The sequence below is a fragment of the Neovison vison genome, chromosome 2 (genome assembly GCF_020171115.1).
Source record: "Neovison vison isolate M4711 chromosome 2, ASM_NN_V1, whole genome shotgun sequence".
In the NCBI taxonomy this organism is placed as follows: Eukaryota; Metazoa; Chordata; class Mammalia; order Carnivora; family Mustelidae; genus Neogale; species Neogale vison.
In genome coordinates, this window is record NC_058092.1 from 75,882,118 (window position 1) to 75,953,570 (window position 71,453).

Here is a 71,453-nt window from a genome sequence, read left to right on the forward strand (position 1 = left end):
CCTGAACTGAGATCAGGAGTTGGATGCTCAACTTACTGTCACCCAGGTGCCCCTAGCCCAACCTCAGTAATAATCTTGCCAAGTTAGTTTATTGAGATTTTACCACACTTGCTATCTGTTAAGATTCCTCATAACCAACTCTTAAAAGCATGGATTAAATGCTTACATCCTCCCAAGAAAGAATTGCTTATCAAGAAAGGAGGTACTACTTTAAAAAATACCTAAAAACATGGTAGCAGCTTTGGAATTGGGTAATGGATAGAGGCTGGAAGAGTTTTGAAGTATGTTTTGAAGAAAATGCCAGTATTGCTGTGAAGAGAATTGGAAAGGTGATTCTAGTGACAGAGATGGGGAACATGCTATTGGAAACTGGAGGAAGGATGATCTTTTTCATAAAGTGACAATCTTACTGAATCCTGTTCACATTCTAGAACTTTGTAGAATGTGGATCATATTGGATATTTAACTGAAGAGATTCTAAGAAAAGTATTAAAGGATCAGCTTGGTTCCTTCTGACTGCTTATAGTAAAATGTGAGAAGGAAAAAGAAGTTGAACACTACTTGTTAAGCAGAAAGGAACCAGAACTTAAAGATCTGGAAAATTCTCAGACTTTTCACGTTACAAAAACATAAGAAAATGTTCTCAGAAGAGAACAGAAAAGGTGTGGTGGCAGATGGGCCATTTGATAAGGAAGTCAGTGTGGGTATGAACCACAAATGTAACCAGCCATCTCAATAAAAGGCAAGATCAGAGATGGGATTATACCAGCAGAAACTCTGTTAACTGGAACCAAATGAAACAGGATGAAATGAAGACAGACTTTCAGACTTCTTAGACCCAACAGATGACCATAGCACTCTTCTCCTGCTAATGGGTGCTATTATTCCAGACAAGAGGAGTAGGACCCTGAATTTGATTCAGAGACTATCAGGGTTGACACTCCCATCCCAGGCCCAGAGTGCATGGGCCTGAGGGCAGCAGGTAAAATTTGCCTCTACCTTGATTTCAAAGGGTAGAAGCAATACTCCGTGAAGGGTCTGCAGAGACATGACCTCACTCTGTTGAACCACAGCCACACACTCCCACCCATGTGAAGTTGTAGAAGCAAGGCCACTGCCCCAGGGGATCCAGAAGGCAGAACATTAAGAAGAAGAGGATTGTTCTGGAGACTTACGATGCCATAGAGTTTCCCTTGCTAGGTTTTAGATTCGCACCTTTTTTTTTTTTTTTCCCTGTTTTTCCCTTTTGAAACATAATGTCTATCTTTACTCTCTCCCACCATTGTATTTTGGAAGCATATAACTTGTTTGGTTCCATAGGTTCACAGGTAATGAGGAATTTTGCCACAGGATGGATCTTAACCTCAAACTTCCCTCATATCTGATTTAGATGATATTTAGGCAAGACTTTGGACTTCAGAATTTACGCTAGAATGCCGTAAGACCTTTGAGACTATTGGAATGGAATGAATGTATTTTGCACATGGGAAGGACATGACTTTGGGGGAGCCAGGGGTAAAATGTGATGGACTGAGTGTGTCTCCCCAAAATTCATATGTCGAAGCCTAAATCTCCAATGTGTAGCATTTGGGGGTGGGGATTTTGGGAGGTAATAAGGTCATGAGAGTGGGACCTTAATGAATGGAATTAATGTCCTTATAAACATTAGATGAAACAGAATCTCTCTCTGCTCTCTGCCATGTGATGATACAATGAAAAAACAACTATCTGTAAACTAGGAATCAAGCTCTTACCATACATGGGAGCTGCTGACACCTTGGTCTTGGACTTCCCAGGCTTCATAGCTATGAGAAATAAATTTCTGTTGTTTATGCATTGTCTATGGTATTTATGTTATACCAGCTCAAAGTGGCTGAGACTCTTAATATCTAAGTCCTTGCTGTCTTTAACAAGAATCCTGTTAAGCCAGTTTGGCAAGACTCTCCCAGCCCTCATTACTTAGTCCTTTTCCATTTGTAGAACCTGTCCCTCTATTTGTCAGCTATATATTCCTAGCTGGCTTTGCTATATTTGGAATCGAGCTCAGTATTTCTCTTCTGTTGCAACAGCCTGGACACCTATTGCAATAGTCTTTAGTAAAGCCCTCCTTACCATTTTAATAAGTGTCAGAGTAATATTTCTTTTATATTCTGGTGCTGCAACTCAGATAAAATCAACTTCATCATTGTCCCTCCAGCACTCTCAACTGAGACTCCAAAAACACACCTGTTAGACCTTTTACCCCACTCCTGACTGACTGACCAGGGATCCATTGGTGAGTCTGACTTGTGATCCAGTGCTCCAGATGATAGTCCATTAAAGTATGGTTAGGATTATTTTGATTCTTAAGGGTCCGAGTGTACTCTTGAAACTGGGTTAGAACCTCATAATTCTTTTTTACCACTGATTTAGAACATGGTAGCTTTGCAGTAGACTGAAGACCCCCCCCCCCCGCTTGAATCCCTGCTAACTACTTGCACCATAGAGGAGCCCTGGAGCAAAAAGTTTCAAGGTCAATGATTCAGACCTTAAGACCCTTCTTCATCCTCTCCAAACACAGTCCCTTAGATCCCATCCTTTGGTGCCTCCATATTCTCACTTCCTTTTTTCCTTCCCCTCTTAAAATGTTCTCCTGGTCTTCAGTTTCCCTTGACTACTTAATTTGTTGGATCTCCGTCTTCTTCAAGCCACTCGCACAACATAATCCTAACAAAGACCAAACTGAGGAAGTAACATATAAACCTTGGTCTTGGTTAAAGATCCTCCCAGTTCCCACCAAAGTAAGGGAAATCTAGGAGTGCCTAGGTGGCTCAGCCAGTTAAGTGTCTACCTTTGGCACAAGTCTTGATCCTAGAGTCCCAGGATCAAGCCCTGCTGGGGCTACCTACTCAGTGGGAAGACTGCTCCTTCCTCTGTCCCTTACTCTGCTACTGTTCTCTCTCTTTCACTCTCTCTGTCTCTCTCTCAAATAAATAAAATCTTTACAATTTAAAAAAGAAAGGGAAATCTACTGAACAGTTTAGGAGGTCTTAGGTGCTTACTCTCTGAGACTCCCCAACTTATATAAACCTATCCATTTATTTGTGGGACCCAAAGATGCCCTTCTTTGGTTTAGGAAAGCTAAATGAAAGATCTTGGAAGATTTTAAGGAATCTCAAGCTACTGATGAGCTAGTCAGATAATGAAAACCTAAGGAAAAACTACTTGAAGCCATTCCGAGTTTTATCCTATTAATTGGTCATGTATTCGAAATTGTAAACAACTGAAGGATGAAATTGTGACAAATTATCATCACCAATTAGAAACTACTTTGAAAAAGAACTCAGGGCTTGAACTTAATTAGCAAGCAACATTTGCTCTACCACAGGCTTTTGGAATGAACTGACTTGTGCTTCATAGCACTATAAAAGAAAAAAAGGAAGGAAGGGAGGGAGGGAGGGAGGAAGGAAGGAAGGAAAGAAAGAAAGGAAGGAAGGAAGGAAGGAAAGAAGGAAGGAATAAATTCTCCTGATAGAATGCTGAGATATTTGAATTTTAGACATTAGCCTAGCACGGTGAGAATAGCATTTTTTTAAGAGTCTCATGCTCTACCGACTAAGCTAGCTGGGCGCCCAAGAATAGTATTTTTCAAAAGTAGAAAATACACAACCCAAGTTCATAGATTTACAGTTAAAACAATTAGAAAAACTTAGGCCCCTAAAATATAGGCTTCCATTGACCAGGATATTTGCTGATATTGTAAAGAAAAAGGCCATTGTGTTTGGAGATGGCCAGCCCTCAAAAGGAGGGAAAAGACCTACATTCCTTCTTCACAGGAGGAATACTAACTCAGCTCTGAGGAAGTAGACCTTCCATGCCCTTAATTGTCTCTAAATTCACAAGGTTTTATTATCCTCACGAGTCAAAGGGCACCTACCACACTTCTCTTAATGATAGAGAACAAAATGAAGGTTGATGGAGGAAGAAAGATCGGATAGATAGGTGAAGGGTATTAAGCAGGGCACTTTTTGGAACAAACACTGGGTGTTGTTTGTAAGTGATGACTCACTGAATTCTCCAGAAACCAATATTGCACTGTTTTTAAGTAAGTACAGTTTAAATTAAAAATTTTTTTCCTCATAATTTTCCTCCCAGTCTCTCTATATCTTTATAGGATCTCCTAAGGATCAACACAATTTCCTTCTTAGCCTAACTATCCCAATAGTTTCATGAGATGGGATACTGAATTCATTATGACCTTGAAGGACTCCCTTCACAAGTCCCCATATTCATCTCCCTCCCACCTGTGTCCCTTAATGTCTTTGTCTGACCCCCTTAGTATTAGTACTCATCTTACTGAAAATTGAAACGAACCAGTGGGCAGGATTTCTCCTTTTTGTGGGCAAGGAATTCTGATATCAGGCATTCATGGGATGTGGAAACCCATGATAGAACACCATAATAGGTATAGATAGATCCATTCATGTCACTCCCCAAGATTCCACAATATTATTTATAACAGGGTCTTGAGATACCTGGCCAGTAATTCAGGAATTACTAAATAAGGGACTTCTGTTTCCTACTTATTGACCATTCAATACTTTCATTTTGGCTGTTAAAAGACCTGAAATCTATTAATATGTCACCCTTCAAAACTCCTATATACTCCAGCCTTCAATCCACTCATGTTAGACTTTTCCCTTCCCACACCAGCTCCTCCACTCTTGATAGTCACTCAACCTTTTAAGTACCTTCCCTCCACTGGGGGCTCTTTAGGGACCCCAGAAGCAACTATCTGAGGCTGAAAAGACTAATTGTGAACAGTGGATATTTTACACAATTAGATGTATTTTAAAAACATCCAGATACTTAGTGTCTCCTTGGTCCCTCTCCCAAAATTTAGTTCACACACTGTCAGATTACATAGGAAGGAAAATATTACAAGTCTCCTTCAACTTGCATTTCATTTCACAAATTTTGATAAGTTGTATTTTTATTTTCACTTTTTGTTTTTATTTTACTTTATGTTATTTTATTTGTTTATTTTTTTTATTAAAATATAAAGTATTATTTGCCACAGGGGTACAGGTCTGTGAATCATCAGGCTTACACATTTCACAGCACTCACTATAGCACATAGCCTTCCCATGTCCATAACCCGGCCACCCTATCCCTACACCCCCCCCAACCACCCAGCAACACTCAGTTTGTTTCCTGAGATTAAGATTTTATTTATTTATTTGTCTGGGAGAGAGAGGGAAATCACAGGCAGGGGAAGCAGCAGGCAGAGAGAGAAGCAGTCTCCCCACTGAGCAAGGAGCCCGATGGGGAGCTCAAGCCCAGGACCCTGGGATCATGACCTGAGCTGAAGGCAGACGCTTAACTGACTGAGCCACCCAGGCATCCCTAAAATTTGTATTTTAATAACCTGGTGCTCATCACCACAGGTGCACTCCTTAATCCCCATAGCCTGTTTCACCTAACCCGCCACCAACCTCTTCTCTGGTAACCATCAATTTGTTCTCTAGAGTTAAGAGTCTGTTTCTTGGTTTGTCTCTCTCTCTCTCTCTTTTTCCCTTTGCTCATGTTTTGCTTCTTGAATTCCACATAGAGTGGAATCAGATGGTATTTGTCTTTCTCTGACTGACTTATTTCACTTAACATTATACTCTCTAGTTCCATCCATGTCATTGCAAATTGCAAGATTTCATTCTTGTTTATGGCTGAATATTTCATTTTATAAAATATAGTATATAAAATATTAATATGGTTATAATAATTAATATAACAATATTATAATATCATGATTGTATTGATTCTGTTTTTGATGCCAATGTTAATATGTGATTTATTCATACACATTTATATATTATAAATATTATGTTATATTTACTTCTAACATCTTAAAATGTGTAACTCAAATGAAGCAGAGGCTAGTTTAGCTGAGACTTCAGAGGGCAACATGAAAGTTTATACCTTAGTTTTGAAGTAAATACAAGGGATTTAAAACCAATACCAAAATGAATATAAGATTAAGATGTGAATTTTATGTGTCGTGGTACTTTGATCTTAGTCTTAGACCCCCTCATTGAGTAGGCTAATGTCCTTTCTAGAAATAGTGAACAATTTCATTATCTCATAGCCAATTTTATATTCTTTTTATGATTATCATTATTGGCATTCTACTCCCTATTTTCTGTTATTATAAAATGGTAATTCAAGATTTCTTTTTTTTTTTTCTTAAAGATTTTATTTATTTATTTGACAGAGAGAGATCACAAGTAGGCAGAGAGGCAGGCAGAGAGAGAGGAGGAAGCAGGCTCCCTGCCAAGCAGAGAGCCCGATGCGGGACTCGATCCCAGGACCCTGAGATCATGACCTGAGCCGAAGGCAGCGGCTTAACCCACTGAGCCACCCAGGCGCCCGGTAATTCAAGATTTCTTTACAAAAATCAAAAGGTAAGATTATATAATGAAGAGGCTTTGTCCCTCCTACCCCTGATGCCATTCTTTTCTTCTCAGAAGAAACCAATGATACTAGTTTCAACAAATTTTCCAGAGATATTTTATGTGTACATAGATAGGTATGATTGCATATAATATTTTTTTACAGTGAACACATTATACACACTGTTTTATTCCTTATCTCTTTGCTTTGTAATATAGTTTCAAGATTTCCTATATTTGTACAAATAGAGGTCTGCTGTCAATTTATTTATTGGCTCATAGTATTCCAGTGTTCATACTGGCTCATGTTCAATTTATACTACCAATTTATATAGATAGTTACTTAAACAATCAAATTAAGCAATCTTTCATTATTTAAAGTGATGCCTCAGTGGATTTTATAAATATTTACAATTTTGCACATATAAATTTACAAAAAGTTTTTTTTTAAAGATTTTGTTTTATTTATTTGACAGATAGAGATCACAAGTAGGTAGAGAGGCAGGCAGAGAAAGAGAGAGGATGAAGGGGGCTCCCTGCCGAGCAGAGAGCCCAATGCGGGGCTCGATCCCAGGACCCAAAGGCAGAGAGGATTTAACCCACTGAGCCACCCAGGTGCCCTAAATTTCCTAAAAGTTAACATGTTATATCAACTGTACATGAGTTTATTCTATCTAATGTGGGCCAGGCATTAATATCCTCTTCTATACACTTTTTAATATATTTTTTAAAAGATTTTTATTTATTTATTTCAGTGTGTGGTGTAAGGAAATGGTCCAATTTCATTTTTCTGCACGTGGCTGTCCAATTTTCCCAACACCATTTATTAAAGAGGCTGTCTTTTTCCCATTGGACATTCTTTCCTGCTTTGTCAAAGATTAGTTGACCATAGAGTTGAGGGTCTATTTCTGGGCTCTCTATTCTGTTTCATTGATCTATGTGTCTGTTTTTGTGCCAGAGAGAGAGAGATCACAAGTAGGCCAGCAGAGAGGGGGCGGGAAGCATGCTCCCTGCTGAGCAGAGAGCCTGTTGTGGGGCTTGATCCCGGGACCTTGAGATCATGACCTGAGCTGAAGGCAGAGGCTTAACCCACTGAGCCACCCAGGCAGCCCCCTAAGCAATTTTTATATTTAAAACTTTGATTAATAGAAGTGAAAAACATATGCATCAAAATTAGGTCACAATATATAGCCACATTCTTTAATTTCTTTAAAAGGAGAGCTAATTCTTTTTAAGTAGTGAGTTCACACCACACACAATATTATCTAACATTCTAAAAGGAGAAGTAAATATTGAAAGAATCTCATTGCCAAATTTCTCCAAGACTTGTGAAAACCAGGGAGTGTCATTATTTTTAGTAGCTTCAACCCTAGATTTCAACTGCTTTATCTCTTCATTCATCTCTTCAGATTTCTTTCTAAATCCTTCATTGAGCAGATCACGTTGGACCTAAACAGAAAGTGAGAAGTAAAATTTTAAAATTACCATATTTTTTTCAAGAATTGTACTTCATATATAAAAATGTGGTAAACTATCTTTGTTTTAGTCCTAAAATTGTTTCTGCTGAATCTAGAAAGGAAAATTTTGTATTGAGGAATATTTCCTGACTTGGACCTAAACATTGAGAAGAAACATAATTTAAAAACTTACTGAAATTCACACACCATTAAGGTTTTCCAGGATGCTAAGCCTGATATGAGGACAAAGGTAACATGTTTCCGTTAAAAACAAAACAAAACAAAACAGTTGGAAGGTAGCTTTGGTTTGATCACACTCAGTCCCGTCCCACTTGTGTTGATATGGTCACCCGAATAGTAGAAATGATAGGAACTTATAAGCTCTTATAGAAATCTATCATAAACATGTCTTGAAAGATAATGAGAGAATTCCTCCCTATGCCATCTGATAACTTGAGTAAACCACCCACACCTGGAGAAATATAGCAAATTTAGAAGCCACTTCCCTGTGTTTTTAAGTCTGTACATTTCTGATAGTTAAACGTCAGCATAGATCTATCTTACAGTCTTTGGGCAGCCATAGTGTTTCTTATAATTGTCAGTGATCTTGATAAAGCATACCACTTGCTGCTTGTATTAAATACATGGATCTTCAGAATTTAAGAAACAAGGCAGAGGACCATAGGGGAAGAGAGGAAAAAATAAAACTAGGAAACCAGAAAGGGAGACAAACCATAAGAGACTCTTAAACTTGGGAAAAAATTGTTAATTAAAAAAAATACATATGGTTGGAATATCTATTTACTCAAGCCTCATGAAACCATTTTAAAATCCCCCAAATAGCAATTCAAATGCTATCTATATTCTCCAAGAGCTTGGAGGTGCCCTACGCATCCTCAACTCTCTAGAGTCTACATATTTAGAGTGGAATTCAAAGGCTTTTTTAGAAAAGAAGGAGGAGGAGGAGGGGAAAGAGCAGGAAGAGGATGAGGAGGAGGAAGAGGAGAGGAGGGAGAGGCAGAAGGAAAGGGAGAGGGAGAAGAATTCAAAGAACTCAAGGTTTTAATAAGTCACAAGCAGTTAATGGCAAGGGTGCTTCCTTCTATGAGCTCCATACCTGTAACCTTCACCCATCCTTTCCTGAGGTACCAGAAGAAGGACCGCCAAGCATTACCAAGGCCATGGGCAGACTTACCTTCAGCTTATGCTCTAAAATCATATTCTGTTCTTTAATTAGGTTTTCTCTCTCCTTCTTCATCTTCTCTTCCAGATGGACTAGGTTTTCCTGGAGACTCCTCTGTTGCGCCTCCATCTGCTGTTGCTGCTCCAGTAGTTTCTGTTTTAGCATCTCCTGTTCTCTCTCAGCTGCCTCCTTGCTGAGCCGCTCCTCTGCCCCAAGGAAAGTTTAGAGAGGGAAGATAATTAAGCAAGGATTTATATCTATCTAAGCTCAGAGACAAAACCAAATTGGAAGGGAAAGTGGAAAATCTCTGAAATCATTCATGTCCTCACCATCGGAACCACATTTCAGAATATTTTGGGAAAGTCCCTGTCTGGCTGCCAAACAATCATAACGTTCCTCGTTTTTAGACTTAGCAGAGTTGTTCCAAGAAGAGGAAGCTCCTTGTTTTGCCCTCACACCTGCCTGAGGGCTATACCCAACCCATTGTGAGCCAATCCCTGCCCCATACCTGCTATGGCCTTCTCCCCATCAGTGAGGGCTTTATCTGCCTGCCAGATGGATTTCTCTATTGAAGCCTGTGACTGCAGAAAGCTCTGGAGGACCTCATTTGCCTGAGGAACCAAGAAGAAGCAAAGAACTTAGAGTTCCACTATGGAGATTAGTGCTGCAAAAACAAGTATGTCCATATGATTTTTGCTTCATGCTTAAAATTCTACAGTGGCTCTCTACAAGGTGTCCAAGCTCCTTAGTGTGACCAGAGACTCTCCATAGCTCCTGCTTCCTGTTTCCCTCCAGGCTCTCCCCCCGTGCTACTTCCTTCTACCTACTCTAGGTTCCAGCCAGTCAGAAATATGTTCAGTTCTATAAATCCACAGACTCTGATTCTTTGATATATTTGGCTTCTCACTGGGAAATGTTGCCTCTAATTTGTGCTATTGCTCTCCTCTGTCATTTGCTGGCTTACTTTGGGCAAGTTATTTTAACCTGCTTGTGCCTCTCATTTCAGATCTATAAAATGTTGACAATAAATATAGACATTTCTAATGTTGTTTGAAGGATTAAACTTAAAAGTCTAGGGAAACAGCTTTACATTATGCCTATAAGAAATAAGAGTCCAATATATATTAGTTGCATTATTATTTAATTATTATTATGTTTGTACCTCAACCTATGTAGCCCATTTTTTCTTATTTATTCTTTATTATTATACTATTTTTAATTTGAGTATAGTTGACGCACAATGTTATGCTAGGTTGGGGTGTACAACATTGTGGTTCTTAAGTTCTCACATTATGCTATGTTCACCACAGGTGTAGCCACCATCCAGCTCACTATATCACTATCACAATTTGTTGATTGTATTCCTTATGCTGTGCATTTCATTCTCATGACTTATTCATTCCATAACTGGAAACCTGTATCTCTCACCACCCTTCACCCATTTTGTCCATTCTACCAACCCCCTCCCCTTGGCAACCACCTGTTTGTTCTCTGTGTTTATTGGTCTGATTCTTTTTGTTTGCTTATTCATTTGTGTGTGTGTGTTTTAATATTCCACTTATGAGTGAAATCATATGGTATTTCTCTGACTTATTTCACTTAGCATAATATCCTTTAGGTCCATCTATGTTGTCTCAGATGTCATGATCACATTCTTTCTATGGCTGCATAACAGTGCACCATATGGAGACCATCGTCACAGGTTGATATGTATTATAACTTTGTATGCAATTGTCCGTGTATTTGACTTCCTCACTTACATTTGATCATACTTAAGTACAATGACTCTAACTTGTAAATTGTCAGCACTTGGCATAGTCAATGCTGTGTTGTTGGATGAAGAAATGGGTAATTTCTGTTCCGTCTCTTGTGGATTTCAGAAATCCATACTCTTTTGGGGGGGGAATAAGCATTTCCACTCTTCTCAGGAGTAAATAGTAAATAGTGGACCTCAGAAGCTAAACTGTCATGATATCTCCATGCTGTTGTCACCCACAACAGGGGCTGTGCTCTCAGATTATTTGGCGACCCCTTAGACTCCATTATGTAGGCTCCCCATGCTCCCCTATTCCTCACCTTCACTCCTTTCCTGGGCACTTGTGAATATTTCCATTCAATACTTTCTTTTGCTTCCCTGTAGAGCTTGTATCCCCCAGGAACAGAGAAAGTTCCTGCTGAAATACTTTCCCTTAGGACCTGTGACATCTCATCAAGCCTGGACTGGCAGTATTTAAGGGATGCCTCTTCATTCTGCCGCAAGAAATGCTCTTTCTTATCCATTATGAGTTCCTACAAGGGGAAAGTAGAGAGATGTCACCTGAAGAAAGGAACAGAAACAATACCATTCCAAAGAATCTGGTAGAAGGACTGGTCTAACTGTGGTCCTCATGAGAAAAGTGTTCTGTTGCAGAAGGACATGGAATAAAACAGGAATCACAAGACTTGATTTACTCACAACCTTGAATGCTCTCTGCAAGACTCTGGGCAAGTTTCTTAAACTTCCTGGTTCTTCTGAAATGTTTGAGTTGTATTCCCTAATCTCTGGGGCTCCTTGCCACTGGAGCATTCAGTGATTTCATCGTCAATGATACAGTGATACAACAGGGAGAAATATAAGTTGAAAATGACTTGGAATGAGCATCTGATAAGAGAAAATTTGCTTTGTGACAATGGGAGTATGTTCCAGAAAGCAACCATGCTTAGGAATGACTTTTGGGTGTTGTGGGCAGGCTTGGAATTCATTGATTTATTTAAAGATCAGGAAGATATCTATACTTCAGAGATCAGAGAGATTACTAGATAATGTGCTTTAGTATAGGGAGTAAAAAACACAAAGAAATGTAGTCCTTTGAAACTCTCTTTCACATAAGAATCCAGATTTCTTTATTCTTGAGTAAGATATGAGCCATGGGTCAATAAAAGCACTTCTAGGCTTCATTCTTCAAAAGGAAGAGTCCTGAAGAATAAATATTAAGACACATTACCACAAGAGTTTTCTGGAACTCCTGCTTGTCATCCTTGAAGGAATGCTTCATGAACACTCCAAGGGCTTCCCTCTCACAGTCTGCATGAACATCCAGCAGCTCCTGGAGCGTGTCTGTGGGGAGTGCCAGTCGCTGGGACATCTGCTCACTGTAGTGGTTGGCTGCCTTCTGCACAGCCTCAGAGTTCTCAAGCTGGGATAAAGTTGTCACTGCATTCTCCAAACAAGGCACTGCTCCAGTATTGATGGTATTCACATAGGTCACCACCAGAGTCTTCAGCCCTGAATGAACCACAATAGTGAAAGGATAAAGATCAAATTATTACCCCATAGGATTCCAGATTCTGAGACTACATTTCTGAAGTCACGTGTACTCGTACCTACCACCCTCTTCACCCCACCCTCTGCCATACAGCCCTGCCTCCTCCTATCTTCATCTTTGTTTTCCTATTGACTCTAAATTTTTATGGTCTGCAGGTCACATGGTTAAAAAAATTAAAAATTTACCTTTATCTAACATACTAAAAGGTATCTGGAAAACATAATTTCTGATTAAAAAATTAAAAGCAAAATAAATTATATACATATACAGATGGGGAAGGGTAAATCAGATTATATTTGTTCCAAATTCTGAAGCTTCCAATGGATTTTCACCAATCTATTGGATACTATTTATTTTTGTACTGCTCTAAACACCCAAAATGTTTATTTATTTATTTATTTTTTTTTACAAATAAAGCTTATCAGACGGGACTTCTTTTGGGAAAAAAAGGAAATATATTCTGTTTTTATATTGTTAGTGATTTTTTTCTGATCAGTGGAAGTTTTTTTTTTTTTTCAGATAAGTCAATGACACAGATATCAGTGACAAAGTGTGCAGTTTTGGAGAGGAATTTGTAAACTCCTAAAAGTGAGATAATTATAAAACAAACACATCTCTTCATGGAGTGAGAATGTTTGTATATCTAGAATTCCATATAGAATCAAACAAAAATGCTGATATTAGGCCCCACAGAAATGGGAAAAGGAGACTCACGATTTCCAGTGATTGTGACTCCCTCTCTGAGAGTCTTGGTCCTTGCCTGGGTGAGGATGTAAGAACAAAAATTGTTTGCTTGTGTCAGGAATTTAGGATCCAGTTGATGTTCAGGTATATTCTCAATATTAGCTAGGAGTTTTGTTTCATTTACTGGCCGGTCAAAGACAAAACACTTCCGTTTTGGAAAGAAATGCCTGATGCACTCTCTGGGTAGATTGGATGCTTGGATTCTAGAGTTGTTGCCTGAGGGATAGGAACAACAGATTACCTTGGGAACAGTCTTGAGGCAAGGGAGCTAATAATTTGTATGATGGGTATTTTAATTCTTTGCTGTCTCCTGTGCTTGAAACACCTTTAACACAGCCATTCAATACTTTCTTGAACAGCAAACTCATACCAGTGGTAGCATTTTTGGAAAGAAATTAGGGGAGACATCAGTCCAGGTAATTAAAACCTATGGCTTAGAAGTCCAGACTTAAAAATGGTGGTAGAGTTGTTCATTAGATGTTTACTGACCGAATGGCAAAAAAAAAAAAAAAAAAAATCAAGAGTCAAATGGAACTTCTTGGTCTAAGGTAGAAACTGAGCTTGGGACCAAGTGCCACAATCAAGGGATAATGGAGCAGTTTTAGGAACAACAGTATTAAGCATATTGAAACACTGGTTATTGAAGGAAAACTTCTTTGATGCTAGAAATAATTGGCACAATGTTAGCTGTTTTATTTCACAAAAACCTCAGAAGAGTAAATGTAACTAAAATGTAATTCTAGGATGTCACCACTACTCTGCAAACTCCTTGAGGTAAAGGGCTAGATTTGATTTAATAGCATTGCTCTTCGGCCTAGCCAGTTTCTCATTAAATCTTTTCAGAAACTCTAAGTAGAAAACTGAAAGCAAGAATGAACAAATCAGAATTGATCTTTCCCTCAAGGTTTAATGAGATCTATACCATTATAAATGTAACCCATTAAGATAATTTATTATTTCAAAATTATAACATGGACAAATATATGGGAATTAAGAGAAAACTATGATATATACAGTAAAATGAATGTTCTGATAATTATCAGAAATATTGAAAAGGTATAGATTGAAAAGGCATACTTCTTCAGGTTTACTTGGAACACATAGTCATTTTTATGCGATATATCTATGCAGGTATTAGAAAATTATATCCTTCTTTGAGAAGATTAATATCTAACTATGAAATATATTTTTATTGAAATATATTCTATATATAGTAATATGTTGATTTTCCATATAATTTCAAACCTAATGTCTTACAGTCAGTTGTTTTCTTCAACACAGAAGCCAAAGTAAGGAACATGTATCTGGTCTTTGGAAAGTTAAAGCACCCAGTGAAATCTGGTAGCTACATTAGCCATTGTTTAAAGAACAGATCAGTTTTGAATAATTTCATTCTGGCCTAGGCTCTGCCCTTCAACCTAAGCTCAAGTCACCATTTCAACAGATTTTAATATAGTTTTGAATACAAATGCCATCCCAAAGATAACAGACTGTGTTCAGCAGCTCCCACCCTCTATTGAACCACTCACTGCCCAGGCCATGTTCTAATACCTGGTATCAGCTTCAAGGCATTCTCCAGGTACTCATCTTCTGTGATAGGATGATCATTTAACTTCAGCTCCAGGGTAAAATCCCGTACAGCCCAGATAAAGTCTGGAAAGAAACTCACAAACTCGGTGGAATCTTGTGTTCCATCCTTTTCTGGGGAGGACTTTGCCCTGATTAGTTCTGTGAGCTCTGTCACATAACTAGGACTCAAGTTAAGGAAAAGGAAGTTCCCACTCATCATTCCCACTTTCCTCTAACAAAAAATTATAAACACTCTCCTTGGCCCTGGGTCCCCTCTGCTCCACCAAAAGCAGCTAAGTGACAGGGAAGGAGAAACTAACTAGAACTCTATTCCCATCAACATACTGAGATGAGTGGTTTGGTCCCTGGAAGGATACTGCAGCTGCTCCAGGGCCTGGTGGTTGATGGTGCCCATGCTGTTGTAGACAAAGGTGCTGCACAGAAGCACAGCCAGTGCAAAGATCCATGAGTCATTCTTAGGGTCACCCTAGAAAGGACATTAGAGCAAGAATTTTAGGAGTTTAGTCTTTAGAAATTCATTCAGACACTTCTTCTATCAGTCTTCTATTACTTTAGCTAACATTCTTGCCATGCAAAGAAATAAGTTTGAAGACAGACATATATACAGATATCAACTTTGACAATTTTAAAGACATTTTTTGTGATTGTGAGTCTTCCATATATAAAGAGATTCCTATATTGCATAGGTTTCTTTTTCCTCAATTGGATGAAATAAAGTAACATATATAGAAAAACTAGTACAGTACCTGGTGTGCAATGGTGAGTGATAGCATTTATTCATTCTATGTAGAGCTATATAAAATATACCAAAGTTGCTATAACTGGGGATTCAAATTATATTCAATTGAATTCCACAAATGTTTATAGGAAGCTACTGAATGTATCCCACTGCTTTTTTATATAAGAAGCAAACTTGAAAATAGCAATAGTTACTTTCAGGGTGACTGTTTTAAAGTGGTGACAAACATCCATAGCAATGAATGTAATAAAGATAACAATACCTATAAAGATATTAGTAATCTTATATTTTAGTAATGTCCATAAGCAGTGGAACCTATAGCTGTAATAGAAATGATGGAAGACCATTCCATGCTCTTGGATTGGAAGAATAAACATTGTTAAAATGTCTATACTGCCTAGAGCATTCTATACTTTTAATGCTGTTCCGATCAAAATTCCACTGGTATTCTTCAAAGAGCTGGAGCAAATAATCCTAAAATTTGTATGGAATCAGAAGAGACCCTGAATCGCTAAGGAAATGTTGAAAAACAAAAATAAAACTGGGGCATCACGTTACCTGATTTCAAGCTTTACTACAAAGCTGTGATCACCAAGACAGCATGGTACTGGCATAAAACAGACATATAGACCAGTGGAACAGAGTAGAGAGCCCACATATGGACCCTCAACTCTATGGTCAATTAATCTTTGACAAACAGGAAAAATATACAGTGGAAAAAAGACAGTCTCTTCAATAAATGGTGCTGGGAAAACTGGGCAGCTATGTGTAGAAGAATCAAACTCGACCATTCTCTTACACCGTACACAAAGATCAACTCAAAATGGATAAAAATCCTCAATGTGAGACAGGAATCCATCAGAATCCTAGAGGAGAACATAGGCAGTAATCTTTTCAATATCAGCCACAGCAACTTCTTTCAAGATATGTCTCCAAAGGCAAAGAAAACAAAAGCGAAAATGAACTTTTGGGACTTCATCAAAATCAAAAGCTTCTGCACAGCAAAGGAAACAGTCAACAAAACAAAGAGGCAACCCACGGAATGGGAGAAGATATTTGCAAATGACAGTACAGACAATAGGTTGATATCCAGGATCTATAATGAACTCCTCAAACTCAACACACACAAAACAGACAATCATATCAAAAAATGGGCAGAAGATATGAACAGACACTTCTCCAATGAAGACATACAAATGGCTATCAGACACATGAAAAAGTGTTCATCATCACTAGCCATCAGGGAGATTCAAATTAAAACTACGTTGAGATATCACCTTACACCAATTAGAATGGCCAAAATTAGCAAGACAGGAGACAACATGTGTTGGAGGGGATGTGGAGAAAGGGGAACCCTCTTCCACTGTTGGTGGGAATGCACATTGGTGCAGCCACTTTGGAGAACAGTGTGGAGATTCCTCAAGAAATTAAAAATAGAACTTCCCTATGACCCTCAATTGCACTACTGGGTATTTACCCCAAAGATACAGATGTAGTGAAAAGAAGAGCCATCTGTACCCCAATGTTTATAGTAGCAATGGCCACGGTCACCAAACTGTGTAAAGAACCAAGATGCTCTTCAACGGACGAATGGATAAGGAAGATGTGGTCCATATACACTATGGAGTATTATGCCTCCATCAGAAAGGACGAATACCCAACTTTTGTAGCAACATGGACAGGACTGGAAGAGATTATGCTGAGTGAAATAAGTCAAGCAGAGAGCATCAATTATCATATGGTTCACTTATTTGTGGAGCATAACAAATAGCATGGAGGACAAGGGGAGATGGAGAGGAGAAGGGAGTTGGGGGAAATTAGAAGGGGAGGTGTACCATGAGAGACTATGGACTCTGAAAAACAATCTGAGGGTTCTGAAGGGGCGGGGGTGGGAGGTTGGGCAGGTCATGAGATCAAGCTCTACACCAGGTGGTGGGTATTATAGAGGACACGGATTGCATGGAACACTGGGTGTGGTGCAAAAATAATGAATACTGGTATGCTGAAAATAAAAAATAAATTTAAAAAAATAAAAAGAAATGAAGATTTAGAATTTTGTCAAGGAAGGCCAGAACTGTGAAACTTGGAGAAAGAGTCTATGTTATGAGGGCTTACTGGAAGTCTTGAGCTGAATGTTTAAGAACTCATCAAATACAGACATGAAGAAACACGGACTTCATTCTCAGCATGTCTCATGTGCATGTTGTTTCTTAATACATGTGTATTAATGTATGTGTGTGTTTGTGGGTCTTTGATTCCACATATGAGTGAAATCATGAGGTATTTGTCTTTCTCAGTCTGACTTATTTCACTTAGGATAATACTCTCTAGGTCTCTCCATGCTGTTGGAAATGGCAAAATCTCATCCTTTTTTATGTCTTTGTAATATTCCATTGTGTATTTATACGACATCTTCCTTATCCATTTGTCTACTAATGGACTCTTAGGTTGTTTCCATATCTTGGCTATTGTAAATAATGCTGCAGTAAACAGAGGGGTGCATATACCTCTTTGGATTAGTGTTTTCCTCTTCTTTTGGTAAATATTAATGAAATTATTGAAACATATGGTATTTCTACTTTTAACTTCTTGAGAAACCTCCATACTGATTTCCACAAATTAAAAATTAATAGAAAAAGAAATAGAGAATTTATAACTCCTCTTTTGGAATAAATGGAGAGCTCAGAAATTTAAATACCATTTCCAAGTAAGTCTCAATGTAAGGCACAAAGGGAGTAATCATTCATTTCACCCATTAGTAGCAAGTTAAAAAAAAAAATCATCCGAAAATGTTTGTTATAGGGAAAACACACGCTGTTGTTGCTGTTGTTGTTGTTCAAAGACTTATTTACCTATTTGGGAGAAAGAGAGCCAGGGTGGGGAGGAGAAGGAGAGAGTCTTGAACATGAGTGTGGAGCTGGGTGGGGCTGAATCTCACCACCCCAAGGTCACACCTAAGCCAAAACTGAGAGTCATTTAGTGTACCAACTGTGCCAGATCTGGTGCCCCCAAACACTTGCTTTTATAGAACCAGCACATTCAGAGGTATCTCAAAGCCTTCCGTAATGCTCTTTGGGTAGATGATGAATTTCACCATAAGAAATGTAAACATAATCTCTTAACTCCACAACTCTAATAAACACTTCATTTGGAAGATAAATCAGAAATATTTCTTCTCCTAGGATGGAGCTGATGTTTCTCCTCTTTCCCACCAAGGCACCCTTATGCTTAACATATGTGGTACAGACTACGGTGTGCTGCTCATATCACTTTGTAAAGTTGAAGGACTGATTTCCCCAGCTAGTGGGAGTGATGATGGAAGAAAAATTATTCTGTTAATTAGAAAGGCTTCCAAAGTAGGCTTTCCATGATTTATCCGCACCCTTGTCCCAACTCAGGATAAAGAGCATCCCAGCAAGAGAACTCCCATGGAAGTGACAGAAGTCAACAACTGCATTGTGATACAACTTTTTCCTCTCTCCAACTTGCTTCTTTCCCAGTCAAATTTTATTAAATCTGACTGCATTTGTGTGGTCTTCTCAACTGGACTGAAGATACACCGAGGGTAAGACATTTATTGTAGTGACTGTCATCTAAAGTAGCAAGCCAGGAGACTTCAACTTAGCTATTCAATAATTATTTCTTAAATTTAATCAAATACTTCAGAGCCCCTTGGTGGTTCAGTCAGTTGAGCATCTGACTCTTGGTTTCAGCTCAACTCATGATCTGCAGGTCATGAGATCAAGCTCTACATCAGGGTCTGTGCTCAGCAGGGAGTCTACTTGAGATTCTCTCTCTCTCACTCAGCCCCTCCAATGACTCACAGTCTTAATATATCTCACTATCTCTCAAATAAATAAATAAATAAGTGTTTTAAAAATATTTATCAAATAATTCAAATGATTCAACCAGTATCAAGAAATAAAAGATTTTATCTAATATACCATATTTTACCTAGAAGTGAACTTTAAAGAAACCAGAATGCCTTATTTATTATTATTGGATTTCTAGATTTTGCAAATAGATCACAACAGTTAAATTACAAAAATATCATGAAGAAGTAAGGAGCAAATATGGAATAAAAGGGGTTTACCTGTGACTGTCTCCTTACCTTTTCCACATCACCCAGGCCCTCGGTATCCAGAAGGACCAGGGTGTGGTTTGGCTTGCAGGGGTGAGGCACACACCATATCCAGATGCCCTTGGTTTTAGACTGCACTGTAGAGCCCAGAGGGAAACCTGCAAGGGGAGGGGAGAAGGCAACATACAGTGACAGGAGATTCATCTAAGCAGCCAGAGGGTACAAAGTCAGACTTTTTGGAATGTAAATAAGTACCCTAGCATACAAGATGGCGCTTTCTCAAATTCCTTAAGGATGTCCCATTTTGTGTCTTCTGATTCAAGGAGGGCAGTGATGCCAGGCAAGTGGTCAAGATGGAGGCAAAGAGCCATTATTGAAGGAAAAATAAACTTGAAAAATGGAAATCATTGATAACCATCAATGAGAATTTTGAGAGAATGTTGAGGCACAAAGTCAGAGAACCGTGTATTAAAGAGAAGCATGGGAAAAGAAAAAGTAGACAAAGGAAACTGAGATCATATTTTTTTCCAAAGTGATTAAAAAAGGGGGAAGGAAGGTTGTCAACTACAATAGGATGTGAAATCCAGGAAGGAATTTTAAGATGATAGATGTCCTGGGGTCCTTGAGCACAACAGTCAAGAAAGAATTCTTGAGATATTTCATAGTGCAACTTAGTAAGTTTATTCAAGTAGCATGGGGATAAGACCCATTGGCAAAAGAGCTATACTTTTTCTGTATGAAGCTGGTGGTTATATGCTGACAACTCAAGAGGAAGGGGATGTGCAGAGGTATTAGATCATAAATGTATCTTCGAATTTCTATTCATAAACTACTTTTGCAAGATTTCTCTGGTGCTTCTTATTCAGTTCAATAGCAGCTATTGGTGAGGTATACAGGCAGTCCTGAGACTCTTCAAGAATGTAGCAGCCAGCACATATTTGATCCTTATCAGAATTATGCAGGCTATAGGTCAGCCTTCTGGGCTTAAGGTAAACATTTTTCTATTTCTATCCCTCAATGTGTATTCAGACATCTTTATATGTTGATGATAATATCCCATAAAAAAGTAAATGTGTTCTAAGGGAGAGGAGATGCAATTATAAGAGCCCAGTACTTGATCAGGTTAAAGAAGGTAGGATCCTGAGCATTAGCAGGGGAGATTTTCCTTATCAGTAGTAAAACAGCATGGTAACAGATTACATTAAGACTAATTTAGTGGTGAGAATTAGAATCAGAAGGTTGGTTGATCGTGAGGAGTTTGGTTCTCCTTTCTTGTGACCAGGGAAAAAAACTAAAGGCATAAGAGATATGGCTAGAGGTAACCAGTTGGCCCCAGGCTGAGTACAACACTCACCTTGGTTCTGTCCTGCAAGACGGTTCATCAAGTAGGATTTGCCGGTACGATACAGTCCTACAATGGCCACCACCACTACTGGTTGAGAAATCCTTTCAAGAATCTGTATAGCTGTCTGGCTCACTGACAGCTGCATATTGTTGTTTTCCACCAGACAAATGGGGGCCGTCATATGGGGTCCAGATGCCATGGCAACCAGCTAATCTGAAAAAGCCTCCTAGTAGAAATAAGATTACAAAGTCATTCTCTGACTTGGAGTTCTCCAAAGCACCCATCGGTTTAGGACTAGGTGAAACTTCTGTACTTTCTATGAGACAAAATGTAATCTAGAGTTACCAGACTGCAGATGGTTCCTCTATTACTCCCCCAAATTTATGATGATATTAGTGATGAAACATAGAGTATTATTCTTCAAAGTTTTGCTTCAATAGTAATAATAAAATTCAAGCAATTGTTACTGTCACCGAGGGCCTACAATATACCAGGCCCTGTGAAACATACCTTACATACTCAGCCTCATTGATACTTATAAGACCCTACAAGTTAGAAATTATTGTACCCCTTGTACCCACTTTACAAAAAAAATAAATGAGTCTAACAAAAGCTGAGTAAGACATAAAGCCAGGGTTAAGCCTAGACAACTGAGCAAAATGGCAAGCTAGGAAGTTCTAAGCTCTTATTTCCCTGAGGACATATAAAAAATAACCAAAATATTGGCTAGAATAATCTTACAGTAGTTCTGCAAAAAGAGTCAAATATCTAAAGCCACCAAGCAAACATCCAGTGAAGAAAAAGCCATATTAAAAATGGTAGGAAATTCTGTGGTATTTTTCCTTTTCTTGGCCCACGTACTCCCTGGTGTGGTATTAGTCTTGGTCTGGAGAAGGTGGTAAACCAGTTCCCACTTCTCTCCTTTGACCCAGAGGGAACAGAGCAGACCTTGTTCACAGTGTTCTGACCTATATGGAATTTACCTATTCACGTCTCCATTTTATCTCACACATGGAGCCCAGACAGGGGGAGGGACCAGGAATATAGTGACATAACTTAGATATCAGATGGAAAGAAGCACTGGCTTGTTTTTCATGGGTATTGCTCATGAACTGCAGACCATGGATCTGCAGATGCCTGGGGCAAGAAATTACCAGTGAAGACATCAAACAGACCATCTTTGAAGCACCTGGGTGGCTCAGTCAGTTAAGTGTCTGCCTTCATCTTGGATAATGATTACAATGTCCTGTCATCAATCCCTGTGAACAGTCTGCTTCTCTCTCTCCCTCTGCACCTACCCCCACGCCCCAGTCATTCTCTGTCTCTCAAATAAATAAAAGCAAAAAACAAAAACAGACCATCTTAGGCAGTAGTTCAGTTCCCACATCCCTCCTTTAGACTGGATGGAGCAGAGCAGACTATGTTTATGAAGTTCTAATCTGTTCTGAGCTGCCTGAAGGATGGGTCTTTCAGATCTCAGATTCAGATCTCAGACAGGGAGAAGCAAGGGGCATTGCTTGGGAAAGCTGCAGGGAGACTGACTTGCAGACCCCTCTGGCAAAATATTATGAGTGTGTAATTTTGTGATTTAATATAAGAAGTACGTATTTGGTCTTTTTCTGGGCTCCTGACACACAGCTTCCAAAATACATTTAATTTCCCAAGTGATGAAGGTAATGGAAGTATCTTTTGTTATAATATTTGTTTTTTGTCCTTGTTTCCTAAAATAGGTCCTAAAGTAGTTCCAGAATAAAGAAGGTGAAAAAATGTCTTCTGTGAAACATAATACCTTTCAAACACACTCGAGTTTATGTTAATGAGGTGATTTTGGAACATACCCTGGATGACCACAGAGGGAAGACTGGTTGCCAAGGGAACCAACCATGTGATTAGAGAGTTCAGCCTCAATTCCACCCCTGGGGCAGAGAGAAAAGCTGCAGGTTGAGTTAGTGACCAAAGGCCAATGATTTACTCAATCATGCCTATTTAATGAGGACTACATTAGAAACCTTAACTGAAGGAGTTTAAAGAGCTTCTGGGTTGGTGAACATGTGCATGTGCTGAGAGGGTGGTGTGCCCAGAGAGAGGATGAGAGGATGGAAGCTCCACACCCTTTCTTTGATACCTTGCCCTACACATCTCTCTTCTCTTGCTGTTTTGGGGTTATATCCTCTTTCTTTCTTTCTTTCTCTCTTATAAACCAGTAGTCTAGTGAGTAAACTGTTTTTCATGAGTTCTGGAAGCTGTTCTAGCAAAGTACTGAATGTGGAGTACAGATGGAGAACATAGCCACTCAGAAGCACAGGCGCCTTACTTTGTAGGGCAGGCACTAACTTCAGACTGTTTGTGTCAGAATTACTTACTGCGGAAGATTGCCCATATATGTGGTGACCAGAAGTGAGGTATTGAGAACAGTGTTGCGAGAAATAGAATTTTTTCCCTTTTCAGGATAGAGACAAACAATAGACCATCAAAGGCCCCAAGGAGATTTTCAGAGGGTAATTAAGACATTTAAAAGCAGCACGTATAGGGGGAGATTGAAAAAGCCACACATAAGCTCAGGTAGGATGCGTGCTCAGAAAAGCCCTAAAAAGACTTTGAAGGCTTCTCCCTAGGTTAAGCCTAAGGCTCAAGACCAAGACCTAGCTAATGAGCAAAGACTTCCTTAGTACAAAAGCTGTATACAAAGAATGGAAAAGGTGGCTGTTTCTATAAATGACCAGTTTTCAACTGAAACAGCAAAAATCACAAGGCATGCAGAGAGATAGGAAAATGCAGCCCATTCAAAGGAAGTAAACAAATGTGGTAGGAAACATCCCTGAAGAAACACAAGTATTGCGTGTTCTAGGCAAAGACAAAAGTAATTTTCTTAACTATGCTCAAAAAGCTAAAGGGAAACACAACAAAGTAAATCAGGAAAATGATATATAAATAAAATCAGTCCAGTTGCAGTGTGTACTGGTGTAAAGATACGCATATTGACCAACAGAATAGAACAGAGAGACCATTTTGAGTTTATCTTTGTGTACGGTGTAAGAGAATGGTCGAGTTTCATTCTTCTACATATAGCTGTCCAGTTTTCCCAGCACCATTTATTGAAGAGATTGTCTGTTTTCCACTGTATATTTTTTCCTGTTTTGTCGAAGATTAATTGGCCATAGAGTTGAGGGTCCATATGTGGGCTCTCTATTCTGTTCCACTGGTCTATATGTCTGTTTTTATGCCAGTACCATGCTGTCTTGGTGATCACAGCTTTGTAGTAAAGCTTGAAATCAGGTAACGTGATGCCCCCAGTTTTATTTTTGTTTTTCAACATTTCCTTAGCGATTCGGGGTCTCTTCTGATTCCATACAAATTTTAGGATTATTTGCTCCAGCTCTTTGAAGAATACCGGTGGAATTCTGGTCAGAATGGCATTAAAAGTATAGATTGCTCTAGGCAGTATAGACATTTTAACAGTGTTTATTCTTCTGATCCAAGAGCATGGAATGGTCTTCCATCTTTTTGTGTCTTCTTCAATTTCTCTCATGAGTGTTCTGTAGTTCCTCAAGTACAGATCCTTTACCTCTTTGGTTAGGTTTATTCCCAGGTATCTTATGGTTCTTGGTGCTATAGTAAATGGAATCAATTCTCTAATTTCCCTTTCTGTATTTTCATTATTAGTGTATAAGAAAGCCACTGATTTCTGCACATTGACTTTGTATCCTGCCACGTTGCTGAATGGATAAAAGACCTCAATGTGAGACAGGAATCCATCAGAATCCTAGCGGAGAACATAGGCAGTAATCTCTGATATCAGCCACAGCAACTTCTTTCAAGATATGTCTCCAAAGGCAAAGGAAACAAAAGCGAAAATAAACTTTTGGGACTTCATCAAAATCAAAAGCTTCTGCACAGCAAAGGAAACAGTCAACAAAACAAAGAGGCAACCCACGGAATGGGAGAAGATATTTGCAAATGACAGTACAGACAAAAGGTTGATATCCAGGATCTATAATGAACTCCTCAAACTCAACACACACAAAACAGACAATCATATCAAAAAATGGGCAGAAGATATGAACAGACACTTCTCCAATGAAGACATACAAATGGCTATCAGACACATGAAAAAATGTTCATCATCATTAGCCCTCAGGGAGATTCAAATTAAAACCACATTGAGATATCACCTTACACCAGTTAGAATGGCCAAAATTAACAAAACAGGAGACAACATGTGTTGGAGAGGATGTGGAGAAAGGGGAACCCTCTTACACTGTTGGTGGGAATGCAAGTTGGTGCAGCCTCTTTGGAGAACAGTGTGGAGATTCCTCAAGAAATTAAAAATAGAGCTTCCCTATGACCCTTCAATTGCACTCCTGGGTATTTACCACAGGGATACAGATGTCGTGAAAAGAAGGGCCATCTGTACCCCAATGTTTATAGCAGCAATGGCCACGGTCGCCAAACTGTGGAAAGAACCAAGATGCCCTTCAACGGACGAATGGATAAGGAAGATGTGGTCCATATACACGATGGAGTATTATGCCTCCATCAGAAAGGACAAATACCCAACTTTTGTAGCAACATGGACAGGACTGGAAGAGATTATGCTGAGTGAAATAAGTCAAGCAGAGAGAGTCAATTATCATATGGTTTCACTTATTTGTGGAGCATAACAAATATCATGGAGGACAAGGGGTGTTAGAGAGGAGAAGGGAGTTGGGGTAAATTGGAAGGCGAGGTGAATCATGAGAAACTATGGACTCTGACAAACAATCTGAGGGATTTGAAGTGGCGGGGGGGTGGGAGGTTGGGGTACCAGGTGGTGGGCATTATAGAGGGCACTGATTGCATGGAGCACTGGGTGTGGTGAAAATATAATGAATACTGTTTTTCTGAAAATAAATAAATTGAAAAAAAAAAAAAAGAACAGAGAGACCAGAAATAAACCCTCCCATACATGGCCAAATGATTTTTGACAAGCCTGCTGAGATTTTCCCAATGGGGAAAGGACAGTGTTTTCAAGAAGCGGTGCTGGGGAAATGTGATATTCACATGCAACAGGATGAAGTTGGACCATTATTTTAACACCATTTATAAAATTTATCTCAAAACATATCAAAGATTTAAACAGAAGAGATGAAACTACAAAAATTCATAGAAACAAACACAGGAGAAAACCTTTGTGGTACTGGATTTGACATAGATATTTTTGGATAGGACACCAAAGGCATGATCAAAATATGAAAAAATGGTGAATAAGACTTCATCAAAATTAATAATTTTTGTGCATCAAAGAGCACCTTCAACAGAGTAACAAGGAAACTCACAGAATAAGAGAAGATAACTGATTTATCACATATCTCTTAAGGGATTAATATCCAGAATCTTTAAGAACTCTTCCAACTCAGTAATCACAACAAAAACAATGCAACTCAAAAAATGGGCAAAGGACTCAGACATTTCTCCCAAGAAGATATACCTTTATGCAATAGATTCGTGAAAAGATGTTCAACATCACTAATCATTATGAGAATGCAAATCAAAACCACAGTTAGGTACAACTTCACACCCATTAGCATAGCCATTATTAAAAAAATGAAAACAAAAACAAACAGCCAACAACTAGCACTGACCAAGATGTAGGAAAAATTGGAACCCTTGTGCATTGCTGGTAGGCATGGAAATGTTACAACCACTGTGGAAAACACTATGCTGGTTCCCCTCAGAGTCTACCATTTGATCCAGCAATTCCATATCAGGGCATATGTAGAAAAATATCAAAAACAAACTCCAAACTCAACACCCAAAAAACAGAAAATCATGTCAAAAAGAGGCAGATGACATGAACAGATACTTCTCCAAAGAAGACACACAAATGGCTAGCAGACACATGAAAAAATGGTCATCATCATTAGCCACCAGGGAGATTCAAATCAAAACCACATTGAGATACCACCTTATACCAGTTAGAATGGCAAAGATTAACAAGACAGGAAATAACAAATGTTGGAGAGGATGTGGAGAAAGGCGAGCCCTCTAACATTGTTGGTGGGAATGCAAGTTGGTGCAGCCACTTTGGAAAACAGTGTGGAGATTCCTCAAAAAATTAAAAATAGAGCTACACTTTGACCCTGCAATTGCACTACTGGGTACTTGCCCCAAAGATACAGATGTAGTGAAAAGAAGGTCCATTTGTACCCTAATATTCATGCAGCAGTGTCCACAATTGCCAAACTGTGGAAAGAGCCAAGATGCCCTTGAACAGACAAATGGATAAAGAGGATGTGGTCCATATATATAATGGATTATTAGGATTATTACTCAGCCATCAGGAAGGATGAATACTCAACTTTTATATCAACATGGATGAGACTGGAGGAGATTATGCTGAGTGAAATAAATCAAGCAGAGAAAGTCAATTATCACATGGTTTTACTTGTGGAACATAAGGAATAACATAAGGACATTAGGAGAAGGAAAGGAAAAGTGAAGGTAGGGTTTGGGAGTGGGAGGTGAATCGTGAGAGAGTATGGATTCTGAGAAACAGAGGGTTTTAGAGGGGAGAGGATGGGGGAATGGGTCGGCCTGGTGGTGAATATTAAGGAGGGCACGTTTTGCCTGGAGCCCTGGGTGTGGTACATAAACAATGAATCTTGGAACACTGAAAAAATAAAACTAAATTTAAAAAAATTAAAAATAAAAGGAGGACTCAAACAGATTTTGTACACCAGTATTCATAGCAACAGTATTCATAGTAGCCAAGAAGTGAAAATGTCCATGAAGGGATGAATGGATCAACCAAATGTGTCATAATCATACAATGGAATATTTTTCAGCTGTAAAAAAGAATGAAATTCTGATACATGTTACAGCATTGATGAACATTGAAGACATTATTCTAAAGTGAAATAAGCCAGACACAGAGGACAAATATTTCATGATTTCACTTACAAGAAGTACCTAAAATAGTCAAAGGCATAGAGACAGAAAGTAGAATAGTGTTTACCATGGGCAGAAGGCAGGGGAATAGGGAGTTACTGTTCAAAGGGTACTGAGTTTCCATTTGAGATGAAAAAAATATCTGGGGACAGATAGTGGTAATAGTTGTGCAACAGTGAGAATGTACTTAGTGTCACTGAACTATACTCTTAAAATGGTTAAAATGGTAAATTTTATGTTACATATATTTTTATTACAATTTTAAAGCATTTTTTTTTAAAAAAAAACAACAACCGGATAATCCATTTCTCTGTCATATGCTACTGCAGCCACTTTGGGGACAGAATGTTCTTCCTTAAAGACATTGATTATCCTGTCAGTTCCTTTATCAGTAGATTAACCTATGTAGCTTCTCTTCATAATCACATATCACATTGTGCTCTCTAGTATTAGAGAGCTGTGAACATGTGAACCCTGCGCTCCTCTTTGTCTGCAGGTTGACAAGTACTGGGAATGGGAGTGGTAAGTGGAATGAGGTCAGTCTAAAGAATGTAGCCTCCCTTTCAAACAGGGAAGGCAGGAGAATGTCCTGAATCTTAAGAGATACTACCTGCTGAAGTACTTAGCTGAGATGGTCAATCTTTCTGCAAATTACTGCTATGAATGGAAACTATATATATATTTATATATATAACTATATATATATGTGTGTGTGTATGCAAATATCATTTTATATTATGTATACACATATATATGTATATATATAATATACACATATTGTATATGTAAACACATATATCTAGAGAGATAAAGCAAATCTAGCAAAATGTCACCAGTCGAGAAATCTAGGTGAATAGTATTTGAGATTTTCTTGTAAATGTTTTTTAAGTTAAATTTTAATATAAAAAATTAAGTACTTAAGGTAAAATTGTGGTCTCCTGACATATTTTTGATTGCATTATATTAAAATGGTTTTCTAATATTGTGGAGTTATATAACATTTTTGACATAAGAGACTCCATTTTGAAGCTCCATTTTCTTTTACAAAGAATGAGCTCTTTAACTGGACCAGAGTGGTAACAGTTTCAAGCAATTGCTCATAAAATATCAGCAGAGCAACTGACATGTAGATCATATGAGGACAGTAAAGTTAATGCATACGAGGGACAGCTTCATTTGATAGCACCAGTAACATCATCAATAAGATGGTAATCAGAAGAGCTCCACCAGTCAGCATTAAATCAGTGTTTTTTCTCTTGTCTTTATCTAAATAAGAAGATAAGAAGACCCTTCCTTCTTTCTCATAAAAACCCCATACTTTTCCCACATGAGCAGGACACTTTTCTGTTCACTTTAGAATCTGGCTCCCCAAATTACAATTCTGAGACCCCAATAAAGGCCTTTGCGCCTCTTCAATTTTACCTCCTTTTCTCAGTTCACAATATGTATTTTTCATAATCAGAATATGTAAACATGTTATTATATTCAAATGTCTCCAATATTCAGTTTTATATTTATATGTCACATATTCAAAAAGTGTCTAACACCAGCTCTATTATTTACTGCTCATGGCCCCTTCAACAATGAGCCTTACCTAGCTAAACCTAAAATTTTAAAGATAATTATAAGGGTAATGTGGATAAAATTATAGGTCCAACCTGGAGGATATTTTGATAATTAAATTAGATACCATAAGCTTTTGTCTTAGCATAGCATGCAGCACAAAATAGGATTTCAGTGTATTTTTGTTGAATAAATGGAGATTTATCTGCCAACAATTGCATTGAACAATTTGGTCCTTTGGGCTCTGCATTTCAACCCACTCCACAAACTATAGATTTCTAAGAAACAAGATCTACAAATAAATTCTTTGTCAGATCAGAACAGTAAGCAAGTTCCGACACACTGCTCCTGTCCCACCTCCTTCTGTCTGATTCTTCAGTGTGGGGAGCAATGAACGTGCAGGTAAAACAGAAGCCTTGAACAGCTACGTTGTAATGTCTGAAGGTGCATGGTCCCCTCCTTACAGAGAAGATTAGAAGAAGCTGAGGGAGATGTGACAGGAACAACTGAACAACTTTATGAAAACAGGTCTGCGGTTTCCTAGCTGTGAATGAGCGACAGAGCTTTTTACTTCAAATGAGCAAAGTGCAACTGTTCGATCCTGTCCAGGACTGGCTTTCAACATTTGAACTGCCTAAGAATCATCCAAAGAAATTGTTAGACCCAGATTCTATACATTTAACAACTGGTGCAGGTGATTCTGATGTTCCTATGAAAAAATCAAGAAACACCAGAGGGGGGCAAGGAGACAGAGACAGACAGACTGACAACATAGTTATTTTTAACTAATAAAGATCAGTGATGTGGGAACTAAATTTATTTCTACATGGAGATTTACAGAACTCTCAATCTGAAGCTTTCTTAAGTTTGACTAATAGATTAGAAAGAAATTATCTCTTTAGATTATCATTGCCTGTAAGCTCCTTGATGGACACTGTCTTGTTCTATGAATTCTAATGTCTGCCACAGAGCCTGGTAAGAGTAAATTAGGGAGGCTCCCATGGGGACTCCTTCCACTCTAGTTTCTGCTTTCCTGAGCTGACACTGTTCCCGAAGCAGCATATTCAGGGAGACATGGTGTGCTTGGCTGTTCCTTTGCAGCTGATACTGTTTCAGAGGCAGAGCTGAGCTTCCCTAAAACTAAAGACAGCCAAGGTCCTCATGGGTCAGACAAAAGGCAACCTGCCCCTCCTGCCATTCCTCAGTTGTCACTTTCAATCAGAGATCAAGTCCAGTTCAAGACCATGTTGCATATAAAAGAAGATGCACTTACCTACTATGTAGCACAGCAGGTTCGAGGATAGTCTTAGCTGCTCACTGCTTGCTCACTTGCTCCTTCCACCTTTTAGCTTCCTCGTATAAAAGCTTAAAAAAAAAAAAAACTAAGGAAGTTAGAAATTTCTACCATTTAAATCATGTGTTGAAATTGAAACTGAAAGTAGAAGTAATTCAGGCAACATGAATCACCAGACTAGACCGTACATGTGGATGTTCAGTTCAGGATGAGATGAAATGAGTGAAAACCCACCGTACTCAAGAGTCAGATCTTAGTAAACACACTCCCTCAGCTTTCTTTTGTCTTCCCCATGTTTGAGGACTTTGCTGGCCTCTCTTGTTCATATGTCTCTCTCAGCGGGCTTAAGTTTCCCTAACACACAGGAAAAATAGAAAATTCTTGGCACAAATATAAGGAAAGTTGTATAAAGCAAGATTTATTTCAACTATTTTTCTTCTAGTGGGAATTCCTGAGTTCATTTGTCAGTGGAGAGCTTTAAGATTTTAAATATGGTCCCTATTATATAGTCCCAGGGAAAATTGAATGAGCTTTTTAGAATTTTTTTCTGGACTAATGTATGTTTATTTTTACTTAATTTTTTTAAATTTTAATTCTAATGTAGTAAACATACAGTGTTATATTAGTGTCAGGTGTACAATATAGTGATTCAGCAATTCCATATATTACTTAGTGCTCATCAAGATAAGGATACTCTTAATCCCCTTCACCTATTTCACCCAATCCCCATCCACCTCCCCTCGGCTAACCATTAGTTTTTCCTCTATAGTTAAGAGTCTGTTTTGGGGTTGTATCATTTTTTTCCCCTTTATTTGTTTTATTTCCACATATGTGTGTAATCATATGGTATTTCTCGTTCTCTGGCTTATTTTACTTAGCATTATACTCTCAAGATGCATATGGATTGTTGCCAATGGCAATATTTCATTCTTTTTATGGCTGAATAATATTCCATTATAAATATACCGCCTCTTCTTAACCCATTCATCTATTGTTGGACATTTGGTCTGCTTCCATAATTTAGCTATGTAAATAATACTGCAACAAACATAGGGGTGCATGTATCCTTTTGAATCATTGTTCTTGTGTTCTTTGGGTAATACCCAGTAGCGCAATTACTGGATCATATGGAATATATTTTAACTTTTCAGGGTATATTCATACTTTCTTACACAGTGGCTGCACCAGTTTGCATTTCCATCAACACACATAAGCTTTCCTTTTTCTCCATATCCTCACCAACATTTCTTTCTTGTGTCTTTTATTTTAGCCATTCTGACAGATGTGAAGTGATATCTCATTGCGATTTTGATTCACATTTCCCTGATGATGAGTGATGTTGAGCCTCATTTCATGTGTCTGTTGGCCATCTGTGTGTGGTCTTTGGGGAAATGTATATTCGCGTCTTCCCCCCAGTTTTTTTTTTTTATAAAGATTTTATTTATTTATTTGACAGAGACAGATCACAAGTAGGCAGAGAGGCAGGCAGAGAGAGAGAGGAGGAAGCAGGCTCCCTGCCAAGCAGAGAGCCCGATGCGGGACTCGATCCCAGGACCCTGAGATCATGACCTGAGCCGAAGGCAGCGGCTTAACCCACTGAGCCACCCAGGCGCCCTTCCCCCCAGTTTTTAATTGAACTTTTTTTTTTATGTTGAGTTGTATAAGTTCTTCATGTGTTTTGGATGCTAACCTTTATTCGACATATCATTTGCAAATATTCTCTTCCATTCAGTAGGTTGTCTTTTAGTTTTCTTGGTTATCTCTTTTACTGTGCAGAAGGTTTTTATTTTGATGTAGTCCCAATAGTGTCTTTTTGCTTTTGTTTCCCTTGCATTAAGAGAGACATCTAGAAAGAGGTTGCTACAGCCAGTGTCAGAGAAATTACTGCCTGTGCTCTCTTCTTTGATTTTTATAGTTTCAGGTCTCACATTTAGGTCTTTAATCCATTTTGAGTTTATTTTTGTGTAGGGTATAAGAAAGTGGCCCAGTTGCTTTCTTTTGCATGTTGCTCTCCAGTTTTCCCAGCACTGTTTGTTGAAGAGACTGTCTTTTTCCTATTCTACATTCTTGCCTCCTTTGTTGAAGATAATTGAGTATATAATAATGAGTTTATTTCTGGACTCCCTATTCTGTTCTGTTGATTATCAATTTTTGTACCAGTACCATACTGTTTTGATTACTACAGCTTTGTAATATAATTTCAAGTCCAGAATTTTGATAGTCCAGAATTGTGAAGTCCAGCTTCGTTTTTCTTTTTCAAGATTGCCTTGGCTATATAGGGTCTTTGTAGTTCCATACAAATGTTAGGATTGTTTTAGTTCTGTGAAAAATACTGTTGTTATTTTGATAGGAATTACGTTAAATGTGTAGATTGCTTTAAGTAGTATTGACATTTTAACTATATTTGATTTTTTCAGTCCATGGACATTTAATATCTTCCCATTTATTCGTGCTGTCTTTAGTTTCTTTCATCGATGTCTTATAGTTTTCAGAGTATAGATCTTTTACCTCCTTTGCTAAGTTTGTCCCTCAGTGTTTTTTCTTTTTGGCGCAATTGTAAATGTGATTATTTCTTAATTTCTATTTTTGCTGCTTCATCATTGGTGTATAGAAATGCAACATATTGGGCCACCTGGGTGGCTCAGAGGGCTAAGCCTCTGCCTTCAGCTCAAGTCATGTTCTCAGGGTCCTGGGATGGAGCCCTGCATTGGGCTTTCAGATCAGCAGGGAGCCTCCTTCCCTCTCTCTCTTTCTCTCTCTCTCTCTGCTTGCCTCTCTGCCTACTGGTGATCTCTCTGTCAAATAAATAAATAAAATCTGAAAAAAAAAAGAAATGCAACATATTTTTGGAGATTGGTTTTGTATCCTGCAATATTACTGAATTCATTTATCAGTTCCAGTAGTATTTTGGTGGAGTCTTTTGAGTTTTCTATGTATAGTATCATGTCAAAAAGTGAAAGTTTTGCTTCTTCCTTACCAATTTGGATGCCTTTTATTCATTTCTTTTGTCAGATTGCTGTGACTAGGACTTCTAGGACTTCCAGTATCATGTTACATAGGAACAATGAAAGTGGACATCCTTATCTTGATCCTGTCCTTAGGGAAAAGACTCTCAGTTTTTCACCCTTGGGGGTGATGTTAGCTATGGGCTTTTCATACACAGCCTCATTATGTTGAGGTATGTTTCCTCTAAGCCTGCTTTGTTGAGGATTTTTATCACGAATGGATGTTGTACTTTGTCAAATGCTTTTTCTACGTCTACTGAAATGATCCTATGGTTCTTATCCTTTCTCTTACTAATGTGATGTATCACCCTGATTGATTTGTAAATATTAAAGTACCTTAAAACCCAGGAATAAATCCCACTTGATCATGGTGAAAGATTTTGTAATAAGGTATTGTTGGATTGTGTTTGGTAATATTTTTCCATCTAAGTTCATCAGATATTGGCCTATAATTCTCTTTTTTTGTGGTGTCTTTATCTGGATTTGGTGTCAGGGTAATAATGCTGGCCTTACAGAATGGTTTTGGAAGTATTCCTTCCTCTTCTATTTTTTTTTTTAATTGTTGTAGAAGATCTGGTATTGAATCTTCTTTAAAGGTTTGGTAAATTTAATCTGTGAAGCCATCTGGTCTTGTACTTCTGTTTTTTGGAATTTTTTTTTTGATGTTTTTGGGAGTTCTTTGATTACTGACTGAATTTCATTGCTGATAATTGGTCTGTTTAAATTTTTTTTCTTTTTTTTTTCAGTGTAACAGTATTCATTATTTTTGCACCACACCCAGTGCTCCATGCAATCCATGCCCTCTCCAATACCCACCACCTGGTTCCCCCAACCTCTCACCCCCCGCCCCTTCAAAACCCTCAGATTGTTTTTCAGAGTCCATAGTCTCTCATGGTTCACCTCCCCTTCCAATTTCCCTCAACTCCCTTCTCCTCTCCATCTCCCCTTGTCCTCCATGCTATTTGTTATGCTCCACAAGTAAGTGAAACCATATGATAATTGACTCTCTCTGCTTGACTTATTTCACTCAGCATAATCTCTTCCAGTCCCGTCCATGTTGATACAAAAGTTGTGTATTCATCCTTTCTGATGGAGGATTAGTACTCCATAGTGTATATGGACCACATCTTCTTTATCCATTCGTCTGTTGAAGGGCATCTTGTTTCTTTCCACAGTTTGGCAACCGTGGCCATTGCTGCTATAAACATTGGGGTACAGATGGCTCTTCTTTTCACTACATCTGTATCTTTGGGGTAAATACCCAGGAGTGCAATTGAAGGGTCATAGGGAAGCTCTATTTTTAATTTCTTGAGGAATCTCCACACTGTTCTCCAAAGAGGCTGCACCAACTTGCATTCCCACCAACAGTGTAAGAGGGTTCCCCTTTCTCCACATCCTCTCCAACACATGTTGTCTCCTGTCTTGCTAATTTTGGCCATTCTAACTGGTGTAAGGTGGTATCTCAATGTGGTTTTAATTTGAATCTCCCTGATGGCTAGTGATGATGAGCATTTTTTCATGTGTCTGATAGTCATTTGTATGTCTTCATTGGAGAAGTGTCTGTTCAAATCTTCTGCCCATTTTTTGATAAGATTGTCTGTTTTGTGTGTGCAGAGTTTGAGGAGTTCATTATAGATCCTGGATATCAACCTTTTGTCTGTACTGTCATTTGCAAATATCTTCTCCCATTCCGTGGGCAGCCTCTTTGTTTTGTTAACTGTTTCCTTTGCTGTGCAGAAGCTTTTGATTTTGATGAAGTCCCAAAAGTTTATTTTCGCTTTTGTTTCCTTTGCCTTTGGAGACTTATCTTGAAAGAAGTTGCTGTGGCTAATATCGAAGAGGTTACTGCCTATGTTCTCCTCTAGGATTCTGATGGATTCCTGTTTCACATTGAGGTCTTTTATCCATTCTGATTTTATCTTTGTGTACGGTGTAAGAGAATGGTCGAGTTTCATTTTTCTGCATATAGCTGTCCAGTGTTCCCAGCACTATTTATTGAAGAGACTGTCTTTGACAAAACAGGAAAAATATTTTTCTATTTCTATTTTTTTATTTCTTTCTAATAGAGTTGTAGGTCATAAGTTTCTATGAATTTATCCATTTATTCTATATGGTCTAATTTTTTGCATATAATTTTTCATCATATTCTGTCACAGTTGTTTGTGTTTCTGTAGTTTCAGTTGTTGTTTGTCCTCTTATTTCAAATTCTGTTTGTTTGAGTCCTTTGTTTAATGACTCTGGCTAAAGGCTTATTAATTTTGTTGATATTTTCAAAGAACCAGCTCCTAGTTTCATTGATCTAGTCTGTTGATGTTTTTAGTCTCTATTTTGTTTATTTTTGCTCTAATCTTTATTGTTTCCTTCTTCTGCTTGTTTTAGGTTTGTCTGTTGCTTTTTTTTTTAATCTCTTTTAGGTGTAAGGTTAGGTGGTTTGAGATTTCTCTTGCTTCTTGAGAAAGGCCTGTATTACTATGTCTCCCTTAAAGCCACTTTTGTTGCATCCCAAAGATTTTGAAGCATTATGTTGTCATTTTCATTTGTTTCCATTTGTTTTTTATTTCCTCTTTGATTTCTTGGCTTAGTAGGATGTTATCTAACCTCTATGTATTTGTACTCTCTCCAGATTTTTTCTTGTGATTTTAATTTCTTAATTAATTTAATTTCTTAGTGTTGTGTCAGAAAAGATGCAAGGTCTGACTTCCATCTTTTTGAGTCTGTTGAGATTTATTTTATGTGATCTATTTTGGAGAACGTTCTGTGTGCATTTGAAAAGAATGCGTATTCTGCTATTTTAGGATGGAATATTCTAAATATACCTGTTAAATCCATCTGATCAAAAATGTCATTCAAACTTACTGTTTCCTTGTTGATTTTCTGTCTGGATGATCTGTCCATTGACGTAAGTGTGGTGGTAAAGTCCCCTACTCACATTATATTCCTATTAATTAATTTCTTTGTCTCTTTAACTGTTTTGCATATTTAGATGCTCTCATGTTGGGTGGATAAATACTTAAAGTTGTTATATCATCTTGTTGGATTGTCCTTTTTATGATTGTATAATGTCCTTCTTTGTCTCTTGTTATAATCTTTGTTATCAAGGCTATTTTTTTCTGATACAAGTATTGCTACCTCAGCTTTCTTTTCATTTCTATTTGTGTAATAAGCATTTCCCCATCCCCTCACTTTTGATCTGTATAGGTCTTTAGGTCTGAAAAGAGTTTCTTGTTGGTAGCTTTAGGTTGGTCTTGGGTTTTATTTGGTTTTGTTTTTTATATACATTCCATCACCCTATGTCTTTTGACTGGAGAGTTTAGTTGGTCTACATTCAAAGTAACTTTAAAAAATATTTTTTGGGGAGCACCTGGGTGGCTCAGTTGGTTAAGCGACTGCCTTCGGCTCAGGTCATGATCCCGGAGTCCAGGGATCGAGTCCCACATCGGGCTCCCCGCTCCATGGGGAGTCTGCTTCTCCCTCTGACCTTCCCCCCTCTCATACTCTCTCTCTCAAATAAATAAATAAATAAAATAAAAATTAAAATAAAAAATTTAAAAAAATATTTTTTATTTATTTAATTTCTTTTCAGTGTTCCAGAATTCGTTGTTTATGTACCATACCCAGTGCTCCATGCAGTACGTGCCCTCCATAATACCTACCACCAGACTCACCCAACCTCCTACCCCCTGCCCCTCCAAAACCCTCAGATTGTTTTTTAGGGTCCATAGTCTCTCATGGTTCATCTCCCCCTCCAATTTCCCCCAACTCCCCCTTCTCCTCTCCATCTCCCCATATCCTCTGTGTTATTTCTTATGGTCCACAAATAAGTGAAACCATATGATAATTAACTCTCTCTGCTTGACTTATTTCACTCAGCATAATCTCTTCCAGTCCCATCCATGTTGATTATGCCTCTGATGGAGGCATAATACTTCATAGTGTATATGGACCACATCTTCCTTATCCATTTGTCCGTTGAAGGGCATCTTGGTTTTTTCCACTGTTTGGCAACTGTGGCCATTGCTGCTATGAACAGTGGGGGTACAAATGGCCCTTCTTTTCACTACATCTGCATTTTTGCAGTAAATACCCAGTAGTGCAATTGCAGGTTCATAGGGAAGTTCTATTTTTAATTTCTTGAGGAATCTCCGCACTGTTTTCCAAAATGGCTGTATCAACTTGCATTACCACCAACAGTGTAAGAGTGTTCCTCTTTCTCCAACATGCATTGTTTACTGTCTTGTTAATGTTGGCCATTCTAACTGGTGTAAGGTGTTATCTCAACAAAGAGAAGTAAAAGGTATTCAAATTGGCAATGAAGAAATCAAACTCTCTCTCTTTGCAAATGACATGATAATTTTTTTTTAAAAAGATTTTATTTATTTATTTGACAGACAGAGATCACAAGTAGGCAGAGAATCAGGCAGAGAGAGGGGAGGAAGCAGGCTCCCTGCTGAGCAGAGAGTCCGATGCGGGGCTCGATCCCAGGATGCTGGGGTCATGACCTGAGCTGAAGGCAGAGGCTTTAACCCACTGAGCCACCCAGGTGCCCCTGACATGATACTTTGTATGGAAAAGCCAAAAGACTCCACCCCCAAACTACTAGAACTCATTCAGCAATTCAGTGATGTGGCAGGATACAAAATCAATGTACAGAAATCAATTGCTTTCTTGTGCACTAACAATGAAAATACAGAAAGGGAAATTAGAGAATTGATTCGATTTACTATAGCACCAAGAACCATAAGATACATGGAAATAAACATAAACAAAGAGATAAAGATTTGTACTCAAGGAACTACAGAACACTCATGAAAGAAATTGAAGGCACAAAAAGATGGAAGAGCATTCCATGCTCATGGATCAGAAGAATAAATATTGTTAAAATGTTTATACTGCCTAGAGCAATCTATACTTTCAATGACATTCCGATCAAAATTCTACCAGCATTTTTCAAAGTGCTGGAGCAAAAATTCTAAAACGTGTGGAATCAGAAGAGACCCTGAATTGCTAAGGAAATGTTGAAAAAGAAAAACAAAACTGAGGGCATCACGTTGCCTGATTTCAAGTTTTACAACAAAGATGTGATCACCAAGACATCATGGTACTGGCATAAAAACAAACACATAGACCAGTGGAACAGAGTAGAGAGCCCACATATGGACTCTCAACTCTATGGTCAAATAATCTTTGACAAAACAGGAAAAAATATATAGTGGAGAAAAGACAGTCTTTTCAATAAGTGGTGCTGGGAAAATTGGACAGCTATGTGTAGAAGAATGAAACTTGACCATTCTTAGACCATACACAAAGATAAACTTGAAATGGATAAAAGACCTCAACGTGAGGCAGGAATCCATCAGAATCCTAGAGGACAACATAGACAGTAACCTCTTTGACATCAACCACAGCAACTTCATTCAAGATATGTCTCCAAAGGCAAAGGAAAGAAAAGCAAAAATGAATTTTTGGGACTTCATCAAGATCAAAAGCTTTTTTACAGCAAAGGAAATAGTCAACAAAACAAAGAGGCAACCCACAGAATGGGAGAAGATATTCTCAAATGACAATACAGACAAAGGGCTGATATCCAGGATCTATAAAGAACTCCTCAAAGTCAACACACACAAAACAGATAATCATGTCAAAAAATGGGCAGAAGACATGAACAGACACTTCTCCAATGAAGACATACAAATGGCTATCAGACACATGAAAAAATGTTCATCATCACTAGCCATCAAGGGGATTCAAAGTAATTTTTGATAGGTATGAATTATTGCCATTTTGTTACTTGTTTTATGGTTATTTTTATAGTTTTTTATTCCTTTTTTCCCTTGCTCTCTTCTTTCATGATAAGGTGACTTTCTTTAATGAGATACTTGGATTCCTTTCTCCTTATTTTTTGCGTATCTTTTTTAATCAGGTTTTTCATTTTGGTTATTATTAGGTTTATTTATAACATCTTCTGCATATAGAAGTCTATGTTAATTTGATGGTTGCCTAAATTTGAACTGATTCGTTACTCCTCACCCCTCCCTACTTATGTTTTAGGTTTATGGTGTCATAATTTATATTCTTTTATTTTATAAGTCCTTTGACTGATTTTTACAGATATACTTATTTTTTTTAAATGAACAGGTGAATTTTTTTTAAGATTTTATTTATTTATTTGACAGAGAGATCACAAGTAGGCAGAGAGGCAGGCAGAGAGAGGGGAGGAAGCAGGCTCCCTGCTGGGCAGAGATCCTGATGCAGGGCTTGAACCCAGGACCCTGGGATCATGACCTGAGCCAAAGGCAGAGGCTTTAACCCACTTAGCCACCTAGGTGACCCCAAATATACTTATTTTTATTGCTTATTTTTTATTGCTTTTGTGCTTCCTACTTCCTACTTTTCTAACTCTTACTTATGATCTTTCCTTCCTCAAAGAGTCCCCTTTAATATCTTGTAGGGCTGATTTGTGGTCATGAATTCCTTTAACCTTTGTCTTGGAAACTATTTCTTCTTCTATTCTGAATGATACCCTGCTAGGTAAGAGTATTCTTGTCCTTTCAGAACTTTGAATGTCTCATGCCACCCACTTCTGACATCACAGCTTCTATTGAAAAATCTACTGATAGCCTTATGGGATCCCTTTATTTAACAGTTTCCTTTTCTCTTACCACTTTCAAAATTCTTTCTTTATCACTACTTGTGCCATTTTAATTACTAAGCATCTTGGTGTGGACTTCGTTGGGCTGATTTTGTTTGTGGTATCTATATGCCTCTTGGATCTGTTTTCTGTTTCCTTCCTCAGATTTGGAAATTTTTCAGATATTTTTTCTTTAATAAAGAGTCTGTCCCTTTTTATGTGTCTTCTGTTTCTGGCATCCCTATAATATGAATGTTACTACATTTGATGGAGTCACTGAGTTTCCTAAGTCTATTCTTATTTTGCATAATTTTTTTCTCCTACCTACTCAGCTTGATTACTTTCCATTACTCTGTCTTCCCGGTCATTGATTGGTTCTTCTGCTTTCTCTAGTCTATTTATTTCATCTAGTGTATTTTAATTTCATTTATCATCTTCTTCATCCCTGATTTTTTTCCTTTTAATCTATTCGTTAATGGTCTCACTGATGTCCTCTGTTCTTTTATCAAGTCTAGTGAGTATTTTTATGATCATTACTTTAAATTCTTTATCATGAATATTGCTCATCTCTGTTTTGCTTAGGTCTCTTGCTGTCATTCTATCCTGTTCTTTCATTTGGGACGTATTCCTCTGTCTTCTCATTTTGTGTAACTCTCTGTGTCTGTTTCCTTGTGTTAGGAAACTCAGCTACATATCCCTATTCTGAAAAGTAGTGACCTTATGAAAAAACTTCCTATAGTGCCCTGCAGTGCAATGTTCCCTGTTATCAGAACTTGACACTTCATGAGTGTCTCATTCTGCCATTGTGGCTGAGTCATCTTCATTATGTCTCTTTGCCTGTAATGGGCAGTGTTTGGTCCCTGTGGTGTTAGTAGGACAGTCTAAGGATGCCAGGGGTTTAAGGCAAGTCAGACCAGGCATTTGCCAGAAATGCAATTGCACCAAAATGCAAGGCACTTTCCGTATGTTATACCCTGAGAAATTTTCACTGGTGAGCTCTTCCTGCAATCAGACAAGCTGTCTCCCCACAGCCCACTGTCAGGGCCTCAGTAGGACTGGTATGTGTGGTCATCTTTCCCTCTCCCCAGGGCAGGAGTCACTTCGGAGTGGTGGTGGCCCTTAGTGGGGCATCTTGCACAATGAGAGGTCTATGGCCCTGGTTTGGATGGGCTTTGGTCAAGGGCATGCCTAGAGGAGGTAGATCTACAAAGCACTCAGGAGTAGGGCATGCAATTTTAACAAGATTTGGGTGGGTAGATACAGTGTTGTCAAGATTTGCACCAATATTATGGGGAGAGGACCTGCAGCACTGAGACTGAGGTAGAGCTATCTCTGGAAGGAACAGATTCACCAAAACTTGGGGCAGTGGGCAGAGGGGTGGAGATCTAGGTGCATGGTTATCAGGTAGGATTATGGGCATTGCTTTGATTCCCATAGGTGGCCATGTGTTTATGCTAGGGTTAGGGGAGGGAGATGGTTCCTACCTACTCCTTAGTTCCTAGAGGAGTCTCTTAGGGATGTCCCTCCAGGATGTGCTCTGAGATTAGTAAACATCCCACCTTCCTGTATGACACAGGTGTTTTCCAAACTGGTAATTTCTATGCTGTACCTTAGAAGGGTTGTTTGTTCTGCTCTCTCTTTAAAGGCAAGGACTCAGTTTCCTCTGGCCCTCCTGGGTCTCCCAGAGCTGAGCCTGCTGATTTTTAAAAGTCTCTTTGGTTGTAAGAACTTGGGAAATTCAGCCCCTCTGGTTTTCAAAGCCAAGTGTTATGGGGATTTATCTTCCCCACATGGGCTCCCTAATATGATAGTCTTGTTTCTATCCACTCCCATGGACAGACCTGTGGTCCTTAAGCTCCTGATGGTTTGTCCATCTTCCCTACCCTCTTTGATGTGGCCTATTTTGTACATTTAGTTGTGGACTTTGTTCTGCCAGTCTTCAGGTGGTTTTTACCTGAAAACTCTATTTTCAGGTTTATTTACACTACTGTGGCTGTTACCTAGTTGTATCCATGGGCCAAGGTGAGCTTAGAGTTCTTCTCTGCTATCTTCCCAGCAATTCCTAGAATTTATTTTGAAAAGGAGGAAAAGGCACCTGGGTGGCTCAGTCAGTTAAGTGTCTGCCTTCAACTCAGGTCATGATCCCAGGGTCCTGAGATCAAACACCATGTTGGGCTTCCTGCTCAGCAGGAAGTCTGATTCTTCCTCTCATTCTATCCTGCCCCCAGCTCTACATTCTCTCTCTCTCTCTCTCTGTGTGTGTGTGTGTCTCTCTCTCTGTCTCTCAACTAAATAAATTAAAAATCTTTAAAAAAAAAGTTTCATACCAGCCCAATTAGGACAGCTGCCTGGGATACACAATCTTCATAAACAACAGTGTGCTGGCAAAGGAACATTAAGTGCAGGGTTGTCTACATTTTTTACATAAAAAGTTACAAATTATTAGATAAAAAATAATTCATAAAGTTGTAGACCCTAAGTTTCTAGTATATGCTGGGCTGTATGACTTAAATCTAATGAGAACTAGGAAAGTTTCTTTTTCTTCTCTTTTATGTTCAGAAAGTTCCTTTTTGATTATTTTTTCTAATGAAGCAGATGTACAATGTGTGCTTGGGGCAGAGCCCATGCTTTGGGTTTTGACAAGTCATTTTGACCTTGGCAAATGTTAAGTACAGTTTCCCTGGGAGCCAAGACACAGGGCTTACAAATATTAAAGCTGAAAATTACTTTATCAATAGATAAGGAAAGAAGTGGAACAAGTGTTTAACAGGAAATGAGAGGCAGTGGGGAAATTCCTGTGAAAGTCAGGTTGTGTGAGTTCAGGGGAGTACTTAGCCTTTCTCTTCCATTTGCCTCACCATCCTCCTTGTCTATGGAGACTTTCTTATAAGGAGTCAGCTGGTAAATATTTTAGAATTTTCCAGCCGTTTGGTTTTCATCACAGCTATTCAGTGAGAGCACCCATAGAGAGTAGGTAAACAAATGGGTGTGGCTACATTCCACAAAGACATATTTTACCTATGACCCATGGTGTGCTCACCCTTGGTTTAGGTAAATGTGGTGTTTCTACGTGCTGGGGTTATCATGGAGTGGTCACCCCATGTACCATTGTCTTATAAACAAGTTGTAGTTCCAGAATCCCAATTTGAGTGTCTCCTATGGATATTTGGGTCATATGGTATATAAAAACTTGTATTGTTTTGGAGGACAGATACAGAAAAGGAGCATATTTACTCCATTTGTCTCAGCATCATCCAAGTGAGCTTGCCTGGGTGCCTAGGCAATGCATCCACATGTCTGCACAACTAGTTATCTAACTCCCAACAAATAGGACAGTCAGTAGTTCCTAGATAGGTCAAACAGGAAAAAAAAAAAAAGAAGTGGCGATGGAATATATCACTAGTAATAAAGAAGAAGCTAATTTGGTTGGGTAGGTGGGGAGATGTGTCCAGCTCTGCAGGCCCCTGTGAGTGAGTGAGGTAGCCTAACATTTGGATATGTGACAAGGTTATTTCAGCTAGCCCAAGGGAGCTGGGCATTGGTGAAGATTATAAAGACATTTCAGGGTTTTTCTGCCCACATTTGCTAGGCATGGCATGCTCATCCCAGGCATGGATTAAGAAATACAGTTCTTTTGGATGCAGTACAAGGTCATTCCTAAGATAAAAAACCTGCAGACACTGCCATCACGTGGTTACTCAAAATCAGAGATTATCCAGAGATGCCTCTCTGTGGTATAAGAAAGCTAAATCAAAGATCTTGAAAGACCTTAAGGGATTTCAAACTGAACTGAGAGAGTAAAAAAATTAAGGAAACTGAGAGAGTAAAAAATTTAAGGAAAAACTACTTGAAGCCATTCTGAGTTTTATGCTATTAAAAATGATTTGTCATGTATTCAAAATTGTAAACAATAAAGGATGAAATTGTGGCAAATTATCATCACCCATTAGAAACTACCTTAAAAAAAAAAAAAGCACTCAGGACTTGAACTTAATTACCAAACAACCTTGACTCTACCACAGGCTCTCAGAATGATCCAAGACTTGTGCTTCATAACATTACAAAAAAAAAAAAAAAATCTCCTGATAAAATGGTGAGATAGCTGAAATTCAGACATTAGTCCAGCACTGTAAGAATATTATTTTGAGAAAGTAGAAAATATACAATCCAAATTCATGGCTTTAAAGTTAAAATAATTAGAAGAACTTACCAGGACCTGATGGATTCCCTGGGGAATTCTACCAAACTTTCAAAGAAGAAATAACACCTATTCTCCTGAAGCTGTTTCAAAAAATTGAAGCAGAAGGAAAACTTCCAAACTCTTTCTATGAAGCCAGCATTACCCTGATCCCCAAACCAGGCAAGGACCCTACCAAAAAGGAGAATTTCAGACCAATATCACTGATGAATATGGATGCTAAGATTCTCAACAAGATCCTAGCCAACAGGATCCAACAGCACATTAAAAAGATTATCCACCATGATCAGGTGGGATTCATCCCTGGGCTACAAGGATGGTTCAACATTCTCAAATCAATCAATGTGATACAACAAATTAATATGAGAAGAGAGAAGAACCACATGGTCCTCTCAATTGATGCAGAAAAAGCATTTGACAAAATCCAGCATCCGTTCCTGATTAAAACGCTTCAAAGTATAGGGATAGAGGGAACATTCCTGACCTTCATAAAATCTATCTATGAAAGACCCACAGGAAATATCATCCTCAATGGGAAAAAGCTTGCAGCCTTCCCGCTGAGATCAAGAACACAACAAGGATGCCCACTTTCACCACTCTTGTTCAACATAGTATTAGAAGTCCTAGCAATAGCAATTAGACAAAAAAGAGAAATAAAAGGTATCCAAATTGGCAATGAAGAATTCAAATCCTCTCTCTTCGCAGATGACAGGATTCTTTACATGGAAAACCCAAAAGACTCTGCCCTCAAACTACTAGAACTCATACAGCAATTCAGTAATGTGGCAGGATACAAAGTCAATGTACAGAAATCAGTGGCTTTCTCATACACTAACAATGAAAGTACAGAAAGGGAAATTAGAGAATCAATTCCTTTTACTATAGTACCAAGAACCATAAGATACCTGGGAATAAACCTAACCAAAGAGGTAAAGGAACTGTACTCAAGGAACTACAGAACACTCATGAAAGAAATTGAAGAAGACACAAAAAGATGGAAGACCATTCCATGCTCTTGGATCGGAAGAATAAACATTGTTAAAATGTCTATATTGCCTAGAGCAATCTATACTTTTAATGCCATTCCGATCAAAATTCCACTGGTATTTTTCAAAGAGCTGGAGCAAATAATCCTAAAATTTGTATGGAATCAGAAGAGACCCTGAATCGCTAAGGAAATGTTGAAAAACAAAAATAAAACTGGGGGCATCATGCTACCTGATTTCAAGCTTTACTACGAAGATGTGATCACCAAGGCAGTATGGTACTGGCATAAAAACAAACACATAGACCAGTGGAACAGAGTAGGGAGCCCACATATGGACCCTCAACTCTATGGTCAATTAATTTTTGACAAAACAGGAAAAAATATACAGTGGAAAAAAGACAGTCTGTTCAATAAATGGTGCTGGGAAAACTGGACAGCTATGTGTAGAAGAATGAAACTCGACCATTCTCTTACACCATACACAAAGATAAACTCAAAATGGATAAAAGACCTCAATGTGAGACAGGAATCCATCAGAATCCTAGAGGAGAACATAGGCAGTAACCTTTTCGATATCAGCCACAGCAACTTCATTCAAGATAAGTCTCCAAAGGCAAAGGAAACAAAAGCGAAGATGAACTTTTGGGACTTCATCAAGATCAAAAGCTTCTGCACAGCAAAGGAAACAGTTAACAAAACAAAGAGGCAACCCACGGAATGGGAGAAGATATTTGCAAATGACAGTACAGACAAAAGGTTGATATCCAGGATCTATGAAGAACTCCTCAAACTCAACACACACAAAACAGACAATCATATCAAAAAATGGGCAGAAGATATGAACAGACACTTCTCCAATCAAGACATACAAATGGCTATCAGACACATGAAAAAATCACTAGCCATCAGGGAGATTCAAATTAAAACCACATTGAGATACCACCTTACACCAGTTAGAATGGTCAAAATTAGCAAGACAAGAGACAACATGTGTTGGAGAGGATGTGGAGAAGGGGGAACCCTCTTACACTGTTTGTGGGAAGGCAAGTTGGTGCAGCCACTTTGGAGAACAGTGTAGAGATGCCTCAAGAAATTAAAAATAGAGCTTCCCTGTGACCGTGCAATTGCGCTACTGGGTATTTACCCCAAAGATACAGATGTAGTGAAAAGTAGAGTCATCTGTACCCCAAAGTTTATAGCAGCAATGGCCACGGTCGCCAAACTGTGGAAAGAACCAAGATGCCCTTCAACGGATGAATGGATAAGGAAGATGTGGTTCATATACACTATGGAGTATTATGCCTCCATCAGAAAGGATGAATAACCAACTTTTGTAGCAATATGGACACGACTGGAAGAGATTATGCTGAGTGAAATAAGTCAAGCAGAGAGAGTCAATTATCATATGGTTTCACTTATTTGTGGAGCATAACAAATATCATGGAGGACAAGGGGAGATGGAGAGGAGAAGGGAGTTGAGGTAAATTAGAAGGGGAGGTGCACCATGAGAGACTATGGACTCTGAAATACAATCTGAGGGTTTTGAAGGGGCGGGGTGGGGTGGGAGGTTGGGGGAACCAGGTGGTGGGTATTGGAGAGGGCATGGATTGCATGGAGCACTGGGTATGGTGCAAAAACAATGAATACTGTTATGCTGAAAGAAATAAAAAATAAAAATGGGGCGCCTGGGTGGCTCAGTGGGTTAAGCCGCTGCCTTCGGCTCAGGTCATGATCTCAGGGTCCTGGGATCGAGTCCCACATCGGGCTCTCTGCTCAGCAGGGAGCCTGCTTCCTCCTCTCTCTCTGTCTGCCTGCCTCTCTGCCTACTTGTGATCTCTCTCTGTCAAATAAATAAATAAAATCTTTAAAAAGAAATAAAGATCATACACATTTTAAACAAACAAACAAACAAACAAAACCCAACAGTTAGAAGAACTTAAAGACAGGACCCAAAAATATAGGCCTCTGTTGACCAGAATGCTTGCTGGTATTATAAAGAAAAAGGCCATTTGGTTGGGTAATAAGGAAGAGATTGACTTGGTTGGGCAGGTGGGGTGATCTGCCTGGGTCTTCAGGCCTCTGTGAGTGAGTGAGGAAGCCTATAACATTTGGGTATCTATCAAAGTGATTTCAGCTAGCCCAAGGGAACTGGGCATTGCTGAAGGCTACCCTCAAAAGGAGGGAAAAGACCCACATTCCTCCTTCACAGGAGGAGTACTATCTTAGCTCTGAGGAAGCAGACCTTGCATGACCTTAATTGTCACTGAATTCACAAGTTATATTACCCTCGTGAGTTTAAGGGCATCTACCACACTTCTCATTAATATTGGGGTGACATGTTAGACCCTTAGTACTGCCTCATTTCCTTCTCTCTTCCTCAAAGTCTCCAAACACTGCCAGCTTTAACAGTTTGCCTCCCAGTCCCTCAGCATCTCTATCGGATTTCTTAAAGCTCAACACAATTTACTTCTTAGCCTCACTACCCCAATAGCTTTTTGAAATGGAGTATTAGATTCATTGTGACCTTGAAGGATTCCCTTTAAAAGTCCCCCTATTCATCTCCCTTATGCCTGTGTTCCCTAATGGCTTTGTCTGATTCCTCTAGTACCCATCTTATTGAGGATTTAAACCAATTAGTGGACAGGATTTCTCCATTTTGTGGGCAAGAAATTCTACTGGTATCAGGCATCCATGGGGTATGGAACCCCTTGATAGAACACTGTCATAAGTAGAGGTAGAGCCATTCATGCTGCTTCCCAAGATTGCTCAATATAATTTATAACAGAGGGGCTTAAGGGACTAAGCCAATAATTAAGGGATTTCTAAATAAGGGACCTCTGGTTTCCACTTCTAGACCAGTCTGCTTTGACTGTTAGAAGACCTGAAATCTATTACTATGTCACCCTTCAAAATTCCTACATACTCCATCCTTCAATTCACTCTTTTTAGACTTTCCCTTCCCACTCCACCCTATAGTCTATAGTCACTTAACCTTTAGGCCCCTTCCCTCCACTGGGGGCTCTTGAGGGACCCCAAAAGCAACTATTTGAGGCTGAGAAGACTAATTACGGACAGTGGATATTTTACCCAATTAGATGAATTTTAGAAACACCCAGCTGCTTAGTGTCTCCTTAGTTCCAGTCCCAAAATTTAGTTCACAGTCTTTGTAAGATTGTATATCAAGGAAAATCTTACAAGTCTCCTTCAACAGCTTGTACTGCACAGGATTTCACAAATTTTGATTAGTTCTATTTTTATTTTCATTTTTTAAAGTATTTATTTTAATCATCCAGTGATCATCACAAGTTCACTCCTTAATCCCCATCACCTATTTAACCCAACCCCACCACAGACACCTTCCCCTCTGGTAACCCTCAATTTGTTCTCTATAGTCAAAAGTCTGTTTCTTGATTTCTCTCTCTTCACTTTTGCTCATTTTTTTGTTTCATGAATTCTGCAGATGAGTAGAATAATGGAATGTATATATGCCACTTCTTTATTCATTCTTCAATTGATGGACACATGAGCTGCTCCCTTATCTTGGCTATTGTGAATAATGCTCCTACGGCACAATTTACATAGGGGATCATTTATTCTTTAGAATTAGTGTTTTTGTATTCTTTGGGTAAATAGCCAGTAGAGTGAATGATGGATCATAGGCTAGTTCCATTTTTGCCTTTTTTAGAAACCTCCATAGTGTTTTCCACAGTGGCTACACCAGTTTGCATTCCCACCAACAGAGAATGAGGGTTCCTTCTCCTCCACATCCTCACCAAGCCCTGTTATTCCTTGTGTGGTTTATTTTAGCCATTCTGACAGGGATAAAGTTATATCTCCTTGTAGTTTTGATTTACATTTCCTTGATGACAAATGATAATGAGCACTTTTCATATGTCTGCTGGCTATCTGTATGTCTTCTTTGGATAAATATTTGCTCAAATCTTCTGCCCATTTTTGTAGCTGGATTGTTTTTTGGGTGTTGAGTTTGATAAGTTCTTTATATATTTTAGATACTAAGTCTTTATCAAATATGTCATTTGCAGATATCTAGTCCCATTCCATGAGTTGTCTTTCAGTTTTATTGATTGTTTCCTTTGTTGTACAAAACCTTTTTTATTTTGTAGTCAAAATAGTTCATTGTTGCTTTTGTTTCCCTTTTTTCTATGGCCCGTGTCAGAGACAATACTGAACTATGCTCTTTTCTTGGATTTGTTATGGTTTCATGCCTCACATTTAGGTCTTTAACCCACTTTGAATTTATTTTTGTGTATGATGTAAGAAAGTGTCCCAGTTTCTTTCTTTTGCATGTTGCTGTCCAGTTTTCCCAATACTGTTGGGAAGCTCTTTGTTGAAAAGCCTGTCTTTATCCCATTGGATATTCTTTCCTGCTTTGTCAAAGGTTAGTTGACCATAGAGTTGTAGGCTTATTTCTGGGTTTTCTATTCCGTTCTGTTGATATATGTGTCTGTTTTGTGCCAGTGTCATACAACTTTGATTACTGTAGCTTTTGTGATATAACTTGAAGTCCAGAATTGTAATGCTTCCACCTGTGCTTTTCTTTTTCAAGACTGATTTGGCTATTCAGGGTCTTTTGTGGTTCCATACAAATTTTAGGATTGTTTGTTCTAGTTTTGTGAAAAATACCATTGGTATTTTGATAGGGATTGCATTAAATGTGTAGATTGCTTTAAGTGGTATAGACATTTTAACAATATTTGTTCTTCCAGTCCATGAGCATGGAATGTCTTTCCTTTCTTTGCATCATCTTGAGTTTCTTTCATCAGTGTTTTAGAGTTTCTGGAGTGTAGATCTTTCACCTCTTTGGTTTATTCTTAGGTATCATGTTATTTTTTGACGCAATTATAAATGGCATTATTTCTTACTTTCCTTTTCTGCTGCTGCATTATTGGTATATAGAAATACAACCGATTTCTGTAGATTTATTTTGTATCCTGCAATGTTACTGAATTCATTGATCACTTGAACAGTTTTTGGTGGAGTCTTTCAGGTTTTCAATGTATAGTATCATATCATTGGTAAAAAGTGGAAGTTTTACTTCTTCTTTACCAATCTGGACGCCTTATATGTGCCTTTTTGTCTGAGAGCTGTGGCTAGGATTTCTACTACTATGTTGAATGAAAGTGTGAAATTAGTCTACGTCCTTGTCTTTTTCCTGATCTTAGGGAGAAGGCTCTCACTTTTGCACCATTGAGTATGATGTTAGCTGTGGGTTTTTCATACAGGTGTGTTCCCTCTAAACCTACTTTGTTGAAGGTTTTTGTCATGCTGTAGTTTGCTAAATGCGTTTTCTCTGCATGTATTGAAATTTTCATATGGTTCTTATCCTTTCTCTTATGGATTTGATGTGTCACATTGAATGACTTGTGAATATTGAACCTCCCTTGCAACCAAGGAATAAATCCTACCTGATCATGAATGTTTTTAAGGTATAGTTGGATTTGGTTTTGTAGTATTTTATTGAGGATTTTTTGTATCTATGTTCATCAGAGATATTGACCTGTAGTTCTCTTTTTTTGTGGTGTCTTTATCTGGTTTTGAGATCAGGGTAATGCTGGCCTCATAAAATGAATTTGGAAGTTTTCCTTCTTTTCTAGTTTTTAGAATAGTTTGAAAAGAATAGGCATTAACTCATTTTTAAATGTTCATTAGAATTTGCCCATGAGTTACTTTTGAAGTCTTTCTTTCTGTAGACTGTCTCTATATTTCTGTTCAATGCTATTCTTGGGATTTTTCCTCTTTTATAGAACCCCCCTTAATATTTCCTGCAGTGTCGGCTTGGTGGTTGCATAGTCTTTTAAGTCTACAGAAAGAAAGACTTCAAAGGTAACTCGACGTCAATAAAAACGTATCTATCAATAATCACTCTCAATGTGAATGGCCTAAATGCACCCATAAAATGGCACAGGGTTGCAGATTGGATAAAACGACAGGACCCATCCATATGTTGTCTACAAGAGACCCATGTTGAACCTAAAGATACACGCAGACTGAAAGTGAAGGGGTGGAGAAGCATCTTTCATGCCAATGGGACTCAAAAGAAGGCTGGGGTAGCGATTCTCATATCAGATAAATTAGACTTCAAACTAAAGACTGTAGTCAGAGATACAGAAGGACACTACATAATCCTTAAAGGGACTAACCACCAAGATGATCTAACAATTGTAAATATCTATGCTCCCAATATGGGAGCAGCCAATTACTTAAGAAAACTGTTAATCAAGATAAAGAGTCATATTGATATGAATACACTAATCATAGGAGATCTTAACACGCCTCTTTCAGAATTAGACAGATCATCGAAGCAGAAAATCATTAAAGAAACAAGAGCATTGAATGACACATTGGACCAGATGGACCTCATAGATATATACAGAACATTCCACCCTAAAACAACAGAATACTCATTCTTCTCAAGTGCACACGGAACCTTCTCCAGAATAGACCACATACTGGGTCACAAATCAGGACTCAACTGATACCAAAACACTGAGATTATTCCCTGCATATTCTCAGATCACAATGCTTTGAAACTGGAGCTCAATTACAAGGAAAAGTTCCGAAGGAACTCAAACACCTGGAAGCTAAAGACCACCTTGCTTAAGAATGCTTGGATCAACCAGGAGATCAAAGAAGAACTGAAACAATTCATGGAAACCAATGAGAATGAAGACACTTCGGTCCAAAACCTATGGGATACAGCAAAGGCGGTCCTAAGGGGAAAATACATAGCCATCCAAGCCTCGCTCAAAAAAATTGAAAAATCCAGAACACACCAGCTCTCTCTACACCTTAAAGAACTGGAGGATCAACAACAAATCAAACCAACTCCACACATAAGAAGGGAAATCATCAAGATTAGAGCTGAGATCAATGAGGTAGAAACCAGAGATACAGTAGAACGTATCAATGAAACTAGAAGCTGGTTTTTTGAAAGAATCAATAAGATCGATAAGCCACTGTCTACACTAATCCAAAAGAAAAGAGAGAAAGCCCCAATTCATAAAATTATGAATGAAAAGGGAGAGATCACAACTAACACCAAGGAAGTAGAAAAAATCATCAAAAGTTATTATGAACAGTTATATGCCAATAAGCTTAGCAACCTAGATGAAATGGATGCATTCCTGGAAAAATATAAACTACCAAAATTGAACCAGGAAGAAATCAACAACCTGAATAGACCGATATCTAATAACGAGATTGAATCAGTGATCAAAAACCTCCCAAAAAACAAGAGGCCAGGACCTGACGGATTCCCTGGGGAATTCTACCAAACCTTCAAAGAAGAAATAACACCTATTCTCCTGAAGCTGTTTCAAAAAATTGAAGCAGAAGGAAAACTTCCAGACTCTTTCTATGAAGCCAGCATTACCCTGATCCCCAAACCAGGCAAGGACCATACCAAAAAGGAGAATTTCAGACCAATATCACTGATGAATATGGATGCTAAGATTCTCAACAAGATCCTAGCCAACAGGATCCAACAGCACATTAAAAAGATTATCCACCATGATCAGGTGGGATTCATCCCTGGGCTACAAGAATGGTTCAACATTCGCAAATCAATCAATGTGATACAACAAATTAATATGAGAAGAGAGAAGAACCACATGGTCCTCTCAATTGATGCAGAAAAAGCATTTGACAAAATCCAGCATCCGTTCCTGATTAAAACGCTTCAAAGTATAGGGATAGAGGGAACATTCCTGACCTTCATAAAATCTATCTATGAAAGACCCACAGGAAATATCATCCTCATTGGGAAAAAGCTTGCAGCCTTCCCGCTGAGATCAAGAACACGACAAGGATGCCCACTTTCACCACTCTTGTTCAACATAGTATTAGAAGTCCTAGCAACAGCAATCAGACAACAGAGAGAAATAAAAGGTATCCAAATTGGTAATGAAGAATTCAAATCCTCTCTCTTCGCAGATGACATGATTCTTTATATGGAAAACCCAAAAGACTCCACCCCCAAACTACTAGAACTCATACAGCAATTCAGCAACGTGGCAGGATACAAAGTCAATGTGCAGAAATCAGTGGCTTTCTTATACACTAACAATGAAAATACAGAAAGGGAAATTAGAGAATCGATTCCATTTACTATAGCACCAAGAACCATAAGATACCTGGGAATAAACCTAACCAAAGAGGTAAAGGATCTGTACTTGAGAACCTACAGAACACTCATGAAAGAAATTGAAGAAGACACAAATAGATGGAAGACCATTCCATGCTCTTGGATCGGAAGAATAAACATTGTTAAAATGTCTATACTGCCTAGAGCAATCTATACTTTTAATGCCATTCCGATCAAAATTCCACCGGCATTTTTCAAAGACCTGGAGCAAATAATCCTAAAATTTGTATGGAATCAGAAGAGACCCCGAATTGCTAAGGAAATGTTGAAAAACAAAAATAAAGCTGGCGGCATCACCTTACCTGATTTCAAGCTCTATTACAAAGCTGTGATCACCAAGACAGCATGGTACTGGCATAAAAACAGACACATAGACCAGTGGAACAGAGTAGAGAGCCCAGATATGGACCCTCAACTCTATGGTCAATTAATTTTTGACAAAACAGGAAAAAATATACAGTGGAAAAAAGACAGTCTCTTCAATAAATGGTGCTGGGAAAACTGGACAGCTATATGTAGAAGAAAAACTCGACTATTCTCTTACACCGTACACAAAGATAAACTCAAAATGGATAAAAGACCTCAACGTGAGACAGGAATCCATCAGAATCCTAGCGGAGAACATAGGCAGTAATCTCTTTTATATCAGCCACAGCAACTTCTTTCAAGATATGTCTCCAAAGGCAAAGGAAACAAAAACGAAAATAAACTTCTGGGACTTCATCAAAATCAAAAGCTTCTGCACAGCAAAGGAAACAGTCAAAAAAACAGAGGCAACCCACGGAATGGGAGAAGATATTTGCAAATGGCAGTACAGACAAAAGTTTGATATCCAGGATCTATAATGAACTCCTCAAACTCAACACACACGAAACAGGCAAACACATCAAAAAATGGGCAGAATATATGAACAGACACTTCTCCAATAAAGACATACAAATGGCTATCAGACACATGAAAAAATGTTCATCACTAACTATCAGGGAGATTCAAATTAAAACCACATTGAGATACCCCTTACACCAGTTAGAATGGTGAAAATTAGCAAGACAGGAAACAACATGTGTTGGAGAGGATGTGGAAAAAGGGGAACCCTCCTACACTGTTGGTGGGAATGCAAGTTGGTGCAGCCTCTTTGGAGAACAGTGTGGAGATTCCTCAAGAAATTAAAAATAGAGCTTCCCGGGCGCCTGGGTGGCTCAGTGGGTTGAGCCGCTGCCTTCGGCTCAGGTCATGATCTCAGGGTCCTGGGATCGAGTCCCGCGTCGGGCTCTCTGCTCAGCAGGGAGCCTGCTTCCTCCTCTCTCTCTCTGCCTGACTCTCTGCCTACTTGTGATCTCTCTCTGTCAAATAAATAAATAAAAAATCTTTAAAAAAAAAAATAGAGCTTCCCTACGACCCTTCAATTGCACTCCTGGGTATTTACCCCAAAGACACAGATGTAGTGAAAAGAAGGGCCATCTATACCCCAATGTTTATAGCAGCAATGACCACAGTCGTCAAACTATGGAAAGAACCAAGATGCCCTTCAACGGATGAATGGATAAGGAAGTTGTGGTCCATATACACTATGGAGTATTATGCCTCCATGAAAAAGGATGAATACCCAACTTTTGTAGCAACATGGACGGGACTGGAAGAGATTATGCTGAGTGAAATAAGTCAAGCAGAGAGAGTCAATTATCATATGGTGTCACTTATTTGTGGAGCATAACAAATAGCAGGGAGGACAAGGGGCGTTAGAGAGGAGTAGGGAATTTGGGTAAATTGGAAGGGGAGGTGAACCATGAGAGACTATGGACTCTGACAAACAATCTGAGGGGTTTGAAGTGGCGGGGGGGTGGGAGGTTGCGGTACCAGGTGGTGGGTATTATAGAGGGCACGGCTTGCATGGAGCACTGGGTGTGGTGAAAAAATAATGAATACTGTTTTTCTGAAAATAAATAAATTGGGAAAAAAAAAAAAAGAATTTGCCCATGATGCCATCTGGTCCTGGACTTGTGTTTGTTGGGAGTTTTTTGATTAATGATTCTATTTAATTGCTGGTAATTCATCTCTTTAAATTTTTTATTTCTTCCTGCTTCTCTTTTAATAGTTTATATGGTTTTATAATAGTTTTAATATTTACATATATTTAATATATTATATATAAATATTTAATATAATATATTTATATATATAAACAATTTTAATAGTTATATTTCTAGGAATTTATCCATTTCTTCTAGGTTGTCCAATTTGTTGATATACAGTTTTTCATAATATTCTTTTATAATTGTTTGTACTTCTGTGGTGTTGGCTGTTAGTTCTCCTGTCTCATTTCTGAATTTATTTCTTTGGGTCCTTTCTGTTTTTTCCTAAGTCTGGCTAGAGATTTATCAATTTTATTGATTTTTTTTTAAATAGTCCTGTTTTCCTTGATCTTTCCTATTGTTTTTTTAGTTTCTATTTCACTTATTTCTGCTCTAATCTTTATGCATTTCTTCCTTCTGCTGGTCTTGGGTTTTCTTTGTCATTCTGTTTCTGTCTCCTTTAAGCATAGGTTAGGTTGTTTATTTGAGATGTATCTTGCTTCTTGAGTTAGGCCTGTATTGCTTTAAATTTAACCTCTTAGAACCACTTTTACTGTATCCTAAAGGTTTTTGAACCTCATTTTCATTTCTTTCCATGTACATTTTTATTTCTTCTTTTATTTCATGGTTGATCCATTCACTGTTTGGTAGCATGCTATTTAACCTCCATGTACTTGTGCTCTTTCCAGATATTTTCTTGGGGTTGACTCCCAGTTTCATAGTGTTGTGGTCAGAAAAGATGCATAGCATGGGGGCACATGGGTGGCTCAGTCAGTTAAGCTTCTGCCTTTGGGTCAGGTCATGATCCCAGGGTCCTTAGATAGAGCCCCACCTCAGGCTCTCTGCTCAGTGGGGAGCCTGTTTCTCTTTCTCCCTCTCCCTTTGCCTGCCACTACCCCTGCTTGTGCTCTCTCTTTTTGTCAAATAAATAAATAAATAGAATCTTAAAAAAGAAAGATACACAACATGGCTTCGATCTTCTTGATTTTATTGAGACTTGTTTTGTGGCTCAATATGTGATCCTAGAGAGTATTATGTTACACAAAATAGATCAGTCAGAGAAAGACAAATATAAAATGATTCCACTCATATGTGGAATCCAAGAAACAAAATGGCTGAATATAGGGGAAGGGAAGGAAAAATAAAACAAGACAAAATCAGAGAGGGAGATAAACCACAAGGGACTCTTAACTCAAGGAAACAAATTGAGGGTTGCTGGAGAAGAGGTGAGTGGAGGGATGAGGTAACTGGGTGATAGTCGTTAAAGAGGGGACTTGATGGAATGACCACTGTGTTTTATATACAACTGATGAATCACTAAACTATACCTCTGAAACTAAAAAGAGAGAGAGAGAGGGAAGGAAGAAAGGAAGGGGGCAAAGAGGAAGGTTGTGCTCCTATTCTGGAGATAGTTTCATGTGCACTTGAAAAAAACTGTGTATTCTGTTATTTTATGAAGGAATGTCCTGAATATATCTGTTAAATCCATCTGGTCCAGTATGTCACACAAAGCTACTGTTGCTTTGTTGATTTTCTGCTTGGAGGATCTGTCCATTGATGTAAATGAGGTGTTAAATTCCCCTACTATTATTGTACTATGAGTGATAACATTCTTTATGTTTATTAGGTGCTTTATGTATTTTGGTGCTCCCAAGTAGGGTGCATAAATATTTACAATTGTTATATCTTCTTATTGGATTGTGCCTTTATGATTACAAAATGTCTTTCTTTGTCTCCTATTACAGTCTTTGTTTTAAAGTCTATTTCATCTGATATAAGCATTGCTACCTTGGCTTTCTTTTCACATTTATTTGCATCTCAATGTTTCTCCATTCCCTCATTTTCATTATGCAGGTGTCTTTAGGTCTGAGTCTCCTGTAGGCAGGAGATGAGTCTTGTTTTTTTGTTTTTCCTCTTATCCATTCTGTCACCCTATGTCTTTTTTATTTGAGCATTTAGTGCATTTACATTTGAAGTACTTATTGATAGATATATATTTACTGCAAGTTTATTACTTGCTTTGTGGTTGTTTCTGAAGATTTTCTCTGATCCTTTCTTGTCTTTCTCTCTTTCATGGTTTGCTGATTTTCTTTAGTGATATATTTGGATTTCTTTCTCTTTTCTCTTTGCATATTTGTTAGTAGTTTCTGAATTTACCATTGTTAATAGTTTTTTATTTTACCACTAAGTTTGTATATAAGACCTTCTGCATATAGAAGTCTGTATTAGTTAATGGTTGTTAGAGATTCAACCCATTCTTTACTCTTCTCCTCCACATATTAGATATAAAAATATGTCATATTTTACATTTTACATTCTATTATTTTGTGAGTTTCTTGACTGATTTTTTTTAACAGAAGTATTCATTTTTACTGTTTTTGTGTTTGCTACTTTCACACTGTCACTTTTGGTCTTTCCTTTCCACCCCAACAGGCCCCTTTAATATTTCTGGTTTAGTGGTCATAAACTCATTTAGTTTTTGTTTTTCTGAGAAACTGATTCTCTCTCCTTCTATTCTGAATAATAGCCTTGCAGGATAGAGTATTCTTGGGAGCATTCAGCACTTTGAATATTTCATGCCACTCCTTTCTGACTCAGAATGTTTCTGCCGAAAAGTCCACTGAAAAAACGCTTGTGAGGGATTCCTTTGTATGTAACTGTCTTCTTTTGTCTTGCTGTTTTTAATATTTTTTCTTATCCCTATATTTGCCATTTTAATTATAATATCTTTTGGTACGAATCTGGTTTTGTTGATTTTATTGGGGGTTATCTTTGTCTCTGGGATCTGGATATGTTTCCTTCTCCAGATTAGGGAATTTTCAGCTATTATTTCTTCTAATACATTTTCTGCCCCCTTTTCTCCCTCTTCTGGGACTCCTGTAATACAAATGTTATTACATTTGATGGAGCCAGAGTTCCCTAAACCTATTCTTATTTTGCATAAATCTCTGTTCTCTCTTTTGCTCAGCTTGATTACTTTTCATTATACTGTCTTCTAGGTCATTAATTTCTTCCTTCACTTCTTGCAGCCTGCTCTTCATTCTATGAAGTTTATTACCCATTTTGTTTATTGAGCCCTTTCTCTCTGCTGTTATTCTTTATCTCTTTTTTAATGGTCTCACTGATGTCCTCCACTCCTTTCACAAAACCAGTGAGTGTCCTTATGATCATTGCTTTAAATTCTCCATCAGGCATGTTACTTATATCTGTTGTGCTTCAATCTCTGGCTGTGGCCTGTCCTGTTCTTTCATTAGGGATAAATACCTCTGCCTATGTCTCTGTGCTAATTTCTGTGTACTAGTAAAGTCAACTCTGTCTCCTGTTCTCAGGGGTAATGGCTTTATGAAGAAGAGGTCCTGTAGTGCCCTGCAGTGTCATGTCTGTGGTTCCCTAGGGACTGACAGTTCTGGGAGTGTCTCCACTATGTGCTACATGCACTCTGCTGTTGTATTATGGCTGCTTTATCCTTCAGACCAGTAATCTGCAGAGGCTCTCTTTGCCTATTGTGGGCAGTGTTTGGTCCCTTGACTGACTGAATGTGAAACATTTTAACTAGGTGTGCTCTGGTCTGCTTGTGAAATCAGACTTGGTGCCACCACTGAAACTGAGTGGTGTTGGCAGGAGTTTGGGCCAGTCTTCTGAGGCAGGGAGCTTGCCACACTGGGACTCAAGCAAGCATGACTGGAAAGGGAAGTTCTTCTGGAGCATGAGGGGTCAGGACTTGGTGTAAGCAAGTTAGGTAAGAGCATTGGCACTGTGGTGGTTCGTACAGAGAGCTCTGTGTTTATGCTGAGGGCAGGGGAAGGAAATGGTACTTGACAGTTCTTTTGTTCCTGGGGTCTCTCAGTGAATGATGTTTCTCTGGGACACCTCCTGAGATGAGCAAATAACCTCCCCACTGTGCGCTTCAGCCATCTTCAGATCACTGTTTTCACACTATATATTTGTGGACTGTTTACCCTCCTTTTTCTCTAAGAATAGCCCCTGTGCTCTCCAAGGTTTCCCAAAGTCAAACCCTGACCTTAAAAACTCCAGACTTTAAGCCTGACTCATTACAATAATTTATAAAATTTGGGCTGTCTTATTCTCCAAACCAATTGCTGTGCAGATTCATTTTTTCATGTACTTCCCTCTGTGCTAGTCTGTCTCTTGACCTTCTCCAAGACAGTAGCTCCCTGCCCACTGTGGTCAGGATCTAATTCTCTCCCAAGCTGCATCTCTGCACTTACTACCTTCTTTAGTGTGACCTCTTCTCTACCTTTACTTTTGAAGTTCGTTCTGCCAATCTTTGAATTGATTTCAGGATATTTAGGATGATGTGATGGTTATCTAGTTCTATTCATGGGACAAGGTAAGCCCTGGGTCCTCCCACCCTACCACCTTCTTTCCCTCATTCTCTTTATTATCATTTTGTTTAAAAGATTTTTAAATTCCTGTTGATACTTGTTTGACCTGTGTATGATATAGATATGTGTTGTTCAATATCCAAGTATTTTAGTATTTTTCAGCATCTTTATGTTACGGATTTCCAGTCTAATTCCGCTGTGGTCTGAGACATACATACTAATGTCTCTAGTCTTTTAAATGTTTCTAGTCTTTTATGGCCATTTATGTGGTCTTCCTTGATGAATATTGCATGCAACCTTGAGAAAAATGTATATTCTGCTGTTTTGGGTGAAAAATTCTATAAATGTAGATTATACCCTATTGGTTCAAAATTTTTAAAAATCAACATAATATATGCCTTTTGCAGAATGAAGGAAAATAATGCTTGTCCAATTGATGCAACAAAAGCATTTGGCAATATTTAATACCCTATCTAAAAGACCCACTTAGGGGCACCTGGGTGCTCAGTGGGTCAAAGCCTTTGCCTTTGGCTCAAGTCATGGTCCCAGGGTCCTGGGATCAAACCCCGTATCGGGCTCTTTGTTTGGTGGGGAGCCTGCTTAATCCTCTCTCTCTGCCTGCCTCTCTGCCTACTTGTGATCTCTCTCTCTCTGTCAAATAAATAAAAATAAAATAAAATAAAATAAAACACCCACTTAAATTAGGAATAAAAGAAAAATTCCTCAACATAATAAAAACCATGTGTGAAAAATCCACAGCTACATCAGAGTTAATGGTGAACGACTGAACCTTTTCTTCTAAAATTAGGAACAAGAAACAAACTGAGGGTTTTTTTGGGGGGGGTTTCAGTGAGCCTGGTGGTGGGTATTAAGGAGGGCACATATTGCATAGAGCATTGGATGTTTTGCATAAACAATGAATCTTGGAACACTGAAAAAATAAAATAAAATAAATTTTTAAAAAGGAAGGAAATGCTTTTTCTTTTTCTTTCTTTCTTTTTTTTTGGTGAGGGAGAGAGGAAGTGCACACACATGCATGCTTGAATGGGGCAGGAGGGGTCAGGGGGGAGGAAAAGAGAGAGAGAATTTTAAGCAGGCTCCATGCCCAGCATGGAGTCCAGTGTGGAACTCAGTCTCATAACCTGAGATCATGACCTGAGCTGAAATCAAGAATCAGACGCTCGGAGGAGTCAAGATGGCGGAGAAGTAGCAGGCTGAGACTACCTCAGCTAGCAGGAGATCAGCTAGAGAGCTTATCTAAAGATTGCAAACACCTGCAAATCCATCGGCAGATCGAAGAGAAGAAGAACAGCAATTCTAGAAACAGAAAAACAACCACTTTCTGAAAGGTAGGACTGGCGGAGAAGTGAATCCAAAGCGACTGGAAGATAGACCCTGGGGGGAGGGGCCGGCTCCCGGCAAGCGGGGGAGCAACGGAGCACAAAATCAGGACTTTTAAAAGTCTGTTCCACTGAGGGACATCGCTCCGGAGGCTAAACCGGGGCGAAGCCTACTCGGGGTCGGCGTGACCTCAGGTCCCGCGGGGTCACAGAAGGATCGGGGGTGTCTGAGTGTCGCAGAGCTTGTGGATATTGGAACGGGAAAGCCGGCTGCAGAGACAGAGCCGACAGTAAGCTCGCAGCTCAGTGTTGCCTTGAGCCAGTCGCGGGCTCGGTGAGCTCGGAGCGCGGCCGGAGGTTAGGCAGACGCGAGTTACTAGGAGCTGTTCGCTGAGGGCGCACAGGGGAGCGGGGCCCCGGACTCTCGGCTCCTCCGGGCCGGAGACCAGGAGGCCGCCATTTGTATTCCCGTCCTCCGGAACTCTACGGAAAGCGCTCAGGGAACAAAAGCTCCTGAAAGCAAAGCCGAGCAGATCACTCAGCCCGGCCGCTGGTAAGGGCGGTGTAATTCCGCCTGGGGCAAAGACACTTGAGAATCACTACACCAGGCCCCTCCCCCAGAAGATCAACAAGAAATCCAGGCAAGACCAAGTTCACCTAACAAGGAGTGCAGTTTCAATACCAAGGAGAGAGCAGCAGAATTCCAGAGGAGGAGAAAACAAACCACGGAACTCATGGCTTTCTGCCTGTGATTTTTTAGTCTTGCAGTTAACTTATTTTTTTTTCTTTTTCATTTTTTTTCTCTTCTTCTGCTAAAATTTTTTATAACTTCTACCCTTTTCTTTTTTAACGTTTTTTAACTAGATTATCTAATATATATATATTTTGCTTTATTATAATTTTCTTTATTCATTTTCTTTTTTTTAATTCTTTTTTTCTTTTTTTTTCTTTCTTTCTTTTTGAACCTCTTTTTATCCCCAAATCAGAAGAGATCCTAATCTCTTCAATCTTTTTTTTTCTTAATTCTTTTTAAAATTCTTGATTGAATTTTTAATTCAATCTCTTTTTTTTAATTCTTTTTTTCTTTTTTTTCTTTCTTTCTTTTTGAACCTCTTTTTATCCCCAAATCAGAAGAGATCCCAATCAGAAGAGATTGGGAGATCCCAATCAAAGGAGATCCCAATCAGGGGAGATCCCTCACTCAATCGTGAGGGGGGAGAAATCCCCAATCATGATTTGGGATCTCTTCTGATTTGGTTAAAGCATATTTTCCTGGGATTGTTGCCACCCTTTTAGTATTTTACTTGCTCCTTCATATACTCTTAGCTGGACAAAATGACAAGGCGGAAAAATTCACAACAAAAAAAAGAACAAGAGGCAGTACTGAAGGCTAGGGACCTAATCAATACAGACATTGGTAATATGTCAGATCTAGAGTTCAAAATGACAATTCTCAAGGTTATAGCCGGGCTTGAAAAAGGCATGGAAGATATTAGAGAAACCCTCTCCAGAGATATAAAAGCCCTTTCTGGAGAAATAAAAGAACTAAAATCTAACCAAGTTGAAATAAAAAAAGCTATTAATGAAGTTCAATCAAAAATGGAGGCTCTCACTGCTAGGATAAATGAGGCAGAAGAAAGAATTAGCGATATAGAAGACCAAATGACAGAGAATAAAGAAGCTGAGCAAAAGAGGGACAAACAGCTACTGGACCATGAGGGGAGAATTCGAGAGATAAGTGACACCATAAGACGAAACAACATTAGAATAATTGGGATTCCAGAAGAAGAAGAAAGAGAGAGGGGAGCAGAAGGTATACTGGACAGAATTATTGGGGAGAATTTCCCCAATATGGCAAAGGGAACGAGCATCAAAATTCAGGAGGTTCAGAGAACGCCCCTCAAAATCAATAAGAATAGGCCCACACCCCGTCACCTAATAGTAAAATTTACAAGCCTTAGTGACAAAGAGAAAATCCTGAAAGCAGCCCGGGAAAAGAAGTCTGTAACATACAATGGTAAAAGTATTAGATTGGAAGCTGACTTATCCACAGAGACCTGGCAGGCCAGAAAGAGCTGGCATGACATTTTCAGAGCACTAAACGAGAAAAACATGCAGCCAAGAATACTATATCCAGCTAGGCTATCATTGAAAATAGAAGGAGAGATTAAAAGCTTCCAGGACAAACAAAAACTGAAAGAATTTGCAAACACCAAACCAGCTCTACAGGAAATACTGAAAGGGGTCCTCTAAGCAAAGAGAGAGCCTACAAGTGGTAGATCAGAAAGGAACAGAGACAATATACAGTAACAGTCACCTTACAGGCAATACAATGGCACTAAAATCATATCTCTCAATAGTTACCCTGAATGTTAATGGGCTAAATGCCCCAATCAAAAGACACAGGGTATCAGAATGGATAAAAAAACAAAACCCATCTATATGTTGCCTCCAAGAAAGTCATTTTAAACCCGAAGACACCTCCAGACTTAAAGTGAGGGGGTGGAAAAGAATTTACCATGCTAATGGACATCAGAAAAAAGCAGGAGTGGCAATCCTTATATCAGATCAATTAGATTTTAAGCCAAAGACTATAATAAGAGATGAGGAAGGACACTATATCATACTCAAAGGGTCTGTCCAACAAGAAGATCTAACAATTTTAAATATCTATGCCCCCAACGTGGGCGCAGCCAACTATATAAACCAATTAATAACAAAATCAAAGAAACACATCAACAATAATACAATAATAGTAGGGGACTTTAACACTCCCCTCACTGAAATGGACAGATCATCCAAGCAAAAGATCAACAGGGAAATAAAGGCCTTAAATGATACACTGGATGAGATGGACATCACAGATATATTCAGAACATTTCATCCCAAAGCAACAGAATACACATTCTTCTCTAGTGCACATGGAACATTCTCCAGAATAGATCACATCCTCAGTCCTAAATCAGGACTCAACCGGTATCAAAAGATTGGGATCATTCCCTGCATATTTTCAGACCACAATGCTCTGAAGCTAGAACTCAACCACAAGAGGAAGTTTGGAAAGAACACAAATACATGGAGACTAAACAGCATCCTTCTAAAGAATGAATGGGTCAACCGGGAAATTAAAGAAGAATTGAAAAAAATCATGGAAACAAATGATAATGAAAATACAACGGTTCAAAATCTGTGGGACACAACAAAGGCAGTCCTGAGAGGAAAATATATAGTGGTACAAGCTTTTCTCAAGAAACAAGAAAGGTCTCAGGTACACAACCTAACCCTACACCTAAAGGCGCTGGAGAAAGAACAAGAAAGAAACCCTAAGCCCAGCAGGAGAAGAGAAATCATAAAGATCAGAGCAGAAATCAATGAAATAGAAACCAAAAAAACAATAGAACAAATCACCCAAACTTGGAGCTGGTTCTTTGAAAGAATTAATAAAATTGAAAAAACCCTTGGCCAGACTTATCAAAAAGAAAAGAGAAAGGACCCAAATAAATAAAATCATGAATGAAAGAGGAGAGATCACAACTAACACCAAAGAAATACAAACTATTATAAGAACATACTATGAGCAACTCTACGCCAACAAATTTGACAATCTGGAAGAAATGGATGCATTCCTAGAAACATATAAACTACCAAAATTGAACCAGGAAGAAATAGAAAGCCTGAACAGACCCATAACCAGTAAGGAGATTGAAACAGTCATTAAAAATCTCCAAACAAACAAAAGCCCAGGGCCAGACGGCTTCCCGGGGGAATTCTACCAAACATTTAAAGAAGAACTAATTCCTATTCTCCTGAAACTGTTCCAAAAAATAGAAATGGAAGGAAAACTCCCAAACTCATTTTATGAGGCCAGCATCACCTTGATCCCAAAACCAGACAAGGATCCCATCAAAAAAGAGAGCTATAGACCAATATCCTTGATGAACACAGATGCAAAAATTCTCACCAAAATACTAGCCAATAGGATTCAACAGTACATTAAAAGGATTATTCACCACGACCAAGTGGGATTTATCCCAGGGCTGCAAGTTTGGTTCAACATCCGCAAATCAGTCAATGTGATACAACACATCAATAAAAGAAAGAACAAGAACCATATGATACTCTCAATAGATGCTGAAAAAGCATTTGACAAAGTACAGCATCCCTTCCTGATCAAAACCCTTCAAAGTGTAGGGATAGAGGGCACATACCTCAATATTGTCAAAGCCATTTATGAAAAACCCACTGCAAATATCATTCTCAATGGAGAAAAACTGAAAGCTTTTCCACTAAGGTCAGGAACACGGCATGGATGTCCATTATCACCACTGCTATTCAACATAGTACTAGAAGCCCTAGCCTCAGCAATCAGACAACAAAAGGAAATTAAAGGCATCCAAATCGGCAAAGAAGAAGTCAAATTATCACTCTTCGCAGATGATATGATACTCTATGTGGAAAACCCAAAAGACTCCACTCCAAAACTGCTAGAACTTATACAGGAATTCAGTAAAGTGTCAGGATATAAGATCAATGCACAGAAATCAGTTGCATTTCTCTACACCAACAACAAGACAGAAGAAAGAGAAATTAAGGAGTCAATCCCATTTACAATTGCACCCCAAACCATAAGATACCTAGGAATAAACCTAACCAAAGAGGCTAAGAATCTATACTCAGAAAACTATAAAGTACTCATGAAAGAAATTGAGGAAGACACAAAGAAATGGAAAAATGTTCCATGCTCCTGGATTGGAAGAATAAATATTGTGAAAATGTCTATGCTACCTAAAGCAATCTACACATTTAATGCAATTCCTATCAAAGTACCATCCATCTTTTTCAAAGAAATGGAACAAATAATTTTAAAATTTATATGGAACCAGAAAAGACCTCGAATAGCCAAAGGGATATTGAAAAACAAAGCCAAAGTTGGTGGCATCACAATTCCGGACTTCAAGCTTTATTACAAAGCTGTCATCATCAAGACAGCATGGTACTGGCACAAAAACAGACACATAGACCAATGGAACAGAATAGAGAGCCCAGAAATAGACCCTCAACTCTATGGTCAACTAATCTTCGACAAAGCAGGAAAGAATGTCCAATGGAAAAAAGACAGCCTCTTCAATAAATGGTGTTGAGAAAATTGGACAGCCACGTGCAGAAAAATGAAATTGGACCATTTCCTTACACCACACACAAAAATAGATTCAAAATGGTTTAAGGACCTCAATGTGAGAAAGGAATCCATCAAAATCCTTGAGGAGAACACAGGCAGCAACCTCTTCGACCTCAGCCGCAGCAACATCTTCCTAGGAACATCGCCAAAGGCAAGGGAAGCAAAGGCAAAAATGAACTTTTGGGATTTCATCAAAATCAAAAGCTTTTGCACAGCAAAGGAAACAGTTAACAAAACCAAAAGACAACTGACAGAATGGGAGAAGATATTTGCAAATGACATATCAGATAAAGGACTAGTGTCCAAAATCTATAAAGAACTTAACAAACTCAACACCCAAAGAACAAATAATCCAATCAAGAAATGGGCAGAGGACAAGAACAGACGTTTCTGCAAAGAAGACATCCAGATGGCCAACAGACACATGAAAAAGTGCTCCATATCACTCGGCATCAGGGAAATACAAATCAAAACCACAATGAGATATCACCTCACACCAGTCAGAATGGCTAAAATCAACAAGTCAGGAAATGACAGATGCTGGCGAGGATGCGGAGAAAGGGGAACCCTCCTACACTGTTGGTGGGAATGCAAGCTGGTGCAACCACTCTGGAAAACAGCATGGAGGTTCCTCAAAATGTTGAAAATAGAACTGCCCTATGACCCAGCAATTGCACTACTGGGAATTTACCCTAAAGATACAAACGTAGTGATCCAAAGGGGCACGTGCACCCGAATGTTTATAGCAGCAATGTCCACAATAGCCAAACTATGGAAAGAACCTAGATGTCCATCAACAGATGAATGGATCAAGAAGAAGTGGTATATATACACAATGGAATACTATGCAGCCATCAAAAGAAACGAAATCTTGCCATTTGCGACAACATGGATGGAACTAGAGCGTATCATGCTTAGCGAAATAAGTCAAGCGGAGAAAGACAACTATCATATGATCTCCCTGATATGAGGGAGTGGTGATGCAACATGGGGGCTTAAGTGGGTAGGAGAAGAATCCATGAAACAAGATGGGATAAGGAGGGAGACAAACCATAAGTGACTCTTAATCTCACGAAACAAACTGTGGGTTGCTGGGGGGAGGGGGTTGGGAGAAGGGGGGTAGGGTTATGGACATTGGGGAGTGTATGTGCTTTTGGGCAAATTGTAAGGGGAGATGAACCATGAGAGACTATGGACTCTGAAAAACAATCTGAAGGGTTTGAAGTGGCGGGGGGGTGGGAGGTTGGGGTACCAGGTGGTGGGTATTATGGAGGGCACAGCTTGCATGGAGCACTGGGTGTGGTGAAAAAATAATGAATACTGTTTTTCTGAAAATAAATAAATTGAAAAAAAAAAAAAAGAATCAGACGCTCAAACAACTGAGCCGTGCATGCACTCCAAAAGGAAGGAAATTCTGGCACATGCTACAAACATAGATAAACCTGAAGACATTGCTAAATGAAGTAAGCCATTCACAAAAGGACAAATACTAATATGATGCCATATATAAGAGGTGTTTAGAGTAGTTAAATTCAAAGAAATAGAAAGTTAACCAGTGATTACCAGGAGACTGTGTAGAGGGAAATGTGGACTTATTGTTTAATGGATACAGTTTCAGAGTTTCAGTTTGGGATGATAAAAATTTCTAGAGATGAATTGTGGTGATGGTTGCACAACAGGGTGGATATGCTGAATTCTACTGGTTTGCACACTTAAAAATTAATATTTTATGTTATGTATATTAACCACAATAAAAAATTTAAGTATTCAGATGGAAGGAAAATAGAAACTGATAGTTTCTGCATTTCATGTATTTAATGGATAGTCAATATGGTCAAAGAGGTATTGGGGCCTCTCTTAGACTATTTCAAGGAATGGTTTCATTCATTCGTGCTTGATCAGGGTCTTTCCCTGACTGATCAGCTGGGTCAAGAGTGGGCATATATACTGTCCATCATGGGACAAGTGGACACAAAAAATATCAGGGAATAAAATCATATTGTCTAAAGTGATAAAGATTCCATTCAAATAACAAGTTGGGTAGGGAAGGCACACTTCCAAGAAAATACTAGGAAGAACATTCCAAAGCTGATATATCAGTTATGAAATAGTCATGAAAACAGAAACTACTTTTGTTTCTTTTGTTTGTTTTGTTTTGTTCTGTTTTTTTAAGCATAATCCATTTGTTGAGTTGATAGAGGAACTGAAACTAAAAGTAGTGGCTCATGAAGCAGCTGAGAGCTGAGTAACTGTACAAGGAAGCAACAATTTAAGGCTGAAGCGACAAGTGACAAGATGGTGTTGCGAGCCCAGAGGCCTGGGCCTCATTGCAGAAGACAATACCAAACAAGGCCTGTCATGTGAAAGCTGGAACAATGGAGGGGATGAGCAAGCTTCCAGATACCAGTTGAAGCATACAAGAAGTGAGGAAACCCCACATTGTCCTTTCTTCCCCACTCACAATTTTCATCTAATGCTTCCTACAGCCACTGAACCCAGCAGGAAGCCAGCAGAAAGCAGAAATGGGATATGATGGACAGGTGCCATTTCCACTGCAGTAGAGGGCAGCAGGAAAGGGACAGGACAAATCTCAGAGCAAATAGGAGAAGACCAGCTTTAATGTTCACCCCAGATATTAGTATTAGAGAGAAAAAAAAGTATCTATGAGAAAAAGGGCTGAAAAAAACTCAAGGGCTCATTTTTAACAAATATATTTTACTTCTGTTAATCACTTAGACCTAAGATGGAAAGCCGCTTTGAGAATTTATTGAAGGTTAGAAACCTTTGGTCCTAGCTTACTCTGGAATTCTGGCTTTGGAGCTATACAGCTGAAGGCCTGCTCTGTGAGAAAGCTTTTTTTTTTTTTTTCCTTCCTCTCTCTCTCTCTTTTTTTTTTAAGACTTTATATGTTTATTTGACAGACAGAGATCCCAACTAGGCAGAGAGGCAAGAGGCAGGCAGAGAGAGAGAGAAAGGTGGAAGCAGGCTCCAGGCTGAGCAGAGAGATCGATCCCAGGACCCTGAGACTATGACCTGAGCCAAAGGCAGAGGCTTAACTCACTGAGCCACACAGGTGCCCCTGTGATAGAGCTTTTATATTTGCCTCCCACCATCCAGTTATCAAGAGCCTTGCATCAGGGACGCCTGGTATCTCAGTTAATTAGCGTCTGCCTTTGGTTCAGGTCATGATGCCAGGGTCCTGGGATCAAGTTCCACATCAGGCTCCTTGCTCAGCAGGGAGCCTGCTTCTCCCTCTCTTTCTGCCTCTTCCCTCTGCTTATTCTCTCTCTCTTAAATAAATAAATAAATAAATAAATAAATAAAATCTTTACAAAAAGAGAGAGAGAGCGCTTTGCATCAGGCTATTAATATAATTCTGGTATTTGGGAAACTGTCTGTAGTTTGGTTCCATCAGATCCAAGAACACAACATTTTCAAAGTTAAGTGGTTACATTTTTCATTAAGAGCAATAGGAGAGATATTTATTACCTTTTGAAATGATAAACAAGTGTTACCCTTATTCATTCATACAACCATTCATCTATTTATTCATTCTTTCAATCACCATGCACCCTGAGTTTTACTGTGCTTTAATGTGATGGCAGACGGTCCTTAGGACTCAAAGATATTTCCTGAAAGAACAAACAATTTTATTTTCAGGCAATATGAATTAGATTGAAGCTAAACTTACAGGCAGAATATTTGTTTGTACTCTGAGTCTTAATCACTGTCCAGAAAAAACATAAATATGTATATACATTCATAGCCTCTATTATCAACTAAATAACATTGTTTAAGGTCCCTCTAGAGTGTAAGCTGCATGAGAACAAAATATTTACTTTCCTATCTTCATAGAATCCAAAATAATGGCCAGGAGTGAATGGGTGTTTAGTAAACAGTCAAAATTATTAAAACTAAGAGTTCTTTAGAATAGTTCTTTAGAATAGAATAGAACAATATTAGAATAAATGTGTGAATAAATTGTTAACCCCTTTTGAAAACATTTTTCTTTATTTTTAGGTGATCAACACATGGTAAATGTTTATTGAAAAGACATGAAAACAATATTTTGAAGAGATGAATGCATTCCCATATTAATCACAACCTTCGCAATAGCCAAGATATGGAAACAACCTAAATGAACTTCAGTGGATGAATAGGTAAAAAAGATTTGGTACGTATACACAATAGAATATTATTCAGCCCTGATTAAAAAAAAAAAGGGTATCCTGCTACAACATGGGTGAACCTTGAGCACATTACATTAGTGAGAAAAGTCAGACAGAGAAAGACAAAGAGTGTATGATCTCACTTACATGGCGAATCTGAAAAAGCAAGTTTTTTTTTTCTTTTTGTTCTTCAGTTTAGGGTGTCTCTATACCCAGGTTGTCAAACATCTATTTGATTCAAGCTCTCAATGAGAACAGATATTTCTATAGAGAAGCTTGCTTTTTCAGTAAATCATACCATTTATTGGCCACATATTCATCATTATATGTTTCTTTCATAAAAATGCAAAGCCCTTTTTCCTTCTCAATGTTTGAATCCACAGCAGATGGGTCAGTTTAAAATCTGCAGTGGAGATGTGTTGACATCCTTGCAGAGACAGGGGTTGTATTCACAAGGTCACAGAGTAGGAGACATCAACAGAAAAGTGTGTCTTGTTCTCCTAGCCTTTAAATCATCTTGGAGACCTTCATCTCATGTCTAAAATCCAAACTATCTATTAACCCAGACCTTTGGAGTGTTTGTAGAATTCTGGCAATTGAAAACGATCATGGAGATGTCAACATTTTGTTTTTCCAGGAAATGCATATATACTACGTTCTAGGCCTAAACATACTTTGAAGAGATGTACAGAAAAATAGGTAATGGTTCTT

At 38.6% G+C, this 71,453-nt stretch overlaps 1 protein-coding gene across 1 annotated transcript; it reads right to left on the reverse strand.

The window, feature by feature from the left end:
• Positions 1-7,598: 7,598 nt before the first annotated feature.
• LOC122900173 (guanylate-binding protein 6-like) lies at positions 7,599-30,977 on the reverse strand. Its single transcript, XM_044238645.1, has 12 exons — positions 30,888-30,977; positions 30,633-30,724; positions 20,879-21,095; positions 19,555-19,682; positions 15,061-15,170; positions 14,666-14,862; positions 13,085-13,330; positions 12,050-12,330; positions 11,142-11,354; positions 9,574-9,676; positions 9,078-9,271; positions 7,599-7,874 (listed from the first exon to the last, which is right to left on the reverse strand). The coding sequence occupies exons 3-12, from the start codon at positions 21,066-21,068 to the stop codon at positions 7,647-7,649; spliced, it is 1,890 nt and encodes a 629-aa protein (XP_044094580.1). The 5' UTR covers positions 21,069-21,095; positions 30,633-30,724; positions 30,888-30,977; the 3' UTR covers positions 7,599-7,646.
• Between the last annotated feature and the right edge of the window lie 40,476 nt (positions 30,978-71,453).

What these genes read in the sequence shown, in the direction of transcription:
- LOC122900173 (XM_044238645.1), bottom strand. Translation starts at nt 21,068, where the DNA reads ATGGCATCTGGACCCCATATGACGGCCCCCATTTGTCTGGTGGAAAAC. An exon ending in CAGGCCCTGGAGCAGCTGCA is followed by an intron (nt 14,863 to 15,060) that starts GTATCCTTCCAG and finishes CTTGAGTCCTAG; the next exon opens with TTATGTGACAGAGCTCACAG. An exon ending in TGGGGAGAAGGCCATAGCAG is followed by an intron (nt 9,272 to 9,573) that starts GTATGGGGCAGG and finishes TCCTTGGGGCAG; the next exon opens with AGGAGCGGCTCAGCAAGGAG.